This window comes from Perca fluviatilis, chromosome 24 (genome assembly GCF_010015445.1).
Source record: "Perca fluviatilis chromosome 24, GENO_Pfluv_1.0, whole genome shotgun sequence".
Lineage (NCBI taxonomy): Eukaryota > Metazoa > Chordata > Actinopteri > Perciformes > Percidae > Perca > Perca fluviatilis.
Genome location: NC_053135.1, coordinates 11,761,443 through 11,833,531, shown reverse-complemented (window position 1 = coordinate 11,833,531; position 72,089 = coordinate 11,761,443). Strand labels below are relative to the sequence as shown.

At 43.7% G+C, this 72,089-nt stretch overlaps 2 protein-coding genes across 2 annotated transcripts in view; both read right to left on the bottom strand.

Moving 5' to 3' along the window:
• Positions 1-275, bottom strand: part of si:ch211-93g23.2 (uncharacterized protein LOC100005086 homolog) — a 3,881-nt gene extending 3,606 nt beyond the window's left edge. Inside the window, exon 1 of the mRNA XM_039792849.1 lies at positions 129-275. Within this exon, the coding sequence (XP_039648783.1) occupies positions 129-236 (108 nt within the window). The 5' untranslated portion in view covers positions 237-275. The remainder of the gene's footprint in view (positions 1-128) is intronic.
• Positions 276-11,661: 11,386 nt separating this feature from the next.
• LOC120554157 (Krueppel-like factor 7) lies at positions 11,662-46,586 on the bottom strand. Its single transcript, XM_039792846.1, has 4 exons — positions 46,254-46,586; positions 25,335-25,956; positions 18,857-18,980; positions 11,662-15,306 (listed from the first exon to the last, which is right to left on the bottom strand). Exons 1-4 carry the CDS (start codon positions 46,431-46,433, stop codon positions 15,255-15,257), a joined length of 978 nt encoding a protein of 325 aa, XP_039648780.1. The 5' UTR covers positions 46,434-46,586; the 3' UTR covers positions 11,662-15,254.
• Positions 46,587-72,089: the final 25,503 nt, after the last annotated feature.

Below are 72,089 nucleotides of genomic sequence, written 5' to 3'. Positions count from 1 at the left end.
CACAATGTAATAACCAAGGGTTATTTAATGGTATTACAGGTATTATAGGCTACATAAAACAGCATCAAAACTCATATAAGCATGTTGCGGCTTGTTAAAGTGCCGAAAACATTACCATACACACTTACGTTTTTCTCCATGTAGCTCATAATCCTGCTGATTAATTCATCAGGTGTAATTCTGTACCGCAGGTAAGCAGTTGCATGATCTTTACCCTCAAAGACACGAACAGCCATGTTTCTGTGCACAGTGCTTGTGTCTGTCAAAGGGCCTGCTTGTAATATGGCTCTGCAATATGTGCTTGTCCTTATGTAACAACCACGTTACACGTTAACTCCCAGAATTCAAAGTGCCCTGCCCTCTTGGACTGGTGCAGCTCACGAGAGCCAGGAAGCCTCCAGGCCTCAGCACCCTGTCAGAGCAAACGGTAGCTCTTCTGCTGGACTCTCCCTGGGATCCAAGTGGTTAGAAAAAAAATATTTAAAAACATTATATATTTTTTGTCACAATGGTCACATTTGCTAGGTCAGGTGGCTTAGGCTGGAAAATATTCCTCCACCTGGCACTGAAACAGTGAAAATGATAAGGCAGCCTAATTTGCTGACCATTGTATTCTGATCATTTCATAAAGGAAATTTTAAATAATACCTTTTACTAAATATACCATTCAAACCTCAAAGGACACTGTGCACACATCACATGAGTGCACAAACACAATTTACTGCTTTTTGTACAGAAAACGTGGGAAATATAGTTGGCTATATCTTTAAAAAGTAGTTACAAAGTTGTGCTGTAGCAACTGCTGTGGGTAACCAGTAACTCTCTGTTTACTCACAGTCTTAATGCAGTTAAAGCATGTTTGCAAAGTACACAAATACAAAACAGTTTTGTGTCACCTGGGAGATATTTGCACTATCCTTGCAGTTAAACAAAAAAGGTGTTTTACGTGAGCGCCCACCTTCTCTCTACCTCACCTGTATGATACATTTGGAGGGCTGCTATTGGCCAAAGCCATCTCCAGCTGGGCGGGGCTGACGTCTGTTCCAACAACCTTGGTGAAGTACGGAGCCAATAGGATCGTCCCTTGCCCCGAACCGCAACCCACATCCACTGCTAGATTGAACTGGCTTGATGTCTTAAATGAATTGAGTCAAACCATATGATTAAAAATCTGTTAGTTTGCTTCTGAATTTATAAAAAAGAACATGTAGGTTTAATGAGTCAGGCTACGGCAATGCTAAACAATGGTTCTGCGGCTCTTCTATCATAACATTCATCTCAGGAAAATGATCCTGAGTGGGCCATAATACTGTGTAAGTCTCTCTAAAAGAGCTAATAAGGTAGCTTCCATCTTAGTCTATACAATGCCACAGGGTTATTTAACGGTATTAGAGGTATTATAGGCTACATAAAACAGCATCAAAACTCATATAAGCATGTTGCGGCTTGTTAAAGTGCCAAAAAACATTACCATACACGCTTACCTTTTTCTCCATGTAGCTCATAATCCTGCTGATTAATTCATCAGGTGCTATTCTGTACTGCAGGTAAGCCTTTACCCTCAAAGACACAAACAGCCATGTTTCTGTGCACAGTGCTTGTGTCTGTCAAAGGGCCTGCTTGTACTATGGCTCTGCAATATGTGCTTGTCCTTATTTAACAAAAAAGCATGTCTACATGCAACAAAAAGCATCAATGGATTTTACACTTTTTTGATTTCAATTCGTGGCAAAAGTACAGTACGTTCAGTTTGCGATACATTAAGTGTAATAATTTCTTTTTATGCTTTAAGTACTTTGCCTCAGTGTTAATGTTTTCTTAAATATTTTTCCCTTGGCCATACTTTGCGAGTCGTTTAAATGTGTCACATGAATATACTCATTTGTAAATGTATGGAGGTGTTCAACTTTCTGTGGTGCAGAGTACAGAAAGTTTTCTAGCATGTAGGCTGGCCTTTTTGTACTGCATGATGTTTTTTCCACTGGAAAGGCACCCTTAAGGGCACTGCATCAAGTTTTCTCCATATACGTGGACCCATTAGTGCACTGCATCTTGTTTTCTCTACTAGAAAGGCACCCAGTCAAGACTTTTTTCACTACTGTGAGGGGCAGTTTATTATGTTTTCTCTACTGGAAGGGCAAGCACATGCAATTACTTTCAAATAGCAGCAGGTGGCAGTAAATGCACGTATAGGATGTTCTGTGCTTAAAAGGAAAGAGCTACTGGGAGTCACATGTTGGTTACAATTCCTCATCAAAATATATTCAGCACTGAGATCATCAATGCATGCCATTATTTAATCTCCAAAAGCATTATCTCTTTGATATACTTTTATATTAGACATGGGCTAAATTATTTGGTCGCTGTATGTGGCTGTCCACTGCTCCTAATGCTTAGGATGGGTAATGGGAGATTGAATTTCACAACATTGTACTGTACGATTGTATGAGACGAATATTAAAGTTATTTTTCATTCCAACAATAAAGTTTCTTTCTAAAAGAGAGTATCTAGAGAAAAAATATGTGTGGTTAAAAATCTTATCAAATATACTTTATATACAAGAACGTTGCCAATAATTAAAAACCGGAAACGTGTCTGTTTGTATGAGCATTTAGGCTTTGATTAAGGAGAAACCTCACACTTTAGTTCCAAGTATAATGTAAATTATTTAAGTTGGAAGCCCCCTAGCCCTGTATTTTCTGCCCAATCACCAAGTATTGATCCTTCCCTTTCACCTGATCAATATCCATTGTCAGATATGGTTTGCAATAGGGCTTGTGTTAACAAAGTGTGTGTGGGAGGAGGGGGGGGGGTCTTCTCAGACACCTCGGGAGCCCCCAACCCTTAACCCCATGTTGCTATGTGCGGCCCTGCCTCGTGTCGTCCAATCAATCAGCTTTGATCCAAACTGTCAGTTGCACTCAAGTCCCACCACAGCTGAAGCATGATGAACACACTTTGGAGGACAATGTTGTCATCCACGTGCATGTGGCAGCCCAGATGTAACCGTTTTATCACCGAGTTTTTATGACCAAGTCTTATTACAGTGAGTGTCCTTACACATTTTCACAGAAGCCATTAAAAGCACAAAGTCAGTGGACTCAGACAAGCTGCCTCATGTATTGCTTTAATATCTGCCGGCATTCCCGACACAGTAAAAAGAGCTATGGGAGTGCTTCAATCGACTGTGACGAGCAGTGTTGCTAATGCCACATTGGGAATTCTCCTGAAAGGCAATCACACAGGTAATCCACACAAGGAGAAGAAAATATTGGAAATGTTGCATTTACACATGGGATGGGTGCAGGGAAAAATCTTGATTTAGGAGGTTTCCAAACTGGTTGAAGCAGAATTTGTATGTAACAGGAATAGTGAAAAAAGGGGATAAAACACGTAAGAACATGTTAGTTTGTACACCGAGGGTATACAGTATATATCTTTAAGATGCATTTCAGCCTAACAGCCTAGACACCCAGTAGTAAATACCTGTGCATCATTTTCTTCTTTCCTCTGACAGTGTGAGTGCAGAGACATGCAGGGTAGGGGGATGGATAGATGGGTATTGAGAATAAAATCCCACTTCCCTGCAGAAATCTCAGCAGGTAAAAGCAGATTGCAGCTGTTGGATGAAATCCACGAATTTAATAAGCAAGTCTTGTTGCCACATTGAGAGCCAATGCAGTTTTTTTTTTTCTCTGGGAGGGGTATTAGGTATAGGGGATATTTGTCATGGCTTTTGTACTGGGTTTCACAGGCCCATCGGTCCTTCAACACACTTTTTTTATTTTTTATTTTTTTTAATAAGGTAGCACGAAAACCTTCAAATGAAAAAAGGAGACAGCCATCGGAATTGGACATTTTGTAAAGGTAATGGTTTGAAATCAGTAGATAGTACACACAAGCTCAGTGAAGGAATTATGAATAGCTGTTGCAACACAATCGTGCCCCCCCCCCCCAGTTATGAAATGAACTCGGCAATCTTTGAAGAGAAAGGGAAAGAAAGAGGCAAATCCGCCCTGTCTTTTTATTGTGGCACTGTGCATTGTGCCAAACAGCGTTTGCAATCTCTGGTAGGATATGAAGATCTTAAATCTTTACCCATTAAAACTTCACTTGAGACACTCTCCACAGCCAGTTGTAAAGAACAAATATGGAGGAGATCTGAGCGACTCCTAGGCTGGTTTTTATAGCCGAGATGCTCGCTCTCAGATACACTCGGTGGATTAATCCCTCTCTCCAAGGGGAGAGGTAGGTATTGGCTTTGATGATAGAAATGGATTAAACAGATTACATTAAAGGCCAGTCTAATTGAACCAATCTATCCTGATTCTGCTGCTGTAAGATAAATGATGAGAAGGCCAGATAGTATCTATAGGTTGTGTGTTTGTGTGTCTGGCTCGGGGTTTGTCTGTGGACATTTACAGGCTTGCTTGAAAAATACAGCAGACGCACTTTCTTCTTATGCACAGGTCCATAAAAAAAACAAAAAAAAAAAGAGAAAATTTAAAAAAAATATTCAACCAAAATGTATTTCTGGACTGTCCCAAATCTTTACTGCCAAGAAAAAAAGAATGTAACGGTAGGCCTACATGAGTTTGCCAAATACACATGCATTGTCTGTTATATCATCCTTTTTGATGCATTCATGTGCTTGTTGGAAACTTAAAACTGCCGCTGGAGACAAACCAGGACTTGTGTGCTGGTAGCATCCTTTATTCCTTGTCTTGATAGAAAATGAAGGATGCACTCTATTTAATCATCATATCTGGTAAATCTGTTAGGAAACAGGATGCACTCAAGCAATTCTGCAAATTGATCAAATTTCATATCCATTCCTCTTCAGCCACAGTGTGTTTTCACAAAAAAGAACTTTAAACTGACAGAGAAGGCTTTCAACTCACTACATTGAGCAATATTAAATGTCAGGAAGGCAGTCCTTCTTCTCTTCTAAAAACAATAAAACAATAACAATGCACACTTCTTATTTTCTTTAGTTGACAGGCTGACAGACCCTCCTGTGTCAGTAGCCCTTGAACTTGTATCTAAGCTGCCGGTTCCTCCATATCAGGTATTGTGTGCTGGTAAAAAAACAATTCAATTAGGGTGACACAATTTGATCCTATCAAGTATGAAACCATGGAAGAAATTGTGCAACACCTGGAATCCTCCTGCTGCCTTGATATTCTATATACCCTTTTTTTATTTTTTCATTTTCTGTCTCTTTCCTTGCTTTTCTTTTCTGATTGCTTTTTATGCCCAATGTAAAGCACTTTAAAAATTGCGTTGTTGTTGGTGCAATTCAACTTGTGTTGCATTTATGTCCATGTTTTCTTAATCGTCTTCCAGGATAGATCCCCACACACACACACACAAATAAAAAACACAGCTCGTCAATGCCTTTTAGCACCTAACTCTCAAATCTTCCATGTCAAATCTAGTAAGAAATGGATTTCAAAACAATCCCTGCTAAAACCTTAAGGTGGAGTATGCCCATCTGAATCAAGTCTTTGCAAGTTGTTTTTTTATGACTCAAGTGGCTTTTAATAACTTAATGTATGCTTAGTTATGTAATAATGTAAGTGGACAATTATAGGGTTCCATGAAGGTCACAATGCTATTTTAAAGGATTAAAATTCCAAAAGCATAAAAATTAAGGAGGAACACAGGGAACTTTATGGCAAAAAAAAAAAAATAGTATGTATAGTATACTGAATAGTATGCTATTGCGCTCTCAAGAGCGGCGCTTCAAACTAATCAAATTCTGAAAGCTATATGTTAGACTGACCAGCACAAAAGAAGTCAATTCTGCACTAGCACATTCTGATTCATCTGTCATTCCCAATGGAAAAGCTGTGTCTTTCTTTTGGGTGATTACCTCTGTGTGTGTGTGTGTGTGTGTACCTGTCCTCCCAGGCAGGGTTGTTATTGACGGTGTCCAGTTGAAGCGAGCGTGATAGGGTGACCTTTCCTTCCAACCTTGTTATCAACGTGAACTCGTTAAGCAGGACTGTTTAATTAGCAGCGGAATGGCAATCAGGGACGAGTCAGAGACCCCTGTGGTCATAGACATGGATCAATGGTCTTCAGGGAGCCTTTGCACTCTGCAACAGGGGACCTTTACACATGTGTGCATGCAGTATGCTGATGCATACATATCCATGCAATTATACACAATTTACATCCTCGGATTTGGCCTACATTGTTTGGATTTGGCTGATTGTCTTCTGGATAGTTGGACGGCTAAAGAGATAACGCTAAAGCAGGTGCAAGGTGGGGCCAAACTCTATATGCACTTCAGAAATGTGGTTATTTAACTTTTTTATTTTAAAACCATGAGCATTAATATAGTTCTTTAGGAGCCTCGACCCTTCTGCGAGGATTTCCCACAAGATTTTGGAACAGAGCTGCAGGGATTTGCTCCCATTCAGACACAAATGCATCAGTGAGCTCGGGCTAGGACGGTCTGGGTCGCAGTCAGCGTTCCAGTTCCTCATAAAGGTGTAACGTTAGGGCTCTGAGCAGGCAAGTCATGCTCTTTCATTAAAACTAAGAGACCCTAACAGCCCCAAACCCCAGAAGAATACTAAGGTAGTGTAGTTTTTGTTCCAAAATTGAATATCCTCACTCCCACCAATAACTGGAAATGCCACTACGAGACTAAAATCTTACTTTTATTAAAATCCGAGTACTGCAACAAACTGATAAAACAGTCCTACCCTGGTTGACCTGCACACATGCTTTGGCACACAAGCATATGCACACACTCACGAAAGTGTGTGTGCAAACACACACGTGTATAAACTCGCACACAGGTACACAAATATCCAGACAAAGAAATGCGAGGTGGGAGCCAACAGCCGCTGCACCTGGTGAGATCCAAGTGAAAGAAAGAAGCATAAAAAAAAAAAAAACAGAAAAGAAAAAAAAAAAGCTGAACGCTCAGGTCTGTTGATCTATTTTTACCGCAGAGCAGGGGGCAGAGGGGGAGAGAAAGAGAGACAGAGAGAGAGAAAGAGAGAGAGATTCCTGCATAATGCATGGCCCTGTAGAGCAGCAGTGGCTCTTACACTGCACTCTCTTCACTGGGCTTCCAGGTGTCTGTGGCTGTCTGTCAAACAGGCAGCATATAGGAGAGCCAGGTGCTCTCACACGGTGCTCCGGTTGATCTTTCTCAGAGCACAGGACCACCAGCCTATCCAGCTGCTCGCTCTCTCCCCCCTAACACAAGATCTCGCCTGTAGTTTCAGTCACCATCTATCTCTGAAATGTGAGAGCATTCGGGAGCCAGAGGGGGAAACAAGAACAGATGCATCTCCCCGGTTGGAATGGGAAAGCACTTTTTATTCTTCAGGATCTGTGGCAACGAGTGGCAACTCATGAATTGAGTTCACAGCTACTGCAGTTTGGATCCAAATTTAGCTCAGAAAATGTTTCTTCAAGGAGATCAACACACTGTAGTAGCCACAGCGTGCTATTCTGTTCTTCTCTTGTAAAATGATACGTATTATAAGAGATCATTTGGGTCTATTAATGAGTCCTAAAAGTCTTGTTTTCTTAAAACAAATGGAGAAAGAACCGGTTTTCTGAATTTTCTCAAATCAAGAGTGATTTTTCTACTGACACATTTAGTTTTTTAGAAATAGAGATATTTATTTTCTTTCCTTTTTTTTGCTGTTAGTTAGAACTTGTAAAACAAATTTGAATAGAATATTCTTACTCTCACTGGATTTGGTTTGGGTATAGGCTATCTGAGCATTCCTAAAGGGAGTTGGGTTGCTGCTGGGCATCACAAGGAGGGAGACTAATGAAAGCTTGATGAGGATGCTTCTCTGAATCCACCAGCATGATTAGGCTTTAATTACCGAGGGCCACCTCGACATATTCCCTATAATTGGAAATAGCTAAGCACTTGGCTGCTCATGGCACGGAACCAAAGAATCCATGGTTCACAACCCTCCGCAGGACAAGCGTCATTCTCATTTCAGGTGAACTTGACTCTGCGAATTGAAACAGGACATTTTGAGGCGTTTCAGATTGAAGCCTGTCTTTATGCAGATTATAGTTGCTAAGTAGTTTTGCGTAAAGTAAGGACGTATGACCCGAGTTAGTGACAGAGTGTGCTGACAGTCTAAGCATGGAATAAGATGTTGCGAGGGAGGCTTTAAACTTGTATAGTAGCTCTGCTTCTCAGTATGCTGGCATCTCCACATTGCCAGATGTGACAATACAGTCCCTATGTGGCTGCCAAACGCCTACAAGACACCCACAGGCATTGGCAGCTCCCCTGGTGAAATCTTCTGTTGCACAACCACGTGAAAAAAGGAGACTTATGTTCTGCTGGTTAAGTGAATCACTGCATTGCCTGAAGAATCTGGTTTTCTTTCATTACAATTTCTTCAATGCAGCGCCGTCACACCATTTATACCCCCACTTCAATGGCGTGAGCTATGGCTGAATCACTGTACGTAAAACAAAGGCAACATTTCTGAAATGTGCTCAGGTGTTGCTGCGGTGAATAGCTGAGCAGAGACAGTAGATGATTTAAGGGCAAGCTGATAAGCCAGCAGGATGCCGAACAATGAGACAGTATATTTGAAAAGTCTGGGGAAAAACTGCCCTGGGGTTTCATTTTTGTGTTAAATGTTCAAAGTTTGATTTCCATTTGAGAAATAGTTAGCTGTTAGGACCTTCATTTGTCGCTTTTAAATTGAATTCAAGACTCCCCAAAAAATAATCACCCATGCATGGATAGAATATATATAATATGTGTATATAGACATGCATGTTAAGAATAACATAACAAGACAATATCATGGGATGTTTAATCCTATTGTCCTACAAGATTTACATAAATGCTATCATTTGATGCAGATTAATGGAAACAACAGAGGGTGACAGGGTGACTGAGCACATGTAACCAAGCATTCAACAGCCGTGTTTATCAACTCAGCTTTTCTATTATTCAGATTATTCTGCTTGGGATCCCCGGTGTAATTAGCCGGATAACAAATCCACCTCTTTCCTCAGTGTGTCTGTGCATTGATTCTATCATATTCACCAGCTGTCAAGTGCTATTAGCCAAAAGAGGAAAAAGTGTGGAACGTGCGTGTGGCTACATTTTATTTTTCAATCCTTAACTGTGCGGTCCTAGCATTAGCATTTAGCGCCACCAATCCTAAGTACAGCATTCCACTGCTGCTAGCATGGCTGTAGACTCTTAGGGCTCTATCTTAAGCCCGACGCAAGTGTCTTTGCTATTTTAAGCCCACGTCGTTTAAACAGCAAATGCACCTGCGCCCATCTGTGCGCCCATGGGCGTGCTGGTCTTACAGGGAGGTGTGTTCAGGTGCACTCTTGGCGTATTAATATCTTGAGGCAGTGGGAAGTGATTGCGCCATTGACCAACAAAAACTTGGTCTAAAGTCAATAACGCAGCATTTCATTGTTATTTTAACAGTGCATTAGTAAAATGCGCCTAGGCTCGTGCACAGTGCGCACACTATGCTTGTTACACACACACACAGGGAAGCGCAGCAGCACACAAAAATGCAAAAGATTATAAATAAAATATAACGGTGCAAATGCGCCATCATAATAGCAATGCGCCAAGGTACAAACGCGCCTGGCTTTTAAAGGGAATGGGAGAGGACACACTGATTGGTTTATTGCATGTTACGCCCAAAACACACCTATGAATTAATGAATACACTAAGTACAACCCTTTTAAAACCATGCGCCCGGCGCACGGACCCTTTTTTCCGCCGTCGAATTAGCAAAAGTGGATTTGGACACGCCCTAAACGCACCTGCGCCAGGCGCTTCACGCCATGTGCTTAGATCGTTAAAATAGGGCCCTTTGTCTTATTGGGACTGCGGCAGACTCTAACTCTAAAAAAAAAAATAAAGATTCCCTGCAGACATGATGCCGCATTTGTGAATATGTGTGTTAACCTTTATGAAGATGTGTTGCTGAAACACATTAAGGTCATTTAGTTCTGCTGTGAACTCACACGCAACCTCATTTCCATCACATGGAATGGAAACAATCGGAAAGCGCTCATGGGACATGCGACCTTTATTGAAAAAAATGACTCCATCATTTCTAATTTCATAATGTGTCTGAGGGATTGAAGTAGTAGGTGTAGCTAGGTAGATAATATGGGGCTGTCTGTAATTACCGATAAAAGAACATTAAGTTCGACAGATACATGTAAGCTTCTTGATGAGGGTGCCCATTTCAATTAGGGCGCATTAAATGAAACAAAAAAAACCTTATGGGAGTTTCTGACTGCCAGACCCGAGGAGAATTAATACGCTGCATAGAGCCATTTACCAAGGAGTAATTACTCCCTAATTAGCCATTAGTTATTCGATTACCCTTTTATCAGCTAGTCATGGTCAAAAGGCAGGAATAGCGGATAAGTCATCACCTTGGTTGGTAACAGATGTAATTAACATGCCGTAGCTCCCTCAGAGGGAGACAACGAGGGAGTGCATTCAGGCAAAGTGAAGGCATTCTGGCCCATTTCCTGATTTGATCAAAAGGAACAATAAATCAGAGGCTTTTTTCATTCATACAGAGGTGGGTTGCTGCAAATATCAGAAGGAGGGTGTAATTAAATTTCCCTGCCCACTTTAAACCCAGTTGGTTTGCAGATTTTACTCTGAATTACTTTGTATTGTATTATATTGTATTTATTGTATTGTATTGTATTGTATTAGGCGGGTGTGAGCACTGTAATTTCCATTTTTATGGATGAAATAAACTTGACTTGACTTGACTTGAAAATGCAGCAAACCTGTATATCAGCCAGTCCTTTAAAGTTGTCTGGTCAGTGGGAATGAAAGCAAAAGGGTATGTGAATGTACTCTGGGCGCTCATTGTTAGTGAACTGAATGGCTCTGTGATTGAGACTCGATAAGAAATCAGAAAATATTCTGTGAGAAGATGGACGATTAGGTGCATATTGTTGCAGGATGAAACCGCCATTAAGAGATGAGCCAAGAACCGTGAATACTCCATGCCAAACTGCTTCTACCATTTATTACACATAATTACATTCTTAAATAAAAACGATTCACCGAACAGTTCCTTGCATAGAGATATTACAATACCAATTTAAAAAAGGAATTATGAAACAAACCGGTAACAAAAATAAATCTTTCTCATTTTTCCATAATAAAGAACATTATCGTACCCTTACATCATAATATACAAATGATAAATTTGAAACACTTTATACAGCAAAAGAAAAGGAGAAAGACAACGGAGGAAAAAATGGTGGAGGAAGGGAGCGAGGAAGGGATTTGGAGGGGAGGAGGGAGTCGGACAGAGGAGAGAAGTTGAAAGGGATCATATCTGAGAAAATGGAAGAGGCAGGAGGGGGGGGCGGGGGGTGGCGATGAGGGAATGCTGGTAGAAAAAGGGGGTTCGTTTGATTTGAAATTCAGACCTAGTGGAAACAGAGGTGGTGTCACACATAGTAATGCGTGTTTCCTCCCTCTGCTGAGAGCAAAAAGCTGCACCTGGATCTCTGACTCGCACAAGGTGGCTTGAAAAACGGCAAAAACACACAAGGAGAACGGAGATAGAGAGAGAGAGAGAAAAAAAAAAAAAAAAAAAAAAAAAAAAAAAAAAAAAAAAAAAAAAAAAAAGGGTGGGTGTATTCGGGAGTACGTTCAGGTGTTTGTGTGTGATTCGGGATGTGCTTGTGCATGTATGTGTGTATGTTTTTGTATGAACCTGTGTGTTCAGGGAGTGCATGCATGTAGTTTGTGTGCGAATCGAGTTGTAGCATGTATGCATGAGTGTGTACATTTGTGCTAAAAAAAACAGCTACTATACAGACTTTGCGATCAGTGTTTCATCACCCAGGGTTGTCGTGTGAAAGTGTAGTGTACAAGCAAGACAGAAAACATCAGATAAGCAAGTGATTTTTTTTTTTTTCCCAAAAAAAAACTTCAGAGTGCAAATACAAACAGACGAAGAACACACAGGCACAGCAGAATTGACAATCATTCATTAAGATGACACAGAACTGAACCGCATCCTCCGAGACAACATGAAACAACCTTTCCAGAAAACACATTCACATTTGAAATCCCAGTCTTTGAGCTTCAGAATTTTGGAAATTGTCCCGTAATTTGAATATTTCCGTGTCTTGGCTCCTTAAAGTCCCACAAACATGAAGAACAACACATTCAAGTGTTTCAGTCCAAAATCCTCAGCTGTCATAAACATAAACGCTCCAGAGCTGCACATTCCCACACATTCGCAACCATTCAGTTCAACAGGAGAGTGCCCTGCTGAAATACTGAAACACACAAGTAGAGCTGCCATTGATGATACAATTTTAACCCGTTGGTTAAACTGCTATTCTTCATTTTAGCTTCCGGCTAAGCAGGAAAACCACAAGCCTGCTAACCTACTCGGACATTCCCATCTCAACTGGATATTTTTACATCATCTACAAACCAAATCTAAACTTTTCAATCAGGATCTATGACTTTTTTTTGCCAGCAATCACAAAGAATGGTAGCATTGATGATGTAGCTGCAACCAGGATGACCAGTGACTATACTTGGTCTCCTTTTAAAATAAACCAGCAGTTAAAACTTGTATCAGTCGGTTTCTATTGCGGTCACTCCCTTCTCTCTTTGCAAATGAAGGCTGTCACCTAGATGTTAAATATAAAATTGAGCCTGGCTTGTTTGCACGGTTGGTTCAATATTTATGTGAAAGCAGGAGCATCTACTTCGAGAGCCGCAGACAGGTCTTGTCTAGATATGATTGAGCTGGGCTGTGTTCGCACCCAAAATTGAAATGCGCCTCTGATATAGGGAGTGAAATCAATGTGCTGCCTCCCTTTGCCAAAAAGCAGACTGCTGTTTACCTCACGCTGCCTCAAAGTATTAGAAGTCTTGTAAAATAAAGAATAAACACCTTGACATAGACAAGAATCCTGACAATCTACTTTTGTCCAAGCTGCCCGTTTGATTTGTTGCGCGCTTGAGTTGAGTCAATGATCATCTAAAATCCATTTTTATCTGTGGCTTAAACCCCCCCAAAAAGATAGATTTTATGCGTCTTTGTTCTGTCAGACAAGAGTCAGATCACCAAGGACAAATGGTAATTCCAGTTTTCTCGGACTGAGTGTATGTATTTTGTGTGTTTGTGTGTGTGTGTGTGTGTTTGTGTGTGTGGGTTTCACTCCACTGCAGTTTCATGAGCTGACTGAGCAGATCTGTTCCTCCCCTAACCCATTCCAGCCACCCACTGAAAATCTGCACTTGTGACCCACTGCTGGTCCAGTACGACCAGTAACATGTTAAAAGCTACCAGCCGTGGCTAGCCAGTTATTCCAAGTCCAACCATTAATTTCTAATGCGAAAAAAGAGAAACTACCGTATAAACACAAATGCTGTCTGGTATGATCTTACCAACCAAGTGTTTTCATGGGCCTAGCAACATGTACAGACTTACAACAGATACATTCATATTGATTTGCTCTAAGAAGAGCCACCCAATTGATTGAAGTGTTGTCTTCCTACAAGTTCTCCCGTGTCCAGCAGTCTGAATTCAGACATACATACATGGCCAGGAAGTCAGCAGGAATGTTCTTGGATATGCATAGGGCCTGATTAGGAGAGCTGTTGAACGCTGCTTTTCTCTGAAATGAAGTCTGCTGATATAGAGGAGTTCTGTATGGGTGGTGTGAACATGACAAAAAACCCTCATGTGGCTAGTTAGGTGCCTATCACTCTCAAAGGCCAAAGAGATCATTTCAGGCATCTACAGTAGACACTTTTTTTTTTGGGCTGCATCCATTTCCACGGTGTTCTTCAAAATGGTCTTTTCAATTGTCTGTTTAGAACAAATAGGAGATTCTTTTCTACGAAACAATATAGCCATTATCATACATAGTGATTTTTGTTTGCTTTCGGTGTGCTAATGCAGACAGCTAGCTGCTTCGACTTGTGCATGTGGCTGTCCGCACTTCGACGGCATGTGGAAGCCAGCGTTTGGCGAGTCCCGAATTGTCTCCCAGTTCAAGACATTGGGGCATTTTTTTTTTACAAAACGTTTGCAAAGAGTCAATTGTGCAACAGTTCCTGACAACAACTCATAAGAGCCAAGATCCTGGTGAGGAAAAACAAACACTCTCAAGAGCCATCGAGCATCTCTCGAGACGCTCACTTTCAGTCGACGTTCTAGGAGATGAACAGTCTTTCCCAGAGTAGATTAGTTAGCCTCATCCAGAAGTAACCGTCAACGGATGATGTTCATAAAGCGAGCCAGTCCTCTGGATGACCTCAATCAGTCTTCACAGCACATCAGTGCAACACACTCCCATCCTCAAGTCTTTGAGAAATCCAATCTAACGCTCCGTTCAAACAAGTGCTCCGACTCCGTCGAACCGGAAGGATTTATAAATGGATCCAGTTGCCAGATGTGACAGAGGTCAGATGAAAAACTGACAAATTATTATCTGTCCTATATATAAGATAATAAACCCTTTGGCGATTTTGTAAAGGCTGTGGCAGGTTTGAAGGAGAGAAAGCAAGCTTTCTTGATTGCTTACCCTGTGAAGATGACACTGTTTGGCTACTGCTGGAAAATAACTGTTCTCCTCAACTCAAGGTTCATTCTAAGAAGAGGAAGTCTTGAATATACAAAACAGCAGTTCTGCTGTTAGCGCACTGACGTTACTGTACAACTGGTCCAGTTTGGGGTTGGTGAGCTCGCTGGTACGTGGCGCACTGCTGCATGAACAGGGCTGACATTTTGGAAGCGTTTCACCGAGGGACGATTGCAAGGACGACTACAACAAAGAGCTGCCAACTACAGGCACGTGGTCCACCATTCATCGTGTGACATCCCCTCTGAGACACATACGAAGGGTGGGATGGAGCGTCTGTATCGTCCATGCGACAACATCGGGAGACATTTGCGAGTTGACGACGTGTCACTGTGGAATCATGGACCAACTGGTTGAGCACAGATTGACAGAGCCACGCAGGATCCGTCTGTCTGCCTGTCTGTGTTTCTGTCTGTAGTCAGCGTCCCTGTGCGATGCCTCACCCTGCAGTAGAGAATGGCCAAATCTGGTGTTTTTCGGAGTCCATCCCGCTGTCTCTCTCTCTCTAACAACCATGGTGTTATTTTGCTGCAGATGATGCTCCCTCTCCTCCTTCCACTCCGCCTCCATCCCCTTCGCCTCTCTTCCACTCCCGCTGACCTCTCTCAAATTTCCTCAGATGTGCCTCTTCATGTGTAGCGCCAAGTGATCCGACCGCGAGAAACACCTGCAACCAAAGAGAGGGAAACAGAGAACAGCTTGTTAGGTTGTTACCAATGCAGGGGGAAGAAGTTTGTTTTGTCGATTGGGCTAAATGTTGCTGTTAGCTAGTGAGCGCTGATCCACTAATGCACACGCAATTAGTGTATGTGTAACTAATTCATAATCAGCATTTTCAGCAGCACTCCTAATGACTTCAGCTGTGCCATGAATAACTAGAGAGCCCGCAGATGGATCTGTTGAAACAGCGTGGAGGGGGCGGGGAGAGAAAAATAAGAAGAAGAAGAAGAAAAAACAGCACGCAAAACATGTGCTGTAAAATGTTAGCTAAATTAGATGAATCGAAGCCTCCCATCTGAAATCAGGCTTGCGGAATTGCTTGGGCATAGCTGCACAGTTTTAAAAAAAATTAATTGCTCTGGAAGTGCACAGGCCTATTTGTTTTCACAAGGTTTTAAAAAAAATGGTTGAATATCTCAACCTGATTGCCACTAAGTGACACAAATTATGCTTTAAGCAGGCGTTTTGTGTATTCCATGCATGCTTACATAAAGATGCAGCAGTTATAGGAGACCTTATTTTTTCTATCACTCCTACTAGATCATACGAGATTTCTGTTGCATGCTTGCTGAACTAATACCACAGCTCTATTCCCCAGAGGAGTTCTTTTCAAAAGAAAAGTGTTGCTTTCTTTTAGGGTAATTGGGAGCTGCATGTTCTGGTGAATAGCGCGTTAAGAAATATTTGAGATGGAGACTTGTTTTGGAGAAAAAAAGAGAAACAAGACACTACACAATTGCTCCCAAATTGCTTTCTTTTCTGAATGTTCTTCCGAATTTTCTGATAGAAGGCCAGGAAATGTGTTGGAACTGAAAGTAAGCGCAGCAAGTATGGTTGTCAATGCCAAAATGAAAAACGACGTCAGGCCAACCAAATTGCAAAATGAGACATTTGTTAATACTCCTTAGTAATTTGGTAAACATTCCTCAAATAAAATAATCCACTCTGGTAAACTAAAAAGCACTTTAAATAGTCAGGCTACCTTTAACAGTTCTGCAGCTGTTGAATTTTATTTTGACACCACTTTCAGATTGGCTCTTTCCACTGAGACCGAGGCAACTGTCTAAGATGTCTAGATGAATCAGTGTTTGGCCAAGAGGGGGAGTTACACAGTGACGAGCCACCAGTCATCTGTCTTACTGTCACACCTGCATGTGTATCTGTGTGTGCGTCTCACTGAGCTGCTTACACGAGTGTGTGCACGCTAACAAACACATGAGAGATTAATGAATGGCTCAGGAGACGCGCAGGGGTGTTTTTGTGTGTGTGTGTGTGCGTGTGTGTGTGTCACGGCGAGAGTGTGCGTTTGTGTGTGTGTTCGGTGAGACAGATGGTAAAGTATGAGTCACGACTCGGGGGCACGACACCAGCTGGCACACCGTGGGTCTGTCTATTCCTCCCCTCCTCTCCCCACTCCCACCCACCCTCAATCTTCCACCCCGTCTTTTCTGTCTCCCCTGTTTCCCCTCTTTCTTCATCTCAGCAGGGTGCATGTGTATATGTGTGTGTGTTGGGCTGGAGGGGTTGGGCGCCTTGTGACACATGACAGAGGTGGGCCCAAATTAGGGATGTGCCTGCAGGGGGGCTGGTGGTGGTGGTGGTGTGGGGAGTCAGGGATCAGGAGGAAGGGATACTGTATTTACAGTCTGTCCAGCTGACACCTGATTAAGTTGACAATGCCTGCCCCCCCCCACACACACACACACACACACACACACACACACACACACACACACACACACACACACACACACACACACACACACACACACACACACACACACACACGTCAAGGCAAAGTACCCCAAGTGAAGAGTGATTTATTTTTGTCCTTTCATGATCAACCTATACATGATTCAAGAGGTCACATAATATTAACGTGCTGTACTGTGACCTATTCTCAAACTGCACACACATATACACATACAGTACATTTCTTTTAAAACATTTTGACCGTAGAGGACATCTTTAACTTTATTGTTCATTTTAATATTGACAAAACTGTGTGTATGTGGCAAAAAATACAAATAAAATAGCATTAAATAAAAACTAAAAACATGCAATCATTATTTTTGTGTAGGGGACATGACAAAAGCTACTAAAATACTTTTTTTTTTAATTATGAGGTGTTTGGTTTAGGAGGCACTATGCCAAATTATGTGTCTATACAGTAGAGCATTTTATAAAAATATAAATTTTGCAGTGTAATAGCTTCAAAATGACACTTTTCACCCACGTTCTTACCCGGGGCCAGTTGCCTTAAACCCTGTGGTGGCTCCCATAGACAATATTGCTCAGAGATCCCTGAGGTGTCAGCGTGGGCCGGATCACAGACAGAGGTGTGTAATTAAACTAGGAGTAAAGATTTTTGTGTCTGAGTCAAGCTGATCTTTTTCATAATGGCCACTGAATGTTTGATGATTTTGCCACCGGAGCCTGGCAAATTAACATTTTGCTGTGGTTCATAATTAAACAGGAGCCGGGGCGACTAATTAAGACGCAGAGTCACAGGCAAATTAGATCGGATCGACTCTTTAAAAAGGGACTAAGCCATGGACCTTAACTCCTCTGTTAAAGATTAGGACATGTTCTCCTTAGAAAGACGGTAAACGGGAAGTGGAATTCTTAGAATGATGTTTGAAATGGACATTGTGTGCTCTGGCGGTCAGTTTGCTGTCCTCAAGGACACTCGCAAGGTCACAGGGGTCAGACAGGAAGCATCCAGTTTACAGGAAAGTCTCTCCGATCCCTGGGCCATCCTGAGGCTTTATTTACAGAAAAACACACACCTGTATTTTGGCTCGCGGAAATTCCCCAAATACATTTTCCCTCTAAAATGTCCAACACACCAAAACAGGTGCCTTTTTTCGAATAACAAATACTCCATAAAGGGTTTATAAGTCACAGTAGCAAATGCCTATTAATGGTCAACCTCAAAAAGTCCCAAATAATGGTTGATATTGATCTATAAAGCATACGTTTATTATAAAGTTGTTCCCTCAAAGTTAGTTTCAAATGATTATTCTATACCAGTGATGTGTGATAGTGATAATGGGTACTACGAGCATATTTTACACCTTTGTCCGAGTGTAAAAAGCAGCCTCCAAATCAAGGCCATGTGACATCATGTGAGGAGATGCACTATTAATATGCACAGGGCCTAGTGTGGGTACAGAGCAGAATAAGCACTGTTTTGGATTCCCATTGAAAAACTGAGCAGGTTGGGTCTTGGGTGTGTTGCAGAGGAACACTCATTAGTAATCCTGCCAGCACGCTTTCAAACTGGGTCAGTACCCAACACATTTGGGTGTGTTACCAGCATCTTGTAGTACTTCTTTACCAAACCAAGCTGTGTACAAAACACAATGGGAAAACAGAGCCCGCTGTGCTCGTGGAAGTACATCAAATAACAACCCTTTGGAAAATAGAAAAAAAATAAAAAATAAAATAAAGCATACAAGGGAGAGGTAAGGAGGGAGAGGTGTGTTTTGACAGACCTGTCACAGTGGTTGCACTTAAAAGGCTTGGCACCGGTGTGTTTGCGGTAGTGCCTCGTCAGCTCGTCGCTCCGGGCGAATCGCCACTCGCAGCCCTCCCACGAGCACTTGTACGGCTTCTCACCTTGGGGATGAAAAAACACGCATAAGCACCTGTTTCATCGCTTATCCACCAATCACATGCTTGTTTGTCTGCATTCTTATGTGGTCATGCAAAAAAGAACTTCTGTGGTGCTGTTGTGGAATCATGATTCAAATGTTGCTTCAAGGTGATGTTTTTCAAATTGAAGGTCTACGTGCAGAGGTTCTATTTAAAAGATTATATCCTGTACAGTTTAAAGTTTGCATTCTATTTCACTAATAAAAATCCCTGTGCGTCCCTTCACTTTTTTTCTCTTTTTTTTTTAAATTTTTTTTTTTTTGGTGCTGGAAAGAGAGTTTAACTCTGAGATGGAGAAGCTCCCACTGGTCCCCCATCTTGCTGAACATGCAGAAGAGGAGTAGAGGGTAGAGAGAAGTAGAGCGAGAGAAGTGGAGAGGGATGAGGGAGTGGGAGGGGGATTAGAGGATAGGTGGATGAGAGAGTGAGAAGAGGAGGTGAGATGAGACCAGGGGAAGGAAAAGTGGAGTAGGGGAGAAGTGCTGCAGAAGTGGATTAAGGCAGAAGAGGCTGCAGATATGCTGGCAGGGGAGGGGGCAGTGATAATTAGGCCAGTCACACGGCATAATGGCAATCTGCCAGCTGCGTCCAGCTCCAAAAGATGTCACCTGCATCAGTCACTTCCCATCTGGACTGGCGGCTCGGGGTTGAATACAGACACACTGACACACTGACCAGCTCTGCTTGAGTGGCTCCGGAACAAAAACGGACTTAATTTCTTGAATGCGATTATCAGAGGGGACACAAATCAATGGATCAACTGCTTTGTGTAGAGTCAAGATTGAGAGGAGGGCTTGTATAAAGACAGTGGTGGTTTGGTGCCTTTATCTGTACCAGCTGTTGGAAATTCACTGATTGCACGCAGATTTGTTCATGGGGCAGAAGGCAAAAAAAATAAATAAAAATCAATAATCTATACAGTATTCCAATTATAGGTACATTTCTGTTGTTTTTTTCCAGCGTGCTAAATGCCACTAACATGAACTGCAATTTCATAGCAAAGTTGTCCCCTTAAATGAAATCCTGAGCATATGACCTGCTCAAACACTTTCTATCAGACATACTCAGCGAGCAGCCATGTTACAGAGCGGCCCATTGACAGGAGTCATGTACGGTTTGATGGTGAGAAACGGAGGTGCATTAGTGTTACAGCCGTGATGAGGTGATAAATTAACAAGTGAGAAAAGACTGGCCTCCAGTATAGGCAATCGTGAAATGGCACCAAAAGAAATCCCAGCTAATGAATACCAAATGAGAACACTTAATCAATTATGATTCAGTTGAACTTGTCCCCCCTTTAACTACATTGATTTGACACTAAAACAAACTCTACCATGATGTACGAAATGAATTAATCTCAGAGAAAATAATATTTCTGGCAGGTAAACACTGTTCAGTAAAAACATTTCTGGTGTAGAATTTAAGTGCTTTTGGTTTAGAGACCCAGAAATTAGCCCTGTCCCGTGCCATCCATGCATGTCCCCATCATGTATCCCTTCATACTGCCTCACTTCCCAGAAACACACAGAGCAGCAGGTCTGGGCCACCCGACTCTGGCCAATGAAATTCCCCGGAGGTAGGGATGCCTGAATGTGTTGCCTAGCAACGGGAGCGAGGGGGCGGGGTGTATGTATGTGTGTGAGTGTGTGTGTGTGTGTGTGAGAGGAGGTGGGGGGATGCGCTGAAACATGAGGAGGCAGTAGTCAGTGCAGCTGGCTGGATCTGGCAACGGCACGCCGCCATGCCACCGGCCAATTACCGAGCATGCTGGCAGTGCACGGAGGCAGTTGCCTAGCGACGATAACTGTAGAGCTGTACAGGGCAAGATGGGGGAGGGAGGAGCGTGGTAAGGGTGGTGGTGATGGTGGTAGAAGTGGTGATGGTGCAGGAGGAGGAGAGGGAAGGGGAGGCACTAAGAGACCAGAGCCTGCAGCAGTACATAACCACTCAGCTACCGACTCCTCCAACGATACGCTGCCCCCCGTTGCCTAGCAACAGAGCCCCCCCACCACCTCCTCCTCTCTCCTCTTCCTCAAGATGCCCTCGTACAAACAGGCAAGTAGAGCAGGTACACATTCACACACAAACTGTACGGGAAAGGTTACTTTTTTTTTTTTTTAAATACAATGTTACATACAGTCGGACTGATTGGCAATTCAAAATGGCAATCAGTAACCTAATCCACTGGATTAGCCCCAACTCAGCAACATAATCTGATTATGCTCTGCTACTTTTGGATTACTTTGCCTGTAAAACATATAATGTAGATTATAAAGCTAAGTGGATTATTTCTTCTGATTTAAAGAATCAGGATTGTGGATGGTTGTTGAAAACCATGAATTATTCTGCATTATTTCATAAAATCCCCATTAGCAGTCACCATTCACTCATTTCAGGCAAAAATGATGCGCAATAAAAATGCTTTTTCCTCCGTTGAAAATGTATTTTTTTTTTGGAGTAATCAAATAAACAATTTGTCATCAGTAATCTGATAACTGGGTGTTTCCTGAGTCACTGTAATCCCATTATGTGTAATCTGTTACTTCCGAATGCTCTCTCACACACACACACACGCACACACACACACACGCACACACACACGCACACACACACGCACACACACACGCGCGCACACACACACACACACACACACACACACACACACACACACACACACACACACACACACACACACACACACACACACACACACACACCAGCCTCTCAGGTGCCAGTGTTGAAGTTAATTGCATTCCCTCCATTAGCTAGAGCTGAAGCAGGGCACCCGGGTCTCAGAGGTCATTAGAGAGGCTCTTGGAGAACGCTTTACAAGCTCCTGCCCACTACTAGCACTGCAGGCTTGGAGATGAGCGACAGGGAGAGGAAGAGAGAAAGAGGTTAAGAGAGAAGGATGATAAATGGGGGAACTGACGGAGAAGTAAAGTAGGAGAGAGGCATGAGGATGATGAAAAACTAGGGCTGAAAGATGAATGTTGTTAGTTAGTTTATCATTGTTACCATCAACTATCAATAAACCTATGTGCACTCACGAATTATTATGACTAAATGTGAATAAGACTGAGTAATATCAAGTATCCTACTAAGAGAATACAGTATATTTATAAATGTGGGCTAAATTGGTTCATTTTTCTATAGAGAACCAGCCAAATGTACTTTAAAGTTACGGTCTCTTTGACTTCATCAAGCAAAAGTATTGTTTTATCTGGCATTAATTATGTAGAAACAACAAACACTACATGGCCAAAAGTATGTGGACATCCCAACAAAGTATATAGACACCTAAACATTATATTGCAGTTGGATATTTTCCTAAAATTGTTGGCCTCAGTCTAAAGAGAGAGTGGCAAAGAGGCAGCGCAATAAAATAAGAGTGAGAAAAATATGCAGAGAAATGTTACAAGAAGACTGACCAAGGAGAGAGAGAGAGAGAGAGAGAGAGAGAGAAGGCAGAATAACCCAACAGTTTTACCCATTCCCTCACCCTACCCAAAATCTAATTGTACCATTTCTTATCTGCCATAAGCCTATTCACAAAAAGCTCTACAGGGCACTGTCATTTCAACTCAGCCCGTCTAATTCCAGATTAAATCGTAGCCTTTTCTCCGTCGGTAATTTATGGAAATAACAACTAAGAAAAAGAGGATTTGAGTAATGACATCTTTAAACTTGTCAGGATAATGGCTCAGTGAATGGGGGAGCCTGTGGCACTGCTGTCTTTCTGAAGAGGGTCGCTCTACTGTACCTCCCCCCGTTCCTGTCTTCTGTCTTCATCTACTCTTTGTTTCACTCCACGTCACAGTCTCCTCTTCTTCTGCCTTTTCTTTAGCTTTTGTGTTTTCTTAGTGTCATCTTAGGTCGACATTTTCCCTTCTTCATCATTCTACTTTCCTGGTTTGAATAACAAGACCGATGTTCTTTGGGTGGATTCTTTTATCCAAAGCACCTAAAGTGACAGGGAAGAGCTAGAGGGGGGAGGGGTTCCTCAAGAAACTGAGCCCTTCATGGTGCTATATGTAAAAATATTGTGTGTCATCAAATCATAGTCATGTCAATTTTATTTCAACAATTAACTGGATAGAGAAAGAAAGATGCCACATTAGCTCGCAGTTATAAACTGGTTTATATCATTCAAAACAGAGCTTTTTTTAAACTGTATGTCGGACTAAATGTGCAATATGAGGACACATCCGACTAAGAGACAGTTAAGATTATATTGATCCACATTTTTTTTTTTTTTTTTTCTTTTTTTTTTTTTTTTTAAATTTTTTTTTTTTCAGCTGATGACACACTGGAAGCTGGCCCAGTTGGCATGGAGTTACAAACATATAAAATTGTCATTGACAAGATGGCTAAATTTATATTCACACCCCCGAAAATACCAGCGAGCCAGAGCTTGTAAACAAGTCGTGTGTGGCTTCTGAATTGGACAGCTATGGTGATCTGTCAACCATTAAGTTTGGGGATTTAGATGGTGGGTAGCACGGACATTTAATTAGAGTCCTTGTAACTTCATTTAGCATGATGGACGCTCTTTGCTGTATTCGTCACGGGTTAAAACATGAAAAGAAACAGCTACATATTAGAATGAGTCCAGACTGCAGTCCACAATATATTTCATTTGTCAAATTCATCTCATTATTCCCCTGAGCTACTTTCTTAGAGGGTAGAAAGCAGTTTATACAAACCATCGCAGCCCAATTTTTTTCACCACATTTCGAAATACATTGTTCACACCTTCCCAACCAAAACACTCAGGAGTTCAAAAAACCACTGATGTGATGTTTGGTGTGAACGAGACCTGAAGGCAAAAAGGGGAACTGAACCCCAACCCTGCTAATTAATAACGGCAAGCGCACGTGCCAAATTTCCCTTCCCTCTCATTATTGGAATAAACACACAGATGGTATCCCTCATGACCTGGCTTCTACGGTTATACCATTATATTTGAAACTTATTGTCCTGGTCTTAAAGTCATTCTATTGCTATGACTGCGAAATCAGACAGACCGATTGAGAACCACTGACCTAGACTTACAGTATAGAGCGCACAGAGGACGAGAGGGCCTGAAATAAACCGGGGAAATGGCACCCTATCCAGGTCAATCCATCCATCACTGTGCAGTTACTCAGATGGAGGACAGCTCCCCGACAGGGGTCTGAGTGGTTTGGGATTGAGATGGAAGAGGGGGAGAGTTATAGCTCCCCCCCTTCCTTCTTGAGAAGAACCTTGACAAGGAGGACCCGGCCTGGTTTTGCAAGGTAAGTGCTTAGGTAGAAAGAGTGGGATAAGAGAAGTGGGTTTTCTTAAATTATCACATTTTTATCTGACGTGGTGATATTTTCATATGGCAACAAGGGGTTTAAGACAGTTCTAGGATTACTGTTTTATTTTATACTTGCTCTAAGAATGTCAAGCAGGGGGATTTTCCTCAATTATCTCAAGTCAGGTTATCTAGGAATTCAGAAAGATGGATGACTGGAAGGATAGATGGATGGATGTAGTGCTCACAAAGATAGATGTAGATAGATGTAGATAGATTGAAAACAGCCCACATTTAATGTCTCTTGTAGAAAAATGTTTATCTCCCCCTCAGAGACCAAAATAATTATCCAGAAGCAAATTGTCCCATGTAGTCTACACAGCACAGCACACCCAAATTATTATCAAGCTGTTTTTTGTTACTATAGAGACATTCTGCGACAGCCATTCAGCTTCGAGATTGAGTCTTTTTAGCCTGCCACCAACAATGAGTGTCAATCACTGTTATTACCTGCAGGTGTATCAAGTGGCTACCTCTGGTAAGAGAGGCGTCCTCAGAGCTGCCTGGCTGAAAGTTTCATAGGTTCCCTTACTAACATTATATCTGAAAAGTGCACCAACTAATATGCTCATAACCACAAAATATACAGTATACACATTATGTAACGTCTGAACATTGTCTAACCATATGCAGGCGGATGCAAAATAATGTGTTATTAACGTGATTCCAATGAGTATATTGAACCAGTCTCAAAGGTAAATGACTATTGCACATTGACTAGGCCTTGCAGAAAAGGCTGTGAATTTTACTCTCTTATGCTGAGCATGCAAACTAAAACATTAGAATTATTGATTGATTTGCTGAATAAACTCTTATTGTGCTTGCAAACCCAAAATAACGGAGAAGTATTTCACCTCTAACAAAGTGCTACAACTACTACTACTACTACTGCTTCTTTCAGTCAGACTACTAATAGATTAACTGCTGCTACAACTACATTTAAAAGATAATCTACAAACGTTATGACCAATTCTCACCTGTATGTGTCCTCTGATGGGCCTTTAGGTGGGAGCTCTTGGTGTACACCTTCCTGCAGCCGTTGAATTGACAACGGTGGATCCTCTTCTTGTTCTCCGGTAGCTCCCCCACGCCGATGACACATGCCGCGCCCTCCTCTTCGTCCTTCATCCGGACAGGGAGTGCGTGCGCCGCCACCAGCCGAGCCGCACTGAGCCCCACCTTCCTGGCCACCAGCTTCAGGGTAAGCGTCCCGTCAGCTGAGGCCGTCAGTGTCTGGTTGGGTTTGACGAGGTGCCGGCCCAGTTCTGGCGACGACGGGGGCGTCAGGGAGGTGACGGCGCACAGCTGGGCCTGGTGGACCCCTTCCATCCCTTCTACGTTTTCCAGCCCCTTAGGTTTGAGGTCTCGTTTCATTCCACCGGTGGAGGGGAAACTCTTCCGTGTTGGGCAGACGATAACTGGAGGTGGGCTCGGGGGATCAGGGAGGCTGGGCAGGCTAGGGAGCAGGACGTCTGTCAGCTCTTCCTCGCCGTCCTCCTTTAGGTAGGCTGGGGTTAGAAGGCCATCCAGGTCTTGGTCGAAGAGCTCTGACAGACGCTTGGGCTCCGTCTGCAGATAACGCTCCAATTCTAGGCAGGTCTATAAGAAAGAAAGAGGGAGGAAAGAGTCAAATTTAGACCTTATTCAGGTAAGTTCACACATCCAGGCATCTGCACGGAAAATTCCCATCCTCACTACCAAATCCCACTTGACAATTTCAACAGTCATCAGCTCATCCGATATGCCTTTACACACACCGCGGAAAGAAAATCTGCATGGTGCCATCCACTCACCTAGAAAGGCAACTTAGCAGCTGTCACATGCGCACACGCACAGATAGCCACCAAGACAGCCAGGATTACCTGGCAGCTCCAGCTCGACGGCTGATTACACACTGATTGATTGCGACCGCTGTATCCCGGAACGAAAGCAAGCCGAGTGGATAGCAGGAGGAGGAGTCCTAAACTGAACAGAACTCCTATCACACAACATTTTATGTAACACTTTGACAAGCCATGTGTGCACTGGCTTCCACTGAGCCAAGATAGGAAGATTTATTCAGCATTCATGGTCTGCTTCATCCCTATTACTCCAAACACCTCTCCCCTCGGAGGGCAAATAAAAGACTACAATCGCCGATTTTTGTGAACTGGCATCCTGAGAAGTCTATTACTTTACAAAAAGCCGGCAAGGTTCTAAGAGGAGAGCCGGCGAGGGAAAGGGATGTCCAAGGATGAAGCTATTATGTTTGAATGGACGCCGCCAGTTTGATCCCAAGGATCGTTGTGTTTCGCTTGTAGCCACTAACCCATTTTGACAGCTGAGATGGAGGCTAGCAGCTCCACTGGGTGCGTGCTACTCGCCACTTCATTTGTGTGTAAATAGGCACTGACAGACAGAGTAGCTAGTTCCATTATCAGGAATAAGGCTGTACAGACTGAACCCATCAGAGACATTAACAATCTTGCACCCCCCCCCCCCTCTTTTCCTTGTTTGCACCTTCTAAAAATAAAACATGTTTTTTCTTTTTGGAATAGGGGGGTTTCTGTTGCTAAGGGGAGTGTAATTTCTCCTCTAGGTCGTCTTCTTCCAGGAACAAAAAGGGATTTGGAGTTGTTTCTTGACTGTTAGCACTATTTGCATACTGACATCAAATTAAAAAGCTGCTTGAGACATCTACAGCGAGAAGTGAAGATAATGTGCCGTGCCTTCTCCCTCCACTGCACGCCTACGTGTTTTTATTTTATTTTTTTCTGTGATGGCTTTAAACAAGTATTTCTTTGTGTGAAAGAGATCTCTACAGCCTTGATGGCTGAGGCCAGTGAATCGTGGATTAAATGAGACATCCCCCCCCCCTCCCTTTATTCTTTCTTTCAGAGCGCAATTAAATATTGAAGGCATTGAGATGAGACATGATGAAGGGAATGGCATGTGCCGGCTACTAAGGTGTACAGGCAACAAAACGTGGCCAGCACCATCTTCCAACTCCTCCATCCGCCCACATCGCTTTCCTTCTCACTCATTCTCGCCATCACCTTTCTAATTCTGCCTCACCCCCTATCGATTCCCCCAAAATCACACTTTTCTCTCTTTTTTTCCCCCCCTTTCTCATTGTTGTCCCCTTCTCTCCCAAGGTGAGGGCTAATTATCTGCTAAAACCAGCCAGTAAAAGGGGACTTTATTCAGCAAAACGCTGAGGACTGCAAACCACGTTGAGTGTGTGTGTGTGTGTGTGTGTGGTAGAGATAGTTCAAGGAAGCGGAAAAGAGGATAGAAACGGATAAGTGAGAGGGGGGCTGAGTAGAAGGTGAAGAAGAAGGAGGAGGAGAATGATGGAGGGACAAGGTGAAGGAGGCAGGAGAGGGGAGAGGGAGAAAGAGCGAAGGAAAGTGTTGACTTCATTTTCTCCGTGGGGGGGTGAATCCTTTTTGGAAGTGTGACATTTGGCATAACAGGATCCTATCAACGGGCGAGAGCCACAGGCTACACAGGCTACACAGGCTACACACACACACACACACACACACACACACACACACACACACACACACACACACACACACACACACACACACACACAGTGTTAGGTTACGACCCGCGGTGCAAGGATGTGCTTGGTTGTCGGCTGTGACTCGGCGTAAGGTGAAGTGTGTGTGTATGTGTGTGTGTATATACACAGTTTCTTATGAGTGTGTGTACATTTGTGTGTATATTTGTGTGCATACAGAGGGGATGTTTGACAAGGTAAGAGGGATGAAAGAAGCTGCAGGTGAGGGGGTGGCAGGTACGACAGGATTATTGTGCCGCTTTTTTTTCCATCCGTCTTTCCCCCCCCTTCTTTTCTCCCATCACTCCATCAAGGCCCTCCCCCCTACCTCCCACCACCTTCCTCCCCCAGGTGGTGACATTAACACTGTAAGGGAGAAGGTCATGCAGTTGATCAGCGGTTCCTCTGCGTGTTGTGTGGAGCAGTGTGGGCGTTTGTTGTGTACGTGGCTGCATGTAATTATTGTAGTTTGTGTGCGTGTGCAGAGTAGCATAACATACACTTGCATACATACACTGTGCTTAATTACGCGGCTCTTGCGTGCGTTTGTGCAAACGAACACCTACGCAAATGCATACACTCGTCTATTCGCTGTCCTCGTGGCCTAAAGTGGATTGTGCAACTTGCGTGTGTATAGAGGCAAGGAATCAAGAGCCAGAAGCATGGCACAATTGCCAAGGTAAAGGAGCGCTGGTGGCCCGCTTCAGCTCTGTTTGGACAAACGCCGATCTGAAGAGCCAACATCAATTGGCTCTGCATAAAGTCAGGGTTCAGTGCCTAAAAGGCTTTCGGGGATGATTCCTTCATGCGAGCCAGGATAAGCTGAGACAATCCAATGGCTGTTCCAGCAGCCCCACCTCCACCTCCACCTCCACCTCCAAACCGGAGAAAAATCGCTGGGGTGGTGTGGGTTAAATTGAGAGCAACAATATTTGTATAAGAACCTATTTCAAACCTTTTTTTGTTCATCACGAGCCACTTTCAGGTTGTGTCAGGTAATGTCTCATCTAACCTGGCTGAGCGGTGTAAAGGCTACAACTAACAAAAGGGCAAAGTTGACAGTGATTGAAGTTCAAGCAGCGAGTTATAAGATTAATGTGACCCTGCCAGCTGTGCCGTATCTTTTACCTTTTCTGTATCAAAATGTATTGTCACTAGTAATGATCTTCGACTTGCTGGATTTGTTTGACCAAAATTCCACACAAAAACCAAATAAATGTTGACAATTTTCCTTAACCCTTGTGTTGTCTTTCCCGCGACCATGAAAAAAACACTTTTGTTGACCCTATCTCAATGTTTTGTTGCCATTTTCAAAAATTAAATACATTTATTACGTTTTTTTCCCAATGTCTTCTTCCCTTTTCTTGACGTTTTGTCACTTTTTCAACATTTCAGCCTCTTTTTCCAAAGTTTTTAACGCTTACTTACGGTGTTTTTGAAGGTTTTTTTTCCTAGTTTTTGTCACTTTATCCAATATTTTTTACACTTTTTTTCCCCCCAAACGTTTTGTCGCCTTGTTCGACATTTTCGACGCTTATTTACCAACCTCCCATATTTCTGATATAAAAAAAACAACAACTTGGAAACGGGTCAAATTTGACACCAGGACAACACAAGAAATGAAATGATCACTCGATTCTCAAAATAGTTGACTAAATTGTTAACTTCCATTTGCGTTTCTTCTAGTTTTCTTGCCGTAACCAATGTCATTTCCAAGAAGGGTTGATGAGTCGAGCACAGCTGCACCTAATTGCACAGCTAATTACTGTGACGACGTTCAGCTGTGGCTTCAGTCACTCTCAGCCTTCAAGAGCGTAAAAGAAAATACATGTACATGCTTTTTGAGTCGTATTTTGAATGGACAGTTTATATGGATGTACTGGATAGCTGCGCCTTTATTAGGACAATGAAAATAGCTCTACAACAAGGGGGAAAAAATTGATAAGCAAGCGTGGTCATTCTGTGGTCTGCTTTAACTTCCGTTTGTCATTAAAACATTCAGAAAGTGCACAGTTCAGCAGTGTTGAGTGCAAAACGTGCATGGGCACAGGACTCTTCTCTACATGCTGTTCATCCTCCTACTCATAAATAAACATATGTCCTATTTGTGGAAGAATGAATGTGAAAACAACAAGACTCAGCAGCCCACAGAAGTGTCTTTACTCAAATAGGAATAATATGCGGTTAGGGTTTGGGGTTAGGGTCAGGTCACACTGCACAGTTTTAGTTCAACTCACTTTCATCTTGTCCTCTTGACATCCCACACAAAAATCCATACATATTCAAGCTCAAAATGCTAAAACAAAATGCTAAAACAAAATGCCAATAAAAAGGAAAAAAATGGACCCATAGACAAATGCACTTCATTTGTTTTGCTGTGCACACACACACATACACACACACACACACACACACACACACACACACACACACACACACACACACACACACACACACACACACACACACACACTGAATCACACATGCAGAACACACCTCAGGTTAGTGAATCTTAAAATACAGCAGGTGTGAGAAATATATATGCTGATCACAAGACATGCTCCTCGCAAACTGAAGCAGGCTGAAAGCTGTGAACCAGTCCTGATTCACTAACTTCTACTTCTCCTTCTCTGACTTTTAAGTTATAAAAAGTGTCTCCCTCCTCTGTCTCACCCTCTCCTCCCTTCCCTCTTCCACGGGGCCCTTGGCCTGGCAGCTGATCCTCTCTCTCCTCCCTTCACATTTGGCCTGTGCCGAGCCGCCTGCCATCACCATCAAAGCACAGGCTGCCTCCCAACTGTTAGCACCCCGCTAGGTCGCTAATAAAAAGCCTGGGTTATAAATATGAACAGAAGAGCATGCATAATGGCCTAAAGGAAGGCCCAAAACACCACTAAACAGATAAATGTAATGGGGTGGATACGGCTCATTAATTTTAGGATAATCATGTTTAGTTTTTACAGATGCCATGATAGAGACAAGGTGCTATGAATAATATCCAGTGCTGATGCTATCAGGGTTGAAAAGGGCAGGACTATATGGGGGCCCTGAGCTGGAGGGGGTGATGCAGCACTATTGTTAAATGCAATTGGGTTTGGGGGGGGGTGCTGTCACATCTTTTTAAAGATGACCCATGATTCCCTGCAGCATCTTCCTTGCACGCCTGTATCATTCATGATTATGTAGAATTTCACAATACTTTCAAGCCAGGCTAGGTGTTTCCCCGTCTCCACTCTTTATGCTAAGCTAAGCTAACCGGCTGCTGGCTTCCTTTACATTTCCTTTGCAGGCGTGAGAGTGTTTTTCACTTTTGAATCTATGCCATGAAGTGAATAAACATAGGTATTCTTAGGTATCTATTTTTTTTTTACACTTGTGGCTTCTGTATATTGTATTTGGTTGCGATGGGGCTGAATCCATTTGTGGTGTCGACATTTGATGCATTCATCACTGCAAAACACTTTTTTTTTTGCGCAGAATTGGCTTTTGATTGTCGTCATTTTCCACAAATTTGAAAAAGATTCCTTTTCAACGCCAACATGACATTTTCATTACTTGGTTGGGCCACGTTTCTATCTAGCAGGGGTTTGATTATTCATTTTTAAAGTGAGTAACATTCAACATTGTGGCTTCTCCACAGCTCAGCTTCTCTTCTTTTGTTGTTTCACATTTGACTGACTCAACAGTCTGTTGCTTGCTGCGTGCTTTTGTTTAAATTGCACAATGTCACTGGCCACAGAATATAAGAGGGCCTTGGTTTGATTCACAGGGTGTACGTGCAATGAAACCACCGCTCTGATTGAAAACCTTCTGAGAAATTAATCCGTTTCACCCTTCAAGAAAGGCTGCACAACTATCACAGCAATAGGAAAACCTGGCCTGCAGGTAAGCAAATGGTCTTATCCTTTTTTTTTTCCTCATTCTTTTGATTTCATTTTTATTACTCACTGTATAACTTTACAGACTTTGTTTACAGCCATCTTTGTTATTGCTGTTTGTAATTCAGCACCACCCTTGGCACTTTTATCGAAGGAAAAGTTTGGGGCAGGCACTTAATTCAGAGAGCAGTCTTTCACGGAGTGTGTATGTCTATGTCTTATACTGCCATAGTGTGTTATAGGGCCTATGTCTCCCATTGATCTGGTGAGCCAGGCCAAGCCATCACTTTGAGGTGACAGCTAAATGACCAGTAGCCCTAGGCACTGGCCATCTCGCCAACAGCCTTTGTGTGTTTGCGTCGCAGTGCCTAATCGATACGAAATGATACCGCGCAGGAGCTCATCAGCGGTGGCCGTCGCAGCTGACAGGGACGGTAATCTATAGCTTCACTGAGCAATACTCACACAGCACCCCCAACCCCCGCCCCTCCACCGACCCGTACACACACAAAATCTCAGAAAAGCACCCCCTCCCCTCTAAGCTGCCCTTCAGGGTTTTTTTTGCTCCTTTCCGTGCACTCACTAAGAGCTCCGGCCCCCAGATTTCAAACTCCTTCGAGAGCAGCATGGCGTCATCGGTGGATCCCAGTTGAGCGGGGAACCTGCCTACGGGGGCCAGGAGGAGGGGAAGGGGCGGGGGAGCGGGTGGAGAGATTTTCCTCGACGCTGATCTGAATAGCCGAGCGCCCTCGCTTCACCCTGTTATTCTCAACGGAGAGAGCAGCAGGGGGGTGCAGTGTTTGGCCGGAGGGATCTTAGAGCCCCTGGTGCCCATGACAGGGCTCCGCGGCAACGAAGCAAAGGAGAGACAGAGGGAGCAGAGACACAAAGAGAAAGAGCTAGAGGGGAGAGACAGAGCTAATTTATCTGCCTTCCCCGAGAGAAGAAGGAAGAGGCAGACAGGTGAGAGATGAAGAAACGGGCCTCTATTCGAAGCTTCGCAAAGAATTGCGTTACAGATTAGGGGAGGGAAGTTTGCAGAGAGTGCAAAGGGTGAAGTCACAGCATCTTCCCAGCTGCAGGTGCATAAGCAAAAAAAAAAACGCTGATTAGAGGGGAAAAAGAAAGAAGAGGGAAAGATACGAAGCTTGAAAAGCCACAGACAGGAAACAGGAGTCCTCCCTTCCTCGCTAACTAACAGCTCCATCTCTCCAGGCAGCCCGAGCCTCACCTAGCTTCAGATAACACGCCACGGAAACAGCTTAATTACACACACGGCCTTATCAGACGACATTAGCCTCACAGTAATAATCAGGGCCGCCGTCAGCCTCTCCGTCAAAGGCTGGCAACGCAGCACCTCGAGGCGGTTTTACACAGTGCAGGCTTCGGGCTGATAACAGACACTGCCAGTTGTTAAATCACAATTTGCTGACGGAGTTTGAGGGAATAATGCACATGTGGTTGTAAACCTGACACCTCCTTTGCACACAGTCAATTTTTGTTCAGATGGATGCACTAATAGACTCTTGAAACGGTTTTCAGGCAGCAAATTCAATTTTGTTTTGTTGGACTAAATGCTTAGATTTACATTTTGCGTACTTAATCTGACACTGTAATTCAAGGTTCAGTCGTTGGCGTATTGCTCTTGGACACGGGAATTGAACCCGTGATTGTTTCCTCTTTGCGGAATAGCATGAGGATCAGTTTTGAGGTAAGACATCTCCCCCCCGCTAAGCCCTCAGTTAGAGTCGGTTTACGGGACATGTGTATGTGTGTTTGGGTTTGATGGAGAATCTTCAAAGTACCTTTCATCTGGCAGGAAAGCCACACTGATGGAGCACTCAGAGAGCAAAAAACCTGTGACCCCTGCTTAATGGAGCAGAAAGACATTTCCCAATCCTGTTTCTGAGCAGACCCAACAGAAACCACACATCCGCATCATCCCCGACCCAAGGGACCTCCACTCTGTCTTCCCATTACACAACATGGACGCCAAACATGAAGATCCTCTCTGCAAAATCACATTCAAAGAAATGTCGTTCAAGTAAACAAACCGTTCCACTCGGTCCTTAAAGTGCTAAAAGAAAGTGAATCTGAACGTCTACGTTTCGCCGACAACTGGTTAACTTGGATTTATTTTAACCAATCATTAGACCAATCAAATGATGGACCAAAATGCACAAATTCACTGGTTCCAGCTTCCCAAATCAGTGCTGCTTTTCTGTCTTTTTTTGCACTGCAATAAAAAATAAATAAAAAAAAACTGCTGTCACATTTGAATAATCCATCTTTTCACACAGACAAAGCTACACATATATCCTCTAAATGCTGAAAGTAGCCTGACAAGTAAACAGATTGAAGTGGTGAAGATCTGCCGACCTTAAGCGTGATACAGACATCATTAAGAGGTCTTAGGCCCAGGATACAACAAGAGTACTGCATATAAAGACCTCTGCTGCTCCATATCAAAAGCTTGTGACACAGTGTGGAAAGTGTCTTTGTTCTGGTATTAAGTCGAGGATCACAGAGGTGAGGGTGAAATAGGATAGAGGAGAGAACAGAAGAGGAGAGAAGTAGCATCTTGAGACCGAAGAAGATGAACGATGGAGAGGAGGGTGAGATTGGAGCACAGAGGAGAATAGCAAGGCATGGAGGATGGGGGGTGGGGGGTTTGGGGGGAGGAGGGAGGGAGGGTTGGGGTATAATCCCAACGAGTGGAGCCGTGTTGCACTCGCTGGGGAGGGGAACTCTGTCTCTCTTTAACTGGATTTGGGTGAGCTGCTGTTTATCGGCGTATGAGTCGCCAAGCGCTCCCTCTCAGCTGTCAAAACCATCCTAATCTAATCAGGAGACATTTCAGCCATTTTGCCTTCAACGCGGCAAGAGCGTTGTTTATCGGACACGTTGTGTGCGCTCATGTGTGTGTCAATGAACCAGAATATGTATGCGTGCGGATAGAGGGGGTCGGCGACAACAGTGGTTTTACACCGGGGTTAGCAGCTTGCAGCAGGATTTGGGGAGTCTGTGCTCCGGATGTGGGGACCCCATTGTGTGCGGCAGGCTGGCTAATCTTCATTACCGCACACAATGACGGGGTAAGAGAATGGGGGCCTTGGCTGGAAAAGGCACGGAGAAACAAAAGAGTGGCGAGCAGCGAAAAAGAGAAAGAGAGAGAGAGAGAGAGGGGAGGAGGACCGAAAATGACAGAGGGGGAGAGGAGAGAGGGGAGAGATAAAGGGAACAGTGAAGCGGAAAAACTCAGCTTCCTCCTCATACAGTGCCAGACAGAAAGGGCCGCTCGGTATCCCAATCACGTCCACAAACCGTGAAGTGCAACTGTGGCGCCGTGCCCGCACTGATAAGAGCCCAAATGGTTCATTCTTACATGCTCCTCTACAACGGCAAAGAAAGCAACCTCTGTTTCTTGCATGCCGTCTGGTCTTTGTGTTTCCCCGGGTTTCGCCATGCACGTGTTGTGTAACACTTAGCTCGTCTGTAAGGGCCCCACAGTTTCAGGCTTTTTCACTCATTACAGCACCAACCTTTAGGGTTAGCTAAGAAGCAAAAAAAGGGGCGGTGAGTGTGCGAGTGGCGCGAGCAAGCGGCAAGAAAAACAAGCAGGTCGAAGCAGGTCAGTGGCACAGTCTCGTGAGGCCAAGGTGGATTAGCTCAGGGTCGCAGACGTGCCGGAGCGTGTGTTTTGGTGGGGAATCTGTGAAGTTACGCAAGAGCGTGCACGTCCCGGTGACTTTATGTGTATCCGAGAGCGTGCAAACAGGAGGTGGGGCTCTGTCGTTTCGTCTTTATTCCCACGTCAGTGCTTTCAAAACAAACCTGAGCGACAAAGATTAGCCCAAGCCGCTTAAAATATTGAAAGACGTCTCCTCGCCACAGCTAGTGCTGTGTGGGCTCTCCTCCAAGAGATAGGAGAGAGACAGAGAGAGAGAGAGAGAGAGAGAGAGAGAGAGAGAGGTATGTGAGTTTAGGTTGGACGAGGATGGGCGGAGGCAGCGCGGCAGGCTGAACCTGTTCACCCCTCTGTGCCGAGCGGCTGGCTTTTCAGTGGTAAGCGCAAGCGGAGTGCGAGGACTTTTCAACCCAATTTCATCCTGACAATGCGGCGGCGGCTCAGCGGAGAGGGAAAGGGAGCAGTTAGATGCACTAAGAAAGGCGTTAGGATCTCATTGACTCTTTGGCCTTTAGCTCTATGTGTGTCGGTGTGTGTGCTTTGACTGCTGTGCCACAAGTAGAGCATTCAGTTTGAGAAAGCGTGTGATTACAGGGCAAAGGGTAAAAGCCCAGAATAAGAGCTGCACTATGGTTTGGGGTTAGAGTTTAAAGGCTGGCAAATGAATGTGTTTGGAATTAATGGTTAGGTTGTGATAGTTACATTGAAACATGTGCAACATGAGAACAAGTGCGTGTGTGTGTGTGTGTGTGTGTGTGTGTGTGTGTGTGTGTGCATGGGACACATACAGTATACACACCAGTTGAATATTCTAGAGAGAAAACAGCCACTTTACTTTTTGATGCGCACACAGGTATAAACACACACATACAGTATAAACCCAATGAACTCTGTCTGTGAAGCTCTCTCTGTCGCTGTCTCGCTTATACACACACACACACACACACACACACACACACACACACACACACACACACACACACACACACTGTACACCAATGAAAATTATTGATGTGCTCTCTTATAAAACAGTGGCTTGGCTGCTCCCTAAAGTATTCCTGGCAACATCACGGGCTGAAAATAGCTGCCGACCCAAATAACTCTCCTCGCCGGAACGACGAAGGAGCCAGACCACGGCCACCGGCGACTGGCTTTACTAATTGGCATCATTTTACAATGAAACAATATCTGGGGCAAAAGATGGAATTACACATAGCAGTAAACCGAAGAGCGGCAGAATGTGCTGTCTGGCCACACAAACGCTTGCAGAGAGGAGTGGGGAGTGATTTGAGGAAGGGAGGGTCGGGGATGCCTTCGTTCTTGTTAGCATAAGTTATCAAATTCTCTTCACTGAAAATACGCAAGGGAGAATTGGGTAGTGAAACATTCATGCGACACCATCAGTTTAGTGAAAAGACGGGAAAAACATCTACAGCAGGGGTTCTTAAATGTTTTGAAATCACAGATCCCCATATGGATGGTTTGTTTTTGATTGATTTAGCGTTGAATAATAGAATTTATTGCAAGCTAGGACTCCGCTTTGAGATGGGGCAGCCACATACTCACACATTTCGGTGAGCACATTGGTTGTAAGTCTGAAGAATGACACACAGGTACAAAGTCTGATATTTTAGTGAGAACATGACTCATCTCCAATGCAAATCTTGTTTCAGGTATCTTCTAAGAATCAAGTTTGAATTGAATTGATTTTAGTGATAGCAACCTGTCATTTTCCCAACCTGTCAGCCACTATTTCCTACAACAATTTTAACACATGCTTGATTTATATGAGAAACAAGTTCAATATTTGTACTTTCCTGACAACTTGTGCTATTGTTTTATCTTCTAATTTCTTATGAATAAATAAAAAAAGGTCTTGATAAGGAGATTGTATGCACAGATTAACACCATTTACCTCCAGAAAATCCTCTTTTCAGGAACAAAAAAAAACACTTCTTGCATCCAAAATCTTTGAAATGGCACACTGTGTTTGCCCAAGGCCCTGCACTTATGTCAGCCCACAAGACTCCACCAAAACACCCAGTTTAGACCAAGAAAATCCCCAACACTGTAAAACACATCCTGTGAACTGCTCACACACACTCAAATGCCAAGCACTGTACATAAAGGGAGACATAGAGGGAGGAAGGCATAAACACAGATGTCTTTTGGCAGCCCAAATCTTAATTAGCACCAGGAGATTCATCTAATCAAAGGGTTGCCAGCCCATCATTAAGGCTAAAACACACACTGCTCTCCTCACATACCAGAACAGAACAATGGATAACAGAGGTACGGTGTCACACTGATGAATGGCTCTTCCCACAGGTCTCATTAAATCACAGAAGGGCACTTCCCAGGCCGTTCGAAGAGTTAAGCAGGGTGCACAATCACCCTCTCCGACTGTCTACTGCGGCTACTTTTCTACTTTACAGCCTTTTTGTTCCAAGGCTGCCTGTCAAAATAATATTTCTCTTAGTGAAAATTTGTGCTTTTAGGCTTTGACATATAGGCTAATCCAAATTCAAGCTGCATTTGACTGTTTTTTAAGGATAAAAGTCGTATCTTATTCAGACAACTCAGCCCCGCAGGGGTTTGGAATGACTGAAACTACATGATGTACCCAGTTGGCTGGAGATAGCAGTGTCTTTAGGGTAATTAGGGACCCAGTTTAATCTCCCAGTGAATTTAGCATCCACTGCTGACAATGGAAAACATCCTTTATCTGTCTCCGAGCACCCATCTGAGTCCTCACCCCGGGTTTCAAATACATGAGATCAAAATAAAGCTTCTTTAAAAGATTTAAAAATAAATAAATAAAATAAAATGGAGAAAAGAACTCAGAGTGAATGAAGGAAATAGTGATGAAAGAAGAAAAGAAGGATGAGGAATCTTTGGAGATCAGATAGATGGATGGAAGGACAGAGATGGAGGAAAAAGGTCCTGACACACTGGCTAACCAGGCAGACAGCTTTGGAGCAGCGAGCCATAGCAGGTGGAAAAAAAATCCACTGGCTTTGCATGTTGGACAACTGCAGCTGAGTGCTGAGTCTGGCATGCAAAGCGCACACACACGCGACTGCATAGATACTTGGTGTGGCTTACATAATACAGCTAAAAGTCACACCTCTTCTCAGAGCCGACAGCTGGCATTGTTCTTTGCCGGACTCTGTGAAACCCTAGACTAGAGCCAAGATAACATCATTTGAAAAGACTTTTACAAAAGCTCACGCTCCTAAAAAAAAGTCAACAAGGCCTGCATTGGCAACTCAGCTGCGATCTTTACCAATGACTGTCTCGCTTTATAAACTATCTGACCGGTTTCAGAGCGCGGCGCGTCCTTGCGGCTGTCACCACCAAGAGCTTAGGGGCGTGATTGATGAGCGGCTTCGGATGACAACAACAAGCAGCGGTGTTTACTCAGGGCAAATTGCCCTTGTCTCTTTCCACCTTCCATCTCTTTCTCCCCCCCTTTCTCTCGCTCAATCTTTGGAGAGAGATGGTCCACATGGCTGGAGCTCTGGTTTCTGGATGGCTACGAGTCCCTCGGGTGGGATTAGCCTCCCAGAATGACAGCTAAACAAACAAATAGGCCAAAGCTGGCCTTCCTGCTTGCCAAGGCTGCCTAGCAACAGGTAGGCAGTAAGATGGGATGTAATGCTTGGTATGTCACAGCCAGTGATGGCTGTAAAAATGCCTGGACATGGTGCAAATGTGTGGCCATAATCAAAGCCAATAGATTTTCATAGATGCGAACATGCTGGAAGATTAAAAAACACTGTGGTCCAAGTAGGAAATAATTAGGAAGTAACCACGGCAACAGACTATCACTTGGAGCCTTTAGATACTTAAGGCAGTGATTCATGGCAATTATTTCACGTCATTTAAACGACATATCACTGAAGCGTCACTCTGATGACATTCGACCATTACAACAAGCAATGTCAAACGTGCCAACAGCTCCATGGCAACATCAGCAACGACAACGATTCATCTTGCATCAGCAGCAGGCGCTCTTTGATAAAGCTCATAAAAAACATAGTCAGTTACTGTACTGGCACTCCAGGCCCGGCTAGCAGTAAAAAAATCCCAACACATGTTCTCATATGAGAAACTTACACATCCACAAATGTACATAGCTGATGACAGCAAGTAGTTTAAATAGGTAGGTAAATACTGTTCTTAGCAGCACCCCGAAAGCAGCCAAGAAATTGCACTTAATCCCCAGTAAAATTACAGAATTAAATAAACATAAAACATGTTAATAAGTGACTTTTATAGGTGCTGCTTAATATATGTTAACTTTTGGCAGAACCAGGCTGTTTCTCACTGCTTCCAGGGTCTTAGCGAGGAAGGGAATAAATGTCGAACTGTTCCTTTTATTATTTGCATGATGAAAAGCCAAACAGGTGTTAGTTTGTCACAGTCTCTCCCCTGTCCACTGACACATGCACAACTGATATTAGCACGCTTCTTCTCGCCTGTTGTGACAGATGCAAATACTCTTTTAATGCAACAATTCCACCAGCAGCTTGGTGCCATTATTTGTGACACACTCTGCGTAAATGAGCCTTTATTCCGCATTGGGTTAAATGTTGATTGCATAACTCTCCTGAGTTCAACTTTTTGCAGAAAAACTGACTTTACATGGGGGTTTGAGCAGGGCAAATCAAACAAGGCAGCTGTGACTTTGTCTCCTCAGAATTTGAGAAAGAGAGACGGAGCGAGAGAGAGAGTCATGAGATAAAGAGAGAGAGAGAGAGAGTTAGTGGTAAATCCAAAGCATAAAACGAGTGCCTGTGACTCTTCCTTCTCTTCCTTTCTCTTTTCTCCCTGCGGTTGCCAAGCCGGATGGCAGCAGCGAAGCATGTCGGATCACTGTAAGGTGCTGTAACGGCTTCCCGATTTCGCCTCAAATGATGTGAAAGTCATTGCCAAGCCATGTGTGCCGGTGTGAGGCGAAAAAAATGACTGGCTCCTCTTCTCACTGTTAATCAAACCTGGGGTGGCAGAGCGTTTTGCAGACGGAAGCCATACATAAAGATGTGCTTGTTCAAAACGCTCCCCCTCTCCTCTCATCTTCCCCTTGCTGCCTTTATTTTTTTTTCCTACGCCACCTCCTCTCCCTCCCTCTCTCTCTCTGACGGGCCAGTCGCCAGAGCATCAGACAAATGAATGCGTCCTCCGCGTCCTCTCTTTCATCAGCGCTTCCAACCTTTTCATCAACGCCCATAAAGCAGTAGAAGGCACCTATCACTGGCAATCGCCTCTCAGCTGCCTGAGTGATGAGACAGAGGTGGCAGAGTTCAGTAAGCGCTCTTATGGCAGAATGGATGTTACTGGGTCAGGGGGTCGCTCGCACATCTCATTACACAGCATACACAGACACACAAACCTGTGCACTCGCACGTGGCGGTGTGTGTGCATGCACAGAAAACACATCCAACACGTAATGAAAATCTGAGCATGCATGTACAACACATTGGCTACTCAAACCTGTGCGGATGCATGCATGCAGCACAGATAAATAAGGACGAAGGTGTTCTTACGTCTGGAGTTTAAACTTAGGGTAAAATGGCAAACTAAATACATGCAAAAGCTAAAGTGTCTACAGCTCCTAGAAAACAGCACAGCCCTGTCTTGTTAACATAACTGCTGCTGCCGCTGCTCAGAAGCCAAATAGTTTTTTTTTTTGCTGTTACAGCTCATTTATCTGTTTATACTAATTAGATGAACTCATAGCTCTTTCAGTACAAAAAAACACGCATCTTTTCTTCAAATCGATGCATTGAGTGATAACCTTGTGGCTGAAGACATTTAAAAGCGTACAGGGGAGATGCTGCATGGTGCACAAAGGCTTCCTTTAATGCCTCGTCATCACTGGCCAGGCCATGTCAAATAGATTCTCCGTGCCATCCATCTTCAAGATCTTCTGACTCCTATGGGGTTAAAGGCGAGCACAACAACGCTGCAAGAAATCAATTCCATATTCGACATCCGAGTGTCACGAGGTCGCACGGGCTCGTTCAGAATACTTTGAGGATGTCTGGGAATTAACCGCAGCTATAAAGGACCGGTGTATTATTGTATGAATAACAAAAACTCTTAGGAATGACTGTACCGTCCCGTTTGGGGTGATACTGCAATGCTACTGGCCTCCCTTCCATCACATTTTGACTGGCTTTGTTCAAACTGGACCAGACGTCAGTTAAACTAAAAGAGAATTAACTACATTTTTACATTGGAGAGCGTCCAAACTTGATTTCAGGGAATTCCACATTTCATACTTACAGTTGATGTGACATTTTAATAAAGCCACAGGCGCGGAACGAAGACACCACCAGGAGCTCTTTTGAGACAAATAAGATTAAGTCCCAGTTTGTCCTTCCTCCTCCTGCTCACAGAATACTGAACTGCGCTGGTTACAGGATTGATTTAATTTTAATTTGCATGTAATTACATCAAATAGCAGCGAGTAAAAGGTCACAGAGAAGAGACGGGGTGTGTTTTTACCTGGTTATTTTAGCTTCTTATAGCTGGACAGGAAATACACGATTCAGACATCTAAACTCATACGTTCTTATTGCTGGTACTCTGCAAAGCGAAGAAAAGTGTCTTGGGGAACATTGTTACCTGGCATACGCTGCGTTATAGCAGAACTGAGCAGTGTATGGCAGAAAACACGCCAGTCCTCGGCTTACACAACAGCCCTGCAGAGATCAAAAATCCATACTGTGCTAATTCTATAAGAGGAAAGCAGGAAAAAAAAAGAGAATTGAGGAACAAGGGATGGAGGAAGACGGAGACAGAAAGGAGGGGGCCAGTTGGCTGCGCTCCCCAGTATGCCTGCTGTGTGTGAGAAAGCAGCTGTGGCCTACTGAGGATTACATAACATACTGAGACACAGACGCACCGGCGTGCACGCACGCAGGCACGCACGCGGCAGCGTATGGATGCATATGGCTGTTAACAATTTCGCTGCAGATTTTCTGCTCTATCTTTCGTCTTGCTCTATTGTTGGGTTAACCTCATTGTGATCTCTCTAGGGGCCGAGGGCGGGGTCGCCATGCAATCTCTCGGACCCTGACCACAGCTTTAGGAGCGACTGGTCCCTTGAAGGCCTCAGACAAAAATACTAAAAAACTCCATCTGTCTGCATCCCTACGTCTCCATCCTGTTCCTCAGGACACCATGCATGCCCTCTTCTTCTCTGACTGTCTTTTCTGAGTGTGTTCGTCGCTCCTGGGGCGCGCACCACCGGACTGTGAAATGCGGAACCCTGCAGCGAGGAGAATGTGCATGCTCTGCAACTTCCTCCACCTCTACGTGTGTCCCCCCCCCCCCACCACCCCAACCCCAGACGGTGGGGCTGCTGCTGCCTGGGAAATGTGCGTGTTAACGAGTGGCGAGCAAGAAGTGGATGTAAGTGGATGTATCTGAGCATGCAGGCTTGCATATGGAGGTTGCTGTTCCTTCCACATTTAGAAACACCAAAGCCATGTGCGATCTGTCCACATCCACATATAGAAGCCCATAAGGCACCGTGCAGCATCATACAGACATTTCGCTTGGATAGGCATCAGGCACTCAGTCTATCTGTGTGTGTGTGTGTGTGTGTGTGTGTGTTAAGCCCCTAAAGGATAATATATGTGTTGGAGGGTATGGAGTATGTCCTGAGGTCAATGACAGACAGCCATTTGTGGTGTCCTGTTACCTCCTATCCATCAGGGTCAAGTGCTGTGGATGAGGACACGTCATCAGCGGAGCCTGAAGGCAGTTGAAAGATCTATCATATCAGCCTGACATTCAAGCCAGATGTTTTGTCTTTCATATTTTAGCATCTGAATGCTCAGAGGATGACGATAAATGCTTGACAGTAAAGCCAAATGAGGCTTTATTACAGCGAATGCCGGTTTACAAAAGAGCATAACAAGCACTGGAAATTGCAGCCAAGATAAACAGCGATTTCAGTTGGTATAAAGATGCAAGATTACACATGTACACTTTGCTTTGAGGGAAAGTGGGTTCCACTATAATAAGTTAGTTATGACCAGCTATGCTTGTTCCAAATCCATCTCAGCCCTGCTGTTTGTTCCAACTATACACAACCAACTGTACTGGGATTTGGAAGCGAGACAGAACAGTTCAGTTTGGCACTATTTAGTTCAATAATGGAGCAAATAGCAGCCTCAAATGTACCATCTGCAGACCTCCAAAACACTTTTCTCTGTTTCTGTTCCCCCTCCCCCCATAACTGCCTGAATCGTGCCTCACAGACACCAACAGGGGACACAGTCATCATTCTTGCCATCGCATCTCAGGGAGCCATTTAGGGTTCCGACAACAACGGCCTCCTATCTCACCATCAGACCCCATAAAAGCATCAAATTCTAAATTGTGCCTGGAATACAGAGGGGATTGCTCAAACCGCGGGTGTCGGCTGGAGGCAGAGCTTTTAAGGCGAGCCACAACTCATAATTCATATATTCAGGAGGGCTCGGTGGCATCTTCATGTTGTTACAATGAACGCAAGGATCGCTTTGCCAAGAACATCTCTGTGCTGTGTGGGGAGAGGGGGGGGGGGGTTAAAAGTGTGGGGCAAATCGTAATCCTTGTGCTCACAAGGACACAATGCAATCTTCTTATCCCAAATAATAAATAATATCCAACAACTTTGATATTCACTGCAAAGATTGGTTATGGGATGCAAGACAATGCTTTGAGTAAAAGCCTGCGAATTGGAGAGGTGTTTTTAAACTCTAAGAATGATACATTTGCCCCATTTTTTGTGTTTTCTTTAATTATGGTCCTTTGCTATCAACATTTTATGAAATCTGCAGGTGATGCAGATCTATAGATGCTATCAGGCAAAAAAAACAAACTGTGACATTTCATTTTTGAGACGTATATCAGTTTATGCCAGCCATACTGAAGCCGGGTTCAATAGAAGATGTTATCTCTGAAATCAGATAACTCACATGTAAAAATAATAATAAAAAAGATAAAATGATAAAAAAAAAAAACAGAATACAATTTGCAGCTGCTAAGTAAGAGCAGATATCAGCTTGGTTTAAAAAAAGAAAGAAGAAGAAAGAAAGAAAGTACATTATCTACATTTAACAGACATTGACTGTTAAACTAGATGATTTTCTTTAATTCCAAAATGGACGTTGTCCCAGGGTGAAAAAGCTGCAGACATTTACAGTCTCCACCGATTAGAGCTTTTATCCATTTTGCCTACACACAGCTGTCCCTCTTCCATTTGCATTAGGTATCGATTTTGATATGCAGGCTGTGGGTGAGAAACAGGGAGAGCTGTTCACTGCATATGGTACACGCAGGCCCATGCCATTTAAAATCCACTGACAGTGAAGCTGGGAGATGGAGACTTGTTAAAAGATGCGTCGGTGGCTAACAGTAGGATGCCAATTAGGCTGCTTGGCCACAACGAATGGATTCGCGGTCACGCACCGGTTTCTCTCTCTCTCCTTCTTCTCCCTCTCCCCCTATCACTCCCCCTCCCTCCTCCACCTCCCTATACGCATGGAGCAGAGAAGAGGGGAAAAGCCGAAGCTCCTATTGCATGAACAATACCGGCATCAAATTTCAATGCAATGATTTTTTTATTTATTTTTTTTGCTCGGTCAGTGCAGCATGGAAAGCATCATCACCACCAGCAGCAGCAGCAGCAGCAGCAGCAGCGGCAGCAGTAATGCAGGTGGACCGACGGCTGCTTGGCCCTTATTTTGACTTAGATCATGGAAAACGAAGGGTGGTTTAGTGAAAGATAATGCTCAGGCTGAGAAACACAGATTAATTATTTAAAAAGGACACATTTTAAGCAATTTTGCAGTAGAAAATGACGGTATTTCTAAGTATGTGTAAAAATGTTAACAGTTAAATTGTCAAACACACAATCACACACACACACACACACACACACACACACACAAACACACACACACACACACACACACACACACACACACACACACACGCACGCACGCACGCACACACACACACACACACACACACACACACACACACACACACACACAAATATATATATATATAAATATATGTATAATAACACACTTTCCAATATGGAATTTTTGGCTGCCAAAAACTAAAATAGAGATGTGGTATAGAGTGTGTGGAATATAATGGCCGTGTAAAGTGCCGGTGCGTCTCCCCATCACCATGTGGCCGCGTGGATCCCCGTGCTTATCCATCCACTGACTGAACTTGGATAGAGGAAGCGTGAGGGGGGTGAAAATGTGCAAGATGCAGGGGACAGTTCTTCTTTTCCTGCACTGCCTTCACACATTTATCCGCCACTGCATTTAGAGATGGTACAAAGCCAGACATGTTAGGGTATGCATTATGAATATGTGAGGGGACTTCTCTCCATGCAGGGGGTTCAAAACTCAGTAATCGGAGGGATGCAGATGTATTATTCACGACCAATTCAGTCCCTATTATGGGATTCGGATCTTCATCTTTTCCAAATCGCAGTTGACAGCTTTATTACGCGCCGGCGTGCGTTCACATCTAATCCACTTTGCCATCTCTGGAAAAAAAAAAATGTTTGATATATGAGTGATGGAAAGCATTTCATCTCCTCATTTCTCCCTGAACTACACACATCCACGCTTTGGGGAAAAGTTGACGCCTGCATCTCGAGCGCATGTGAACCCAATCCGCGAGCGGACTGTGTGGTTAAAGCTGTGTAACGAAGATGATGTAGGCTACACACCAGCTAGGATCGAAAGTTGAGACATACCTGCTGCCAGTTTTCCTCCAGCGACGGCATGGCAGAGAAGTAGCCGGTGTCGTGAACGAGCTGAAGTTCCTGAAAGATACTGTGGTTCGCTAAGACATCCATGCTGACGCTCGGTGATGGAAAACAAGAATGATCCACACGAAATATGCCTCCTTTCTTGGCTGTCTCAGACCTCTGCATCCACTTCTTTCATATTAGTCCATAAGAGGAGATTAATTGTTCAGTGTAGCGGCTGGAAATGTGGCGATTAGGGTCCCTGTACCTGCGCGCATTATCGGACTCGGTGCGTAAAAGAGACAGGGGGTGATGGAGGCTCCATGCGTATCCGTGTTGCCAAACTAGACACTGATAGGGAGCCAAAGGAGAGGAGGGGCTTGGTAAACGAAGGGGCGTTGTTTAGTTTGTCAATCAACTCCCCTGAGCGTCCATTTAAGGCGAATGGGCGGTTGAGGAGTTATTTGAGCCGCGGCGGAGCGGCGGAGAGGCGGGGTTAGGCAGATTGAGCGGGCGGGATTGGCTCCGGTGCCACGTCACTCAAGCCACACATGGGCTCGATAGGTGAGCTATTTATGGATGGGTATATTAGATTTGGAAGAGGGACTGAAAGGCTAGTCTGAGAGGAGAAGCCGTGGTGTAAACATCATGTTCTCACAAACAGGAGCCGGAAACAGTATTAATAGGCTGCTATATTGTTCCACAGTGTAAATATTCAATTAAAATGAGATGCAGGATGAGGCTGTAGGAAAAATATATCCCTGTATAGGGACTCCGTGCTTTAATAATGAGTTTATCGTAAACCTATCATACTTAATGACATTTTAATCTCCTATAATATCTCCATAATGCTGTTGCTGTGTTCCTGCTGAGACTGCATCATTAAATATTGTCTGTATACTATATCCATAATAAGATTTAGTGTGTTTATTATATATTTGTAAAGCCATATTAGCGCTATAATCCAATAGAGACTCACAAGTTGTTCACTGGGGTTAAAAGTTATAAGTCGTATAAAATGTATGTGACAGGCAAGAGGCTTATTACACTGATCCACATTGATAAAAATCAGCCTCCGCACTCCTTTTATGCAGCTCCTGCTGTAAGTAAAAGAGGGGTGAAAAAAAGTCCACTGTGTGTGTGTGTGTGTGTGTGTGTGTGTGTGTGTGTGTGTGTGTGTGTGTGTGAATGATAGATAAGTAGCCAAATCTTCCCTGATACGTCTTGTTTGGTGGTGTGATTAATGCCGTTCGGCCCGTGTAAGCCATCAAAATTGTAGACTTCCATGCAGGCTCAATAGTATTCTCTCTGTCACACACACACACACACACACACACACACACACACACACACACACACACACACACACACACACACACACACACACACACACACATAAAGAGTGTTGTAGAGGCCTGTAATCTCATTACAGTGCGAGGGGAAGGCTGGCCAAGGGCCCCGGCTACACGATTTACACATGGCATTTTGGGAGAGAGAGCTCAGCTCAGACGGACGATGAAGCTCCCGCTGACATTTATCCATTTGACACAACTCACTCTGACTCTCTCTCCTTCTCCTGCTTCTTGTTCCTGCCTCTTTCTGCCTCTTTCTGTCTCTCGTTTTCTATTTTTTTCCTGCCCCTCGCTCTTTAAGTCTGCCCCTTTTAATTCTCATCTCTGTGATACCATTCCTCTCTTCCTGCCACTCCCCATCCATCCCTCACTTCTTCCCCATAATCCTGTACCACACTCTGTATTTTACTATTGTGTTTTGAGCAAGAATGGAAAGATTACAGAAGTATTTGACAGAAGGAAAACATATGACATATGATACATAAATACAGAGGTCGGACAGCTGACCAAAAAAAAGAGAGAAAACAACAATCTAGCACAGCTATGGCCCTGTTCACACCTGGCATTAACATGCGTTATAGGTGATCCAATCACAAGTGGACAGCTCAGGTGTGACCGGTGTGAATGCACCCAAGACGCATTGGGATCCGATCACTCAGACCAAATTCGGAAGTGATCTGAAAGCGCATAAGGCCACATTTTTTTTGCAGTGTGTACGCAAATGCGCCCTGGGCTAACACTGAAAGATCGCCTACTTAACTGACATCCTTTTGCATAAGCGGAAGAACAGCACAGCATTTTTATTTCTTCTTCTTTTTTTTATTTCTGTCGGACTAGGCGTGGGAAGTGCATTGCTGCCTCCCGTTGGTTAAAGGCAACATCGCATTTGGTCTTCACGGAAATGATGTACGTGTTGATATGCACATAGAGCAAGGGAAGTGAGATCTGATCACAAGTGGTTACTGGAGACGCATTCTGATGCCAGGCGTGAACAGACGTATTTAGAGCTTTCCACTTGTGATCGGATCTTCGAAAACGCATGTTAATACCAGATGTGAACAGGCCCTGTGTACAGTTTGCACTGTTTATGTGGCTCTTTGGAGTAGAGCCAACGAAAAACAGTTAACAACAAATTGTTTCAACAATGGTGAAAATTGTTCCATGTGACAAAGTCAATATTCGTAAGCAGTGGCTTATTTTTGTAGACTAGAAATCTAGACGCACCCTAGTGGCAGCAAATTTATTTTGCAGCCAGGGGGGTCTAGGCACTCTCCATTGACTTGCGAGCTGAAAAAAACAAATTTTGGTCAGGCCAATCACATCGTGTATAGAGTCGGAGGGCGGAGCTTATGGCTGCTGTTGCTGGGAACAGCGGTCTTCTGGAAGACTTGGAGTTAAGCTTTTCTTTGAGAAAAGAACAAAGAACAGCACAGAAATCATTCTTAAAAACGGAAGATGTGTTCGGAGTTTTGCTGACCGTAAACAACAAAAGTTTAATCTATCAGCTAGCTTCGCTACCTTCTTCGTTGCTCTGCCTGGTTGTAGCGCTATCCTATTACATGCAGAGGTAATTTGAAAGACAACCGTTTATCCCGCCCCTCGGCTTGAGCTCCGTCAATGGTGAGTTCCCAGACCCAACATCTTGATGTGGGTCTGGCTTGTCAGGCTATTATTTTTGCTTATGAGCTGAGCTTTTAAAGAACCATGTTAATATCACAACACAATACCAGGAATCATAACACTGACTGGTTGAGGGTCCCCAAGGATATCCTGTAGCTTTGGGGTTTGGACTGATGCTCATCATGTAACAAAAAACAAAACAAAGAACAAAACAGCTGAAGCACACAGAACAAGTTTAAATATGATAATGTTTTTTCTTCATATTTTATTCTTTACTGCACTTTAAGTTTACATTCCACAGGTTTGCGTGGCCACGATTTGTACACTACAGTGCACATGAAAGTTCATTAGGGTTATGTGCAAATTTGTGTTCATGGAGAACCACTGCTGACATACAGTACTTTACATCCAAAACACTACTTCAAGCTGTAATCTGTGACTCAATGCACATTCAAACGATAGCAAAAATGATGGAAAACAGGGTAATTTAACTGTGATTTTAGTAACAGTAAGGTCAAAAGTCCAAAAGTCTCCCAGTGCAACCCCACTGCCCTCTACGAAATGTTGTCTAGCAGTAACAAAAGTCCACATTTCCACTTCCAGAAGTTCCATTTCCACTGTCCTAAAATGTTCAACATATAAAGCTGTATTATCTTCTCCATCTGTGTAGAGCAATATGACCGAAGAGCCTACAAATATAACTGACAGTATTTTATGTTTGTAGCAGTGTACAAATGTCACAGCAAAATATGAACCAACTAACTGAATAATACGGTAAGAGATAAAATATCAACTATAAAGTATGCCTATACAACATTAAATATTATTATGGTCACTATGAACTTTATTTTGGAGTTTAAGACACTTCATATGTTATATGTTAAGCAATAATGTGGGTACTTAATTTTTTTTTGTGGCATAATCTTCCTATTTAAATTAATCTTCCTTTTTATTTCATCAGCTGGTCTTAAAGACCACACTCGTTTCAAGGAAATCCGTGAAAACTGTGAAACTGCAGTCATTTCACACTCATTTGAGGTTGCTGAAATAGTTTGTTTTGCAGTGTACCACCCGGTTGGCATCACCGGGAAATGGCAAAACTGAAAGCCTTGTCATGGTGCTCGTTCCCAGCCGTGTACCCGCTGCCCCTTCATCCTCCTCCTCCTCCTCCTCTTCCTCCTCTTCCCCGGCCCGAAGCCCATGCATATCATAGATAAAAAATAAGTGCTCACCATTATCCGTGGGCACACAGCGTTATATTGTGGATGCTGACATTGCTCTTACCTGGCAGTTGGTGCTTTTACTATATTAATAATGGAGCAGGCGCCATCCATCATGGGGATATGAGGCTGCTAATCATGTCAGTTCCCTGCATATTCACTCCTTTCATCAAAAGAGGAGGAGAGGTAGTGGGGAGAGAGGCAGAGGAAGACAGAGGGGAAAGGAGGGAAAGCCGGAGAGCGACGGTGAGAAGTGGAGGTAAACAAAGAGAGGGGAAATGAGAGAGAAAACGAGGGGAAGAGAGGAGGAAAGAGAGGGATGGAAGGGGACAATATCAATGTGCTGAACACATGACAGATGCCCTTGGCCTTTTGCAGAATGGCCTCCCTTTTGGCAGGAGTTAACCAGTGTATTTAAACAGGACAAGACAAATGGGACCTCTACTCCCCCCCTGCTCACTGAACCAGCCCATTTCTATTCCAACTCACAGCCTTCCCCCATGTGGGAATGCTAATGTGGTTAGCTGACATTGGCAGGGTTAAAAAAACGTCATACATTAATAGTAATAACTTTACTGTAACTGTTCCTGATGGGCATGAAGGGAGTTTTTTCCAGCATTGGCGCTACTTGTTGCTGGTTTCTATCTAAAAAAGAAAAAAAAGAAAAAAAAGGTAAAGTAGGATTTTAACCAAAGCTGTTTCACTTGTTTTCAGAAGAAGAGAAGATCATTCTACTTTACCATAATACAATTGAGTCCCCCAAAAACAAGTCAATTTGCATTGAAAATAGCATCTGATGTTTGCAGCCACACACTCTCCCAGCTCGCCTCTATCCATTAGACCTCCTGCAACAGAGGGACCTTGAGTGGCGGCGCTTTGCTTTGCTTCATTTTGTCTCATTTGGGCGTAATGTGACATCCACATGCTCTGATGTGTCTGAACATAACATTTACACAAGTATAGCACATTTTCTTTTCAGTTTAAATTGCTTCAGCGGAATATGATGGTGACCCTTGGTGTGTTTAGAGGAAATAAGGATGTACAAATGCTCCTCCAACATCTGTCCTCGAGCATGCCGTTTGCCCGGGCCATCGGCAAGGAAAAGGGAATTTGCTCGTGATTGATGGGCCTGGTTAAATAACGATAAGATTTTGAAAACGCGGCCATATGTCTACCGTATGCACTGTCTCTTTTGGCTCGGAGCCCGGATGCAGAACATCTTCAATATCCTGACGTCTTCTTCATGCTGTTCTTCCATAGGGGGGAAGAGCAGTGGGTTAGGAGTTAGGATGGAGGTGGAGGTGGGGCGAGGAGGAGAGGGTGGGTTTCAGAGCGACAGGCTGACTGAGAAAAGCGATAATGAGCGCTCGGGGCTGTCTGGGGTGCAAACTGCTTCCTGCGCGAGATAGCTGCAGGGGAAGGGAATGGAAAACGGGGGGGTGGGGGGGAGGAGTGAAGAGAGCAAAGGGTGCAGGAGAAAGTGTCCTCTTAGCTGGGTGATGTTTGATGCGGCGCTGCTGCTTCCTACCCTGGGAAGAGCGAGCGGAAACACAGCCAGTGAGGAGGCCGTGAGGGGCAGCTGTTAAGTGCCAATTAGGCGACGATGAGTGGGAGACGGAAATACCCATTTGCTCACTCTCTCCTGCAAGGAGGCAGGGAGGAGTAGTCAAAAAGTGAAACAAATAGGGCCTAATCCCTGTCACTTTTTTCCAGAGTCGCTCTCCTTCTCACCCTCTATCTCCCCTCCCGCCTGTTAGGTAACGTCACATCAGTGTCGGCTGAAAATGTGGGTTATGATTCGCCGTTCCATTTAGTTCTGTCTCCGTCTGGCCTCTTCTGAAGGCCGCTGAAAGCAAGGTTTTGTAAGAGCTTGTCACATTATGCCAAAGAACAATGCCCCGTGTCAGACATCCAATTAGCGCGCGAATTCACTCACGTATTTGGTCCATGACATAGAAAATGATAAGGTAGGATGGGCAAAATGGGGCCACTAAAAATGCTGTTTTCAGTTATAGATAAGCTTGAAGGGAGGCTTTAGCGCTGTGTGCGTGGGTGTGCCTATTCTTTGCTCATGTCTGTGTGCGTCTGTTGGTGTATCTCAGCATGTGTGTGCACACCCCCCATCTATACCTTCCATGTGGGTCACAGTGTTTGTGCTATGCCTACTTGGTCGGGGAGAACTTGGGTTGAAATTGGACTAGATGTAGACGAGCAGAACATAGATATGTTCTGAATAATAATAAAATATGTGTGTTTTAGGAGGTGACTTGGTATGAAACAGGAGGTCATGAATAATCTGGAGCTATGGCAGGGGTAGCTACAGTGAAGCTCCTGACCTTGTTTGCAGCACATATTTACATTATCTGAATTTAGCACCTACAGGTGCACACACCGACTCCATCTGTGTCACAGAAACATAATCAAGCTGCATGGTTTTCTGTCCTTTGTTCACATGAAACCGTACAACAGTCCAAATTACCTTGATAGATTCATAATGGCTTCGAATGTGAAAGCATCATTCGTCATCAGGGTCACCGACAATGAATGAGTCTTTTCATGTCCGAGCTCCCAGTCAATCTTGTTTCTATGCACGCCGCACATCAGATGCCTCAGTGATTTCCCCCGGCTGCCGCCTCAGATCTGCCCGCGCCATACTGTGTTTTGTATATTCATGTGTGTACCTTCCTATCTTAATCCTAGCTATTACTCGCATGGCTGGCCATGTCAAGGGGAGATTTGCTCACTCACAGCGAATGGGCCAATATTGACAGCACGCCCACCGCATCAGCGATCAGTGTAAGGGCTTAGCGAGCACTAGATTCACAGGTTCGAAGCTGAATTCAATGAGGAGGGCGGTGTGTCGGAAAACAATGCTCACGGGGGAATCTATGCAAATGCTAAATGTTACTCTGTCAGGAGTAATCATTTATGTACAGTCTTTGTCCTACTGCCCCTAATGCATTGTATTGCTATTTTCCTAGTTTTTAGGCCTATTTGCTTACATGCCAAAATTCATATTTTACATGTATATTTGTCATTTTTCAGGTAGCCAAAAATATAAGGCTAGGCTAATATCACATCTTCCCTTTTTGATGTCATTTTTTTGGTATTCAGCACTTAGGTTTTATGGATGTGCACACTCAAGCCTATTTATAAATGACGCCCCACAATCAGCTCAAGTGTGCTAGTCTGAGTCCAGGTCCTGTCACTGGCCCAAGCTGACCCGATTGCTGTTAACAGGAGTTGATTGTCAGCCAAAATCATTCCAAAAAAAAACCCTTCGTCAAATCCTAATTTTGTTTCTCACAGCCGAGTGTGCCGACATTCAGCCACAGTTGGCCCGACTGTCTAGATTTGAGTTAAAGTTGAACTAACCCTTAATGTTAGATTTACACTTTAGTCATTTTAAATTGAAAATGTCAAGTAAAAAGTCTTAAAGAAGGGTTAGAGGATCGTTCCACACTAGCCCCTATTTTCCATTGGTCACGTCTGCGCTGCGTTCCGGAGGCGCGGCGACCCCCGCGAGCAATCGCTGCCATTCAAGTCAGTGCTTCACCAATGCTCCACCAGCCGCGCCATGGCGCGTCCCAGAAGCGTGCATGATGAAGCGGCTCTCTTCTTAAGGTGGATGCTCTGATTGGTTGATGACATTGGCCGTAGATCTGCAGCCTAGTGCTACATCACGTCTTAATCCACACAGACTGCTTCAGATGAGCTGCAGTCCAAACTGACCGATACTGACAGCTGTCAGAGGGTCAGCCAGTGTTTTTATGGAATACATTTGATTATTGGGAAAACCAAGTTCCTGTAGTAAGTTCAAGCCCTCTTATATCTTAATTTTAAGCAGAAGATAACAGTCCTTAACATGCCAGAGCTGGGTCCATATGCCCATAATCATCTGTGCTAAAGTGTACTTGAGCAAGACAAACCCTTCCTGCTCTGTAACTAACCCCTGCGACCCGGTCCAGATGAACAACTCATTCCCCATGAAATGGATTTTGGTCTTAATTCAGTCCTGTTTGAGTGCAGGTTAGTTCATTTGAGTTAATTTTAACTCAGTTTATTTTTCCCTTTCTCCACAGTTCAGCTCAATTCAATAAGGTCGGAGAAAACTCTCACTGTCGTTCTTCAAACAGCGCAGCGGCGTCTGGAGCAGCAGCTGGGCCCAAACCCCGCCGGATCTCCCCCCATATAGAGGTCAAAAGTTGACAAGAAGCTGACTCCCCTTTCATCCCGCAAAACCGGGAGCTTCTCGCTATATTTTCCAGAGGCATGTCACCACTTCAAAGGTGTTAGCGAAATGATTTGCAGACGAAAGCGTCGCTGCTCCTCTCTCTTGGCTGGTTCACAGTTGTCGCTGTCGCACTTTGTTTTGCTTAAATGAAATGATTGAGTTCTGTGACGCCGTTTCAAGGAAAACCAGCCTCACATCATTGCCGGTGACATTAGCAGGTGACAGCAGCAGCCACGGAGCCACCGATGTGCTGAGGTTCAAAGCGCCTTTTCTACATAAACAGATGAGACGACGAGAAAGTCACAGAGAGATGGAAAGTAATAGTTGGTTTAAAGATGATCACACGAGTCCAGATTTTTGCTCCAAAATAAAAATTAAAGCAACAAATATGGCAATTTCTCTTGCACAATCAAACTAGTGTTTTAGACCATCTACCTATATGTTTGATTTTGTGCTTGTAATCAAAGCTGTTTAGCCTTAACAGTAAAGCTTTTTACATGAGAACTTACAAAAGAGCATCACATATTTAACAGTGTTTTGTAATACACTAGTTTAAAGCTCTGGATGCAGAGATCAATACTGTATAAAAAACATGTAGGGTTGCATTTCCTCTGTACTTCTCCAATCCCCCAAGTGCAGAGGCCATGTAGTCAGATACTGTAAATTCCCTTAAGACTATCGATTCAGGTTGCAGGTCTTAAGAGTCCAGCGCTTCAACAACAGAGCAAACTGACCTCAGGTCAGGCAGTAAAGTAAAGCCAACGCTGCTAAGTTGGACCATAAAGTGCTCTAAATAGTCATATTCGTAGACAAGATGTGTTGTGGTAATTTGATTTGCTACAGAACAACAACATGAAGGACCGGGGAGCGGGTGCAGCCGTATGACAGTCATATGACAGTGAGGTTGCATTCAAATAGTAACCCTTTGGCTGTTTGCTGTGGTGAACACTGGGTCCTTTGTGTGATCTAGCAAAGAGGAGGGGTGACTGACACATTTGGGTGTTTACTGCTACAACTTTGAAGAGGAGTGAAGAAAAGATAGATACACAGAATGAGTACAAAATGAGAAATGTGGCCCATTCTCAACTGCATCATCTCGTTTGATTAAAGCAGCTTTCATCCAATGTGCAGACTCTTCTGGTGTCTTGCCGAATGACGACGAGAACATGACGCTGACGCCGATGCAATGAATCCGTCACGGGTTTTTGGGTTGATCCGGCATCACCCTACAAACAGTAAACAAACTCCTTGTTCTAAGAGCGGGGCGTTTATTTGTTTAGCAGAAAAGCACTCCCCATTAGCGTTTAAATTGCTGTCGGAAATCGAGGCAGTCCACATTAACAACCTCATCTTCTGTGCATAATGCTCCCGGCGTAAGCGTGCCTTGTCATTACAACCATTTCTGCTCCATTATTTCAACACCAAATCACCAAATCCCCCCCTTTTCGATTCTTCCCTCCTGTTTGCCTCAATACAGCGGGGCTTCGCACTTCAAACTGCTCCAAAATGAGCTTGCTTTGCCAGGCCGGCAGCTAGCCAGACCAATCATCCATCTGCAATAATAGAAATCTTCTGGCTGATGATAGACTGAGGCAATCACTGGGCTGGCTGAGTGGGCTCTTCAGTCTGGCCTCTCCACCCCTGCTGCTGGTTGATAGCAGGGGGAGGCTGGCACGGGTATCTGGTAGGTAGGCCTCCGAGCACCCGGGCTGGCTGGCTGGCTGGCAGACTGGATGGATTCACATGGAGGTTAAAGGGTACGGAGAGAAAGAAAAAAACTAGAATAAAAAAAACTAGAAAAAAAATATTCAGGGCTGAGGGGATGGGGCACAATATGTTTATCATTTAAAGGGACAACTTGATTTGGGGGAGAACTTTGCTATTTTCTCACAGTACTCACCAGACAATTTTTTTTAAAGGTGCCCTGCCACACGTATTTCATTACTGTGTGGTAATGTCTGTTCTACCATGGACTCTGTAACATTTTTTGTTTCAAGCCATTCTAGCGTGGTATAGAAAATTTGCAGGAAGACTCGATTTGTGCCAGTTCTCATTAATATTCAACAAGCTAAGCTGTTTGAATCTGATTGGCTAACAGCTAGCCAATGAGAGCATCCTTTACCCAGCCCAACTGGACGAGCTAATGAATAGTAATGAGCTCAGGTAATATGATGTCAGACTGACCAGCTTTTGTAATTGGCCTGATTTCTCTGCTTATTTCTTTTCAGTGGCTAGAGCTGACAGAGGAGGTAGCAGTTCATTTTCACATTCACAACATAACACAAACAAATACGGACCTAACCTATTTCAAAAAATGCAAGTAAAAACGGTTTGTATGGCAGGGCACCTTTAAGAATTTAAGATTAGCCTAACATAGCTGAATGCGAAGTCAATACAATGGCAACGGTGTAATCCAAAAATTGAGCTTAACAGATCTGCAAATTGTAAGGACTCATAAGAGATTGGTCGAAATTGAATTAGCCGAGAACCAATGACTTTTAATCCCAGCATGTTCCAAATACACTACAGCCTAATTCAGCTCCAATAGCATATTTTGTTGTTCACATGAGAAAGTTTCTGTGCAGGCATAAAGACACATTTCATCATTGCTACTCTTCCCCTACAAGTGTTTTTTTTTCCATGACTGCTTGACAGGATGGCCGTATGGCTGGATAGCCATCCAACACCCATGGCTTCTTTAGATTCCGCCCTTCTACTCTTTCATCCCCTCATTATTTCTCTCTCCACCATCCTGCCTCTCGCCGCAATCTCGGCTCCCTCTCAACGCCCCAAGCAAAGCTCTATCCCTCAATCATCCTGCACGTCCCCAGCTCTCCACACCTCCACTTCGACCCCGCTCCATCCCTCCATCCATCCTTCCACCTCTCCATGGCGTTCATCTGCATGGAGAGCGTCTCACTCTGCCCAGGCTAATTGCCTCTAATTAGAGTCATTCAGGAGGGGTTAATCAAGGATGACTTACGCAGACTATGACTGGTGGGGGGAGGAATCGGAGTCAACAGACAGCCTATGTGCCACGCCGGCAGGCACGTATCTCTCCTCCCAACGCGGCCTGAGGACTTGGCATAGATAAATGTGTTTAAATCTTCGCCACGAAATGATGTTTTAGGACATGTGCTCCTGGAGAACATCCACCCACTACACTTCCGTTAAAAAATGAGTCTGAAAAACTTTGTTTTACGTGGGGAAAATGATAAGCGCGAAGCTCTACTTTTTTTCAAGAACATTGTTGAAATGAAGCAGATCCTTTCATTACCATGAAAATATGGGATTTCGGGCTCCCGGATAGCTCAGTTGGTAGAGCGGGAGCCCGTATGTAGAGGTTTACTCCTCGACGCAGGGGACCAGCGTTTGAATCCGACCTGCGGCCCTTTGCTACATGTAATCCCCCCTCTCTCTCAAATTTCATATCTTCAACTGTCCTGTCAAGTCAAGGCCTAAAAATGCCCAAATAATAAAAAAAAAAATGAAAATAAAATGTGAGATTTCCATCAGTCATATTATTCCCTTCACCTGTTAAAAAAATATATACTTTTGAAAATGAGGTGGGTTTGTGAAAGGTGAGAAACATCTGTTATTGCCTCATCTGTGATCACTTGACAGCTGGACAGCGTTTCCCAGAGACAATCAAAATGCTGAAGTTATTGTTGGCTGAGGACTCAAAGACAAGCAAGCAATCATTTAATGTAACTGCAGATTTCTAGATGGAGGTTAATACTGGACTAAAGTTAGTTGAAAAGATGACTTTTCTTTTACTTTTAGGTTACTACTGTTGATTCCATCGCATTTGAATGGCCAAATTATAATGTGAAGCAGGTCCAAACTACACCTTGAAATGCAGTTATTAAAATGCTGTTGAAACAATTATCATAATGTAATTTAGACGTCTAATGTACTACCACACAGTCCTGTTTTAACCTAGAAGTTTTTTTTTATCATCTCCAAATCCCCAAAATCAGGATTAGTGGGTGGCCAATAAACCAGGATGTGTACAGATATTCAATAAATATATGAGTAGAGTTAATCCTGGCAATGACAGATGCATGTTTGCGGTTATTAAAATGTGGCTTTTACTGAAAAACTAGTCTTGCTTTGCCAGACCATCCTCCAAGGCGCTGCGGAGGACGGTCTGGCTAGTCCACACAGCATTCCAGGAAAAAAACGTGCCAAAAAATACACATGTAGGTGTTTATTTTACTACAGGTTTACTATTTCTGTCTGTAGATTTCTCCTAAATTCACCAAAAGTTAGCATTGGATAATGCCTCATTTGCATATCCACACATAACCTTTGAGAAAACTCGTAATACAAAAAATAATTGTCTTAATGTGAGTAATCAACTGGGGGTTTCATGGTGATATCTGTTAGTTAAAATGTATTACCCTATTCACCTGTAGTGTCTACCCTTAAAAGCTCTGCCCACCCACGGATGTTTTTAGTTATTCTGGTTTATATATATATATATATATATATATATATATAATGTTTCCCCTCTGTTGTTATTACACACATTACACACAGGCCTGAATTACACACACATGCTCAGTACTATACCCTATAGATGCACTAATGGAGAGATGTCAGAGTGAGGGAGCTGCCCATGGAAAGGCGCTGAGCAGTTGGGGGTCCGGTGCCTTGCTCAAGAGCACCTTGGCAGTGCCCAGGAGGTGAATTGGCACTTCTCCAGCTACCAGTCCACCACCATACTTCGTTCCGTATGGGGACTTGAACCAACAACCATTCGGTTCCCGACCCAACCCCCTACTGACTGAGCAACTGCCACTATTAATATTATTATTATTATTATTATTATTATTGTTATTATTATTATTATTATTAGCAGGGAATACGGACCGACAGGGAAGACATTTTCACACAAAAAAAAGAACAGGTGTAAATAATTATTTACTGGGTCACTTGAATACATCAGAGCCATCGTTAATGTTATTAGTAACACCTGTGCTATATGTGACAAATGTAAGTCAAAATGGTCATATGAGTGTTTATAAGGTCATCAAAGCCAAGGGCTAGAGCCAGTTGATTAATCAATTAGTCACTGGTAAGAAAAAAGAACTGGCGACAATTTGGATAATTATTTGCTGCATTTCTTCATCATACTGTACACATAAGCTGAATATCTGGAGAGCAATCTGGAGACATCACCTTTTGGCCTGCGGCCACTTCAGCTGACACACCTGGAGCATATCAGCTGTTGTTTCCCAACACGGTCACTTCTCCTGATGATGGTTTTAGCCTCTATCAGTGGAGTAACAGAAATGTAAACATTGGATCATCTTTTATTTAACTTGGAAGAAAAGAGCCTCACATATGCATCTACATGATAGACTGAAGAAGAAGAACAACAACAACAACAAGAACAAGAAAAAGAAGAAGAGATACTTTTATTTTTCCCCAAGGGGAAATTACATTTTCCCCTCTGTTGTTACAGTATACACACAGGCCCGAAATACACACACACACGCACACACACACACACACACACACACACACACACACACACACACACACACACACACACATACACACGTGCACAAGCATAAGACTATACATATAGATAATACATAAGACATATAGACTGAGCATATGCTAATGCAACAGCCGCACCCATTTTCATATTGCAAAAGTGTTTTCAGTTTTTTGCAGGTCTATGAAATTACTACCTGACATGTTTCCAAGCTGTCTCACTCACGCTCTTCATATCAATGTGGTATGCACAATGCAATATCACAGGTCTCTTTATTGCTTCCCCCTGTTCTTATATAAAGAGACCTGTGGTCATTATTTAGGAGGGCCGTACTGTACTGAGACCCTTCTGGGACTGGGAACATTATTGCTGGGCCTGGACACACACACACACACACACACACACACACACACACACACACTGGCATACTGGACAGAGAGTAATGGGCCCAACCCTTGGTGGTAATGGCTTCTCTTTCGGCATATGAGTGTGTGTGTGTGTGTGTGTGTGTGTGTGTGTGTGTGTGTGTGTGTGTGTGTGTTGTGTGTGTGTGTGTGTGTGTGTGTGTGCACGGTGGTACACATGTATTCATCAGAGCATGCTCCTACCAAGTCTATTTGATGTGACTAGTCCATTAGATTTTCAATGGGCTCCTACACCATAATCCTGAATACACTGAGGTGTTTTTTTTTTTTTTTCCTCCAATGGGCTCTTCATTGGAACTGCCCCACAGTACAGATTGCTCCTGTCACTGTTGAAGCAGACAAATCCCCCCTCATATCCTCTGCATATGGGATGGGATTGTCTCGTTATGGCCCTGTTACGTTCCCCCATGGCAACATTAGCCGGCAGCTGTAAAAAGACTATTAGGATCCAAATCATTCTGGACCAAAGACGACGAGGCTGAGAGTAGTTAGCGAGGGGTGATAGGAGAGAGAAAAGAAGAGATAAAGTAAGAGAGCAGCGGATTAGGTGGTGTTTTAGAGGGCTCGTTGTCAGACCGCCAGCGAAGCTCCACATGCACACGAGTTCTCACACACACACACACACACACACACATATATATATATATACAGTATATGTATATGCACGCTCACACACTCTGCAGCAATGTAGCCATCCTAATCCACCGCAGCCAATCAATAGGCACTTGACAGGTACTGAAATACAATATAGAGAACAGCACTAGCCTGCTGGTTCTTCTGCTCCCTTTAAACTGCAGTTTGACAACTGAGGAGAGAAGCAGGGGGAGATGCATTTGGAGATGTCTCGATTGGCTCTGACACAGGGCTCCTACAGGGGAGCAGTACATTTGTCTACACACACACACAGACACACACACTGAAAAATCTCTGCTATTTTTTGTCCATTATTGATTCCTAAAATGTTTATCAAAAATAAAAAAAAAGGTTATTACTAAACCTGTTTGAAGGATTTTTCTTGAATCAAGTGTCATTTTGTCGTTGAGTTGTCATTTTGTATTTAGAACAAACTGCTTGAATGTGGAAAAAGAAAATTTGCTCACATTGAGAATGCATTGTATGAGGCTGTGCCATATGACCTATAGGCATTTCGACGAAAATAGGAAGGGCACAGGTATTATTACTAACATTAATCTCAGCTTTATGTCCCGGTAAGCCATGACAGTGTGAAAGTGAGACAGCATGCACAATGCCAGGACCCTGGTGAATTCAGTTTATTAATTGAATTATTTACACCTGTTGGTTTTGTCCTACTGTGACATGTCCAAATGTCACCCATGAAAAATGCCTATTACATGCTCTGCTGCCCTATTCGTGAGCTTTTTGTTCTCTTTGCTAACTCAAAAAGGAGAAAACTAGCAGGCCTTTCTGAGTGAATAACCATGGCACCAAACCACATGAAAAGTATGTATGAAAGCATGTTTGCTAACTTTGTAGGTATGTTGGTTTGTCAACATACCTTTTTCACGCACAGGTTCAACTCATTTCTTTAACGATTGCTCAGTTTCCATCAGGTGCTCCAGTAATTAGCTCACCTGGGTAGAATACAGCGGTTTCTAATGTTATCAATTACACCTGTGCTTTTCCTGCTATGACAAGCCATTACACAGCGTAGTTTAGGATCTGGCTGCAAAGTGCGTCTGAATCCTGGGGGTGGGAATCACCAGAGGCCTTACGATACAATATCATCATGATACTTATGTCACGATACGATATTATTGCGATTTTAAACACATTGCAATATTCTCCGATATATTGCAATTCATTACCTTTTTTCCAACTTCAAATTTTTTCCAATTTCAAATGATGTCCCCAAAAGGAAACTTTGTCAACATCTGTTTTATCCAAAAAGATACATTTCTCCGTTTGTTCATCTCACTTCAATTTTGTTGCTGCAAAATGGGATTGTCAAGCAGACAAACTGACCAACACATATATAATAAAAGATTGATACTTGGCGTCTGTGTATCGATACAGTATTGCCATGGAAAATATTGTGATACTATGCTGTATTGATTTTTTCCCCCCACCCCTACTGAATCCCTGCAAACAAATTACATTTCAAATCTGTTCAGAACTTGATTTTGTTTTATGAAAAAGGGACAGTATTATTTCAAGGTACTGACACTCAATTCTAGAAAATGCAAGTTTTTAGTGGAAATGGGTTAAAATGATTTGACTACTCTGGCAGATTCTTCATTGAAGACATTTAGGACTCAGTAAGCTTTTCTGTTTCTTTTCGCATGGCACACACGGGTCAAATTACATCCACACACACCTGTGGAGACACCTTTTTACCACAAATTTAGTTTGGGAAGGGAAGAAAGGAAGGAAGAAAGAAAGAATGCATCCTTAATTGTTTTTTCCACCCTTCCTTTCCCTCTGTCTTCTGTGGCAGATGAGGATCCGGTGCTAATGTCTCTCTTCCATCACGCTCCTCTCCAGCTGCAAAACACTGATTGGAGCTGGAACCGCCTCATGATTGCACTCTCTTATTGGGAGCAAAAAACAGAAAGAAAAAAAGAAAGAAAAAATGTTCCTCATTTAATTCTGCCTATCTCTTCCTCCCCATCTTCTAAGTGTTTTGCAAAGTGGAAATTGGAAACGCCCCGCAAATGCGTCTGGGAGCCGTCCCAAAACCGAATCGCGGTGCCATTACCCCCGATGGGTGAAGCACAGTGGGGCTGAAAAATCTCCGTCTTGCTCTCTCTCGCTCAATGATTGTCTCATCAGCAGGAGTAATTTGGGTTACTGGTTATCGCGTCATTTCTGATGCCGACGAGGGGAGAAACGGGGGAAGAGACGTAATTACTTCTCTCGGCAGACGGGGAACAGATGAGGAATTGGGGAGTAATTAATAACTGACTGGTACCCTACTGGAGTAGATGCTACCTCCCGAGACAGACTTTACTCACTGTGAGAAACGAGTGGGCACATACTCCGCTAGCAGCCTGATGGATCAGCAACAGGCGTTTCAAAGAGAGAGAAAGAAAAAAGGAATGAGATGGCACGGTAAGAGTGAAGCAGGCGGCGGGGGGGGGGGGATGGAGCAGAGGAAAGAAGATGAGACGGAGGAGTGATAGGAGCTGAAGAGTGAAGATGGGGGATGAAGTGGATGGATGGTGAGGGGACAGATTGCCCTCGGCTTTAGCGCACCTTAAGAGGCAGTAGAAATGAAATGAGAGAGGATAGTGGCACACAGGTAAGGAGGAAAGGCAAGAGGAGAGGAGGAAAAAGATGCTAAGCTAGTCGAGTGCATGCATTAACCAAAAGTGTAAAAGTCTTTCGCTTTTGATAAGAATCTGTCAAATGGACCTTTTTTTCTGAGTCACTTCCCAGCCCGTGTGGAATAAATCAAGAATATATTACAAAAGGATACACTTCTCCTTTTCTTACTGACCGTTTTCATTTCCTCACCTATGTTTGAATAATGTTTGGCTCTTCCGTTCCCATCTCCGGCGTTGCATAGATTATTCGGTGAAGCTCCCTGGCAACCGCATTCACAATGCTGCCAGGGCTTCCTATCTTATCTTCGCCATCGGAGGCGTGTCGCTTCAGCCTCGACAACACATTGGCCTGCACTTTGCCGTCGCACATGCCTCTCTCTGCTCTCCTCTCTTTCTCAGCTAAATGCCTTTGAGAAACCCTCAGAAACTGACCTCCCTGCAAAAAAAAAAACAAGGGCTTTTTTTAAAGGACTTTTATTAAAAATCCACTCCACCGTCCACCCCGCCTTCTCTCTCCCTTCAGCGCCGATGTGGAAGTTTGTTCAGCTTCCCATTTTCATTCTACACCACTTCCTCCTCCCCTTCTCCCCTTCTGTTTAATAAGATCTTGGCGGCGGCGGCGGCGGCACCGTGTCTGGTGTCGGATGCCAGGAATGGAGCGAGATGATCGCCGCTTGTCAAAATACAATCTGGAGGCTTAGGTGAAGTCAACAAGATGAAAGACGGTATCTGAACGGAGAAGAAGAAGGCCCCGCCGATGATGTTTACCTGTCTGTCTGGGGGTGGAACACACACAAAAACACACACACACACACACACACACACACACACACGCAGTGATGCTTATCTACCCAACAGGAGCGCAAACACAAACCGATAGCTATCGAGAACAATCGCATGCAATAAAGCACACACAGTGGACATGCATACCCATTTAGCACATATGTGAACACGCAAACACACACAAAGCTGATAGCGATTCCGGGTGTACACACACACTCACTTGACCATTTGCACAGCAGCTGAGTGACTCTACTTCAGTGAATGTTGTGTGTCCATAGCTGCACTCTAATATTTAAAAACAATGCATAAAGGCTTATTAGGACCAGCGCAGATAAAGCCATAGTCAGACAAAGGCAGAGTGAAAGGTAAGTGAGTTTGAGTGCACAGATGAGGCTTGCATTGTTACAGGCCGGTACCAATCAATCATACTCATCAGTGTTTCTGAGATGGCTTTATTAACAATTCAGGAAGCAGACGGCCCCCGTAATGACCATTAGCTGATTCTGCTCTATCGCTCCGAGTCTGTCTCTTTCTACATCTATATTTCCTACCTCGCTCTTTTTGTTCCTCCTGCTTATGCTGCAGTTTTTAGCCCCCAATTCTTTCCGCCAATCAGAAGACTTTTCTGTAGATCAGGGCGTTTATAGTCCGGATCAACGGAAGTACATTTCCAGGGTAAAGCCTGACATTTGCCCCCTCTGCTTCTGCTGTGTGCGTGTTGCCGTTCAGAAAATCCCTTCGTTTCGGGAAACAACCATCGAGCTAGCAAGCTACACGCGGAAAATGGCGATGAAAGATTTTGTTTTGGGGCATTTTAGGCCTTTATTTCATAGGACAGCTGAAGATGTGAAGGGGTAGAAAGAGGGGGAATGACATGCAGCAAAGGGCCGCAGGTCAGAATGGAACCCGCGGCCGCCGCGGCAAGGACTGAGCCTCTGTACATTGGGCGCACGCTCAAACAGGTGAACTACCAAGGCGCCTAGAAAATGGCAAGTTTTGAAGACAATGTCGATTGTGCAGGCTTCCTTGGATCTCTGGGGAATGATTTAAAAAAACTGCAAAAAATATGTTTACGGCATTTCACAGAGCCCGTTACGTTAAACCATGTATCCAGCTAATTAAATAGCTCACGTTACTGTATTGTGTGAACAGTTAACTTCATTTAATTTAATTTCAGATGGCGTTTTTCTTTTGCGGGATGCAAATTCCACCAAAACAAGTTCCTTCGGGGGGGGAAACAAAAAAACCAACACGGGGGAACTCAGAAGATCAATTTTTTTTTTTAAATTCCTAAATATGAATTGATGTCGTTGGTAGGCGATGACGATCCTTTCTTTTTAATCCTGCGCTGCATTGTTTTCACACACATTAAATACATCCTTTGGCTGTTCTTTTTTTTTTTTTTTTTTTGCTGCAATTGTATTGTATCTGAGGAAAACTACCATTTAGAGATAATGCCCGAATTATCAAGTTGCAATGTCATTTCAGTCAATCTCACCAACTTGTTTACTTACACTCATGGAAATGATTTGATCTGCAAACACAAATCTTTTTGCAGGTATGTCTCTCCTTTTTTTTCCCTATTTAGCCAGTGTTTGTGCAAACAGCCAATTCTCCTATGGGTCACAAAGATGATGCCAGGTGTGCTTGCTAGGCAATTTTGTGACGCAGCTGACTGCAAAGCCTGTAAAAGTTAAGCAGGCGAGGGGTTCAGGAGCGTTGTCTGACAATCCAGTCCGTCAGGTAAGAGGAGGTCGCTCTGTGTTTGTTTCTCTATGCCTCCTCCTCTTCGTTTTATCCTCTATCTGTTGACAACACCTGTGGAACGCAGCTGGCTGGGTAGCAGGGTGCTTTGCATCGTACACACAGGCAAAGGTGGGGGGGGTGGTTAAACCCGCTGGAGTTACAGGGATGTTTCACACCATGACAACAGTCAGAGGCCCCAGTGCTGATGCAACTGCCCACACGGGACACGGAGACTGGGAAGAAAGCACCGAAAGGTGTTTTCATGCGTTAGTAGCTGTGTACTTGTCTGTTTCTGTGTGTGCGTGTATAGGTGAGAACGTGCATCTGTTTCAGGAGACGAATAGGTGGTGTCCTCTTGCAATGATAGGAGTGTTATTGCAAGAGATAGAAGAATGGTGTTTAAATGCAAAGAAGGTGCAGGACAAAGGGAGTATAAAGAGATTTAAAAAAATTTTTTTTTTGAAAAAAGCCATCAATTTTGTGATACATGAATATACGGCTTTAACTTATGCTATATAATTCAAATCACCCTGCTCGCTTTCGTGTATCAACACAGTATGTACGATAAGATTTCACCCTCCACAACAAGCCTACATTATCTGATGTAATTTTGCTCCCTCGCCAACACCATTACTTTGCAGATTTAGCGATTGATTTCAGTGGAGTTAGCTCTTACCAACAACATGAGCCCAAAGCGGGTCCCTTTGGCAGGTAAATCAAAGGCTGTGGCTTGATATCAGGTTTCATATGCAGCTTGAGGATCACGGGGTATGTAATGCAATAAAACAGGTGCTCAGCGGGAGAGCTCTGACGGTATTACTGCTGGTGCGCTGGGTCAGGCATAAGGCCCACTGGCTCAGACGCATAACTTACACGTATGCATGTAATAACCTAGACGCTGACACACAGAAAAAGACAGACCCACATAAATATACACACACTGCACATAAATGCTACTCTAGCACGCACACACGCATGCCGCAGATATAGAAGATTGACACATGTTTTTGATTTTCTTGAAAAAAAACTCTTTAATTCATGAAGATTTGGAAAAACTCTGGAAACAATCATGGCTACTCTTATCACACCATCTTGCTAAAGAATTGCTCAATCCCCACTCCCCCTGCCCGGCACGACAAATCCCCCTGGCCGGAAATCCAATCCCGCCTCTGTGTGAACGGGGAGGCACCGTGACGGATGGCTTGTAAGAATCCCACCATGTTTCATCAAGCCTTCTTCTCTCTTTGTCAGTGCCGGAGACTGAAGACTTCCATGCGGCGCTTCACCTTAGGGACGCCGCTGTGTTCAATAATTCAGTGGCTGTTGCTCCAGTCCTGTGGAGAGCGCTCATCAGTGACCGATGAACATCCATACGGGGGCCCCAGCTCCATCTCGGAAAGGATTTTTCTTTTCTTCAGGAGGCCACAGTGGATGGGAAATTCAACTGCTAATAAGCATAGTTTCACCATTTGTTTTAGTGCGTTCTTCTCCGTTACCTTCCAGCCTTATCAAAGCCATAGTTCGCTCACACAGGTGATGCCACTTATTTTGGTTGATTAGGCCTCTTTTCAAGACTGTGTGGACAGACTGTGCTTTGGTGACATTTCCCTTTCTCTGTTATTAGTTTTGCTACAGCTGTAAGGGTGGGACAATTTACACATTTACCATACTTCATACTTTTTTTTTCTTACTAATAACTTTTTCGCTTGGAAAAAAAAGGTTTATCGATCTCAAGCAGACTTCTGGTGAAGTCCCTGCATCCCTCTGCCCAACCTCAACCTAAGCAGAGGTACAGTATAATCAGCCTAAATGAGAACACCTGTAGGTGTGCGCTCCTCTTTGACTAGAGAGGGTGTCAGCTTGCATATTGCTATGTGATGTGATGGGATGTGGCTGGTTTGACCACGAAAATGCGAGCGAAGACGAGCTTGACCGCAGTCTGTTTCTGTGAGAGAAACGCTGCAAGGTGCGCTTGTTTGGTCCGCTTTTGGTGCCCACCCGAGTTCGATTGCTGCGTTCTCACTTGCCCGAACGAATCGCACCAAGGGAGAAAAAGAACTCTAGTGCGATTCAACCGAACTAAATGAGGCAGCTCAGTCAGGATCACTTTGTCAAAATAGATTAATTCATCTGCAATTTGTATTTGGCGGTATGGCTCTGTTCTGGGGCCTCCCCGCCCTTACGTGGAAAGCATGGACAGCCCTAAGCTGGGAGAGCGGCAGTGCAGGATCCCCATAGGGTACAGAACAGAGCGGCATCAATGACAGAGACGCGGCATTGATTAAGTCAGACAACATAAATTTAAAAGGAGGAGCTGGGGTGGAGGTGGGTTGCAAGCGCTAGCAGAGATGCAGCAATGTAGGCCGGGAAAAACTGTTTAAATAGAGCGTGCTATTTGGAAATCCAATCCAAAGAGGGAATCAGATGAGCCATCAGCTGGTGTGCTGGCTTAGGAACTGTCAGCTATGAGCTGAAATAATAGCCAAGCTTGACTCTGAGAACTTTCGCTATATGCTTCATGTGTGAAAGCGCCGTAAGAGAATATAGTCACTGTGACATGCCAAAGCGAAAAAGGCACAGGTGGAAATTATCAAATCAATGATGGCTGAATTCCATGTAGCTGCTTCAGTTTCAAGGGCCTGGTATTGTGCATGCTGGCTCACTGGCAGGGCTTTCTGGGACACTTGAACAGAACAGAGCCATCGTTAATGTTATTAGTAACACCTGTGCTTTTGTTACTATGACAAGTCAAAATGTCTGCTGTGAAAAAGGCCTTTTGTATTTGGATCACTGTTTCCAGACTAGCTGACTTGGTCAAAAGAGATGGAAATACTGAATCGGCTGAAAACAAGACAACCTTAAGTATAAGTTGACCACCAATCCACCATGTAACACCGAAAACAGGAGTTGTAAGAGGGACAGTTATATTTTGGCTTAGCTTATATTTGGGCCAGTAAAGTATGATTTTAAATGACACTGCACTGAAAAGATGTGCAAATGTGCAATGTTGGTCTGACAACAAAGAGGTAATGTGATCAATGCTCAGTATGCCTGTTCTTAGAGGTTTTATGTTGAAGAATTGCCAAGCCCAACAGTAAGCCAAAGTTCATCCCCCATCTCTTCTCTTCGGAACCCCTGGCGTCTGATTTCTCAAGCTGCAGGATTTGGTTTTTGTGGGAAAAGCTCTAGAGATGGGAAGGCATCAAAGCTGACAGACAGATGGATGGAGACAAACCGAGAGGCGGCTGGGCAGACTGGGCAGAGGAAGAACGGCATGGTGACCAATTAATCGTCACCGGTGAGGTTTGAGTCCACTGGGCTTTAGGAGTGTTTTCAAAGAGAGTTGGAGGTTAATGTCCATCTTGGACAACACAACAGATAAAACCTGCTCCACTGGGTATATGCTGCAAATCAATGCTCTGCACCTCAGTTTGATTCTTTTGTTTCAGAGTTGCTTGGCTGGCAAGGTTTTTTTTTTAGTAATACCGCCAGAGAAGAGGATATACATTGCACTTTACTCCCACAGCGGTGATACTCAACGCACATTACATTTGGGATGGGAATTGCTGGCCACTTTGAGTTATATATATTTTATAAGTCTATCGAGTCATGTTTCGTTTCCCCAAGTCTTTATAATGGCCACAGTGGGAATAATGTTAATTCTTAATGATCATGTATTTCTTTCTTGCCGCACATACACTCATTTTGTGGCCTTAGCCACCAGGAGTCCCTGAGACAGCCATAACTTTTTTTCCTCTGCCACATTTATGTGCCATCCCTTTAACAAGGGCCAGTGGCCAGGGAAACGGGCAGCGAGGGAACCTGGCAGGAGCTGAGGATGACATGTTGGCTGCTCTGTGTCAGGCATCGTTAGCAGAGTCCAAATGGAAGAAGAAGGTAAGGGAGATGGGAAATAAAGAAAAAGGGAGGCAAGAAGACATAAAGGGGCGGGCGAGGTGGGACACAGAGAAAAAATTCTCTGGAATGACCATAATTTTAAAGGTTGTAACAAACCGGGTGTGAGCGCAGCATTAATCAGCCTAATAAACATTGCATCATTACATTTAATCAAATCATGGTCCAATGCAATAAATGTCGACCTTAACAAGGAATAACAAAAAATAATAAGTATAAGAAAGAAAACATTACCATTTGAAATATTGTACTGCCCTGGCAGATGATTTAACTAAGAAAATAAGACTTGGACTCAATCACAGACAAATTTCAAAGATTTTTTTTTGCGTTCCCACTTGTATGGTTACTAAAGTAAGTTCAATGATCATACACTCGTAAATTGTTTTCAGAAAATCCTCCCACCTATTTTTCAAATCATGTCATCACATATTTGAATATTTAATGAAATGCTGAAAAGCAAATGTTTGGGGATACATGGTCTTCACTGGACAGCCTTGAGAGCAAAATGATGCGGCTGCTGCAACGCCTGAGCAGACACTGGGAGTCAAAAACAGGCTTTGTTTTCACATTACTGGCCAGAAAAAGGGGTTGCGACCCATGTCAGGCATTTGCACCGAACAATGCAACAACAACTGCACATGCATGATAACCATTTTCACTGCTTTGTTCTTTCTCAGCTGCTAATCTCCCTCCGTAGATCTATAGGAGACACAAAAATCACACAAAACATACACACACACACACACACACACACACACACACACTCGCGCTGGGGCTCTTTTCTCCCTAGTCCAGTAGTGTTTTCTCAGTAGAGAGCAGAGGAAACAGCATGATCTAAATAGCTCATTAACTTTTGATGACTGGGTCCTTTGGCTGTAGATCTTGAAAGCAAACGGGAGCCAGACTCCTTATGGCTATTGATTCAGAACACCCCCACCCCTCCTCTGCACATCCCGAAAAGGGCTACTAGGGAATCCAAATTATTCATGCCAAGATCTGCCGTTTGTTAATGACTGATTGGGACAGTGTGTCCTGCTCTGTTTGAAAAAGCACATTTGTAACATCAGTAACAGCTGTAATGTATCATTAGTATGATCACATTAACAGAAAAATAACCAATAAGAGCAAACTGCAACTATTCCAGAAGAATGTATCTCTGCATTGTATGTAGTAGCATTAAACACTGGTATTAGCATTCAGTTGTCAACGTTTTGGCTCATGATCCCTTAAAATGAAGTTAGGTCTACTTGTGAAACCATGTTGCAGATTGTAAGTTGAAATCAGATTGGCCTGAAATGGTAAAACTGTTGTTATAAATCTTTTAAGACTGGTATTAAGTCACACACGGGTCTCTCATTTTTCACTGATGCAACACACCCGGGGGACAGTAAAGAGAGAGAGAGGATGAATAGTTTGATTTGCTGTTTAACAATGTGGGAGCTTTGCCATCCACCCTTTTACCCATAAAAATGAAAACTGTCTTACATCAAGACAAGAGTGGGGTGGCCTGAAGAGGCCTATCTGCCAGAATGACTGTGATGACTAACAACCCCATAAGAGAGCGTCATGAGGGTCCAGTCCTGCAGCTGCAGGTAAGTCAACAAAACGCACTCGAGGGGAACAAAGAATTACACCCTCGAGTCAAATATGCAGCGTGTATGGTTAGACTCAGGCTCTGTTTTTTAAACAGCCTAAAGTTGGCTGAGCCTCTCTTGAATTTGCCTAATGTTGGCTTCACCATCACTTTCATGTGCCTC

Excerpts from the sequence above, each read along its gene's own strand:
- LOC120554157 (XM_039792846.1), bottom strand. The coding sequence starts at position 46,433 with ATGCAGAGGTCTGAGACAGCCAAGAAAGGAGGCATATTTCGTGTGGAT. Across the intron at positions 25,957-46,253 it reads TGGAGGAAAACTGGCAGCAG|ACCTGCCTAGAATTGGAGCG; the intron begins GTATGTCTCAAC and ends TCTTTCTTATAG. Across the intron at positions 15,307-18,856 it reads AAGTGCAACCACTGTGACAG|GTGTTTCTCGCGGTCGGATC; the intron begins GTCTGTCAAAAC and ends CTTTGGTTGCAG.